General features: G+C 46.9%; 1 protein-coding gene across 1 annotated transcript; it reads right to left on the bottom strand.

Annotated features, from left to right (window-relative positions):
* Positions 1-14,709: 14,709 nt before the first annotated feature.
* LOC142584921 (uncharacterized) lies at positions 14,710-64,133 on the bottom strand. Its single transcript, XM_075695269.1, has 4 exons — positions 63,953-64,133; positions 20,570-20,601; positions 18,059-18,190; positions 14,710-17,206 (listed from the first exon to the last, which is right to left on the bottom strand). Exons 1-4 carry the CDS (start codon positions 63,981-63,983, stop codon positions 15,887-15,889), a joined length of 1,515 nt encoding a protein of 504 aa, XP_075551384.1. The 5' UTR covers positions 63,984-64,133; the 3' UTR covers positions 14,710-15,886.
* Positions 64,134-72,089: the final 7,956 nt, after the last annotated feature.

Below are 72,089 nucleotides of genomic sequence, written 5' to 3'. Positions count from 1 at the left end.
ACTTGTTCCGGCCTCGGTTGCACAGCTGGACGAGGTTGTGAGACGCGAGCATGCAGGTATCCGTGGAGCTGCTGTAGAAGAATTCCGAGTTGCTGCCAGAACAATATGTGTAAGAGGCTTCCCGGCAGCCAGGCGCAGTCTGCCAAAGGAGGAAAAAATGGAGGCTTTCGCGGTTGCAGAAAGTTTTGGTAAATGTAGCCTTTACAGGTCACCATACAAGTTATTATGTCGCAACGAACAATGACATGTATGCGAAAAATGAGAACACTAGTCGGAAGTTACTCCCTAACTTAGAGGTATGTAAAACACCTTCGTTGGCGTTATGCTTGCACGCTATTGTTTAGGCATTTGTTTCTTAGCCATTTTTCAGGTCAATGAACAGTGGTTTAATTCCGTAGCTTGGCGTTTCAAATTTATTTTTATTGTTTTATAATTATTGCGAATGATTAAAAAACTGAAGTTAAGTTAAAGATTTATTTTTTTAGGCAATAGCAATCGTATTGCGCGCGAGCCAATGTCAAAGGAGAGATTAGTAGCCTCACTGGGTATAGGTCTCGTTGGGCATTACCACAGCAGTTACCTGGCCAGAAATAGTGAACAGTGATACAAAGGTGAAGCATTCGAATACTACGTATCGGACACGGGCACATTCCAAGATCCCAAGAACTTAACAGCATGAAAAAAAGGGAAATGTGAAAATTAGGAATATGGCGACCGCTGGCAACTGCTACGCAACTCATTTCCAGGCGCAGCAAATGTCACTACAGTCAGTAGCGATTTCTTGTGTCGAACACTTCCTTTCGCATGCGGTTAAACAGTGATCCAAGAAATTAGACCACGGGCGATTTCTTTCATTGTTCTTGGCAGCTGAGCTTCTGCTGCGCAAGTTAATAGGACGTAAGGAAACACAAACGACATAGACTACATAGACGGGCGCGGAAGTTTGAAGCCCGCGCCCGTTTACGCCGCTCATGCTCATTTCGTCCTACATGTCCACTTCTTCTGCACAAAGTCAGTTTGCGGGAACCGTGAAACGACACTTGCGCCTAGCCAATGCTTCATCTCGACTATGGCACCACGCATAAAACACGGAACGGAAAGACGTGCACTCACAATCCCAATGTGGTACGGCGGAGGTGTGGCGTTCGCCGGCACTAGCATGCCGGCGTGACGATGAAGACGGCTCCCGTGTTTACCGCTGCGTCTTGCGCGAACCGCCGGAGCGCCCTCGAAGTTCGACGTCTCTGCTGCTGCCTCCCAGCCACTCTCGTCTTTGACTGCGCCCTGATCGTGGGCGCTTCGAAACGTTGCCCTGTCATAGTGAGAGTATAAATGTGGAGATAAGGCAAAATATGCGAGAAAGAAGAATCGGAAAAAATAAAATATTTCGGAAAAATAAATATTTTAAGGCTGCTGGTGGGCAGCAGACTTAACGCAATGCAAGATTATTTCCAGTGGCGCATAACGTCAGCGGAATTTTAGAACGCCAAAGACTCCAGCCTGAAGACGTTTTCAAATATTGTCCCGATGCCCACAAAATAAGCAGCAAGTAATTTCTTTAGTCTAACATGACGCCTTTCATTCCTTTATTCTGACTAGCAGGATTCTTGAGGTCAATAATCCAATACCGGTCGGTTTAAAACAACGAGAAATTTATATACTAGCGAGACAAAAGTAACAATAATGGAAGAAATAAGCAAAATAATTGCGGGTAATTAATTACCTGCAGGTATGACGCGTATTGAATTTCACGATGTCTATTATTATTAAAAAATAAGAAAATCAAGGTAGGCAACCGAAGTTAACAGGTCATGATTTATTTAGCAGAGATCGTTCGGTACTGCACGGCTTTTGTCTTTCGTAAGGATGCAGAAAAGCCTTCGTGACGATTATTTCACCGGCGTGGCACTCAGCCAAGCGAATATGTGAAACATAGCCGGCCATTGCAATGGGCAGCACAAGATGTTGCAACGATCACAGGTTCTGACGTCTTCGTCGCTTAATGTTCTAGTATAAGCACACAGGAAGACGCATCCTCTCCTTGAATGATCTCTGTAATTAAAAATTAAAACCAGCACCGCGGCATAGGCACTGTGTCGCCACGGTGAGTGCTCTCTGTCATCAGCCCAATTCAGCCTACGAAGCGAACCCTATTCTCTGATTTGTGCAGCATTGGATGTTCTTTTTTTATATCTAGCACCGTCCCATAAGGTTTTCGTTGCGTGATTGGGCACGTGCCGCCACTAATGACTATTAGGTGGGGGTGTGGTTTTGCAAATGCAAATTTTGATTAATCAATTGATTACTATGGTGTCTTGCATAACCAGTGTGCCACCTCATTACTTAATTCAAGATCGACATGTCTTGAGCGCAGGCGAAATATAATGGTGCGTCTTTATTTCTTTACAGACGAAATGAGATGATCCTTGATACCGACGGCGAAACTTAGAGAAGAGAGAGAGAGGAAAATCAAGGGGAGCAAAAAGTGGGAGGTCAGCCCTGACCCTGTTCGGCTTGCCATCGCACACTCGAGGTAAAGTGTTCTGGGCTACGGCACCATTTATAAATCTAATAATGTTCCGAGTTCGAGGAGAAGTGGCTTAACTTCCGGAGCACTAACCTCGGATGTGCCACTTTGAGCGTCGGCTGCAGCAGCAACCTCCGAGACGCCATCATGCTCCCGACCTCGCCGTACCCGTCATCGAGCGTCGTCTGCGGGATTGCCTGGGTCGCCTCCGCCGGGAGCGGTAGCATGTCGTTCATTCGGAGCACGGTGGTGACGGCCGTGCCCAGCAGCAGGGACGTGAGCACCATCAGTCCGACCATGGGAAGGCACGACCGCCAGGTAGAGCGCGCCGAAGCCGCGGCCGAGTCGTCGGTGCTGGCGCCGACGCCGTAGCTGCCGGTGGTGTCGTGCCGTGCGGCCGCGAAACTGCCGGGGTCTTCCATGGAGTAGGACGACGCAGATTCCGCCCACAGAGCCGGCACCGTGCACGGTGAGGAGTGGTCGACGACGTCGTTGCTGTAGTTTTTGTTGGAGCAGCCTTACATTTTTTTACTTCTCGTAAACTTGCGTTTACCTAGATAGTTACATTTGTACTAATTTCAAGTTGCGATTCATATGTCTCTTATGAATCATGGATTTCTTAAGAATTTATCTTGCGATACTCAACTTGCACTCTTTATAAATGACATCAGTTCCCAATTAGACATTTATGTACCCGTAGACTCATTGTTTTTAGACTAGAGAAAGCTTTTGATAAGGTACCCCGCAACCGTCTTTTCTTGAAACTTTCAGTCCTGAATCTCAATCCCCTAATTTATAATTGGCTGCGCAGCTTTCTGACCGACCGGCAACAGTTCGTTCTTGCAAATAACTTTTCATCCCCTCTGTCTCCTGTGCTTTCTGGGGTTCCTCAAGGTTCTGTTCTTGGCCCCCTCCTCTTCTTAATCTACATAAATGACCTTTCTAATGACATATCTTCTAACATTTGCCTATTTGCGGACGACTGTGTTATTCACCGACCCATTAACAATAGCTCAGATATCCCTGTCCTGCAGCGTGACTTACACACAGTTGAAAAATGGTGTAAGACATGGTTAATGTCATTAAATGTAAATAAAACCTCATTAATCTCTTTCAATCGTCGGCATTCTTATGTAGCACCCTCATATCTCTTAGGTAATTCAATAATATCATCTGTGTCCTGTTATAAATACTTAGGGCTTATCTTAACGCAAAATCTTTCATGGTCCTCTCACATCGCTAAAATAACTAACGAGGCTAACCGCACCTTAGGCTTTCTCTGGCGACATCTGATATTTGCCCCTCCACCGGTAAAAACTCTTGCGTACAAATCTGTGGTAAGGCCCAAACTTGAATACGCATGCTCAATTTGGGACCCTCGTCCTACTAATCTTTGTAACATGCTTGAATCTGTCCAAAACCGCACAGCCCTATTTATCTTCCATGACTATTCTTCATATACTAGTGTCACAGCGCTAAAACCTAATGCGAATCTTCCTAGACTAGAAGCGAGACATCAAGTGTCCAGGCTGATTCTGTATCCCAAGTTTTATCATGCCCCGATTGGTAACAGCGTCAGATCGCCAGCTCACCGCCATTCATCCCGGACCAATCATTCAAAGTCGGTGTACCCCCCGCATGCGCGCACATCATACTATTTTCATTCGTTTTTTCCACGTACAGCGAGAGACTGGAATGATCTGCCTGAAGAAGCATCGGACCACTCCAGTGCGACTGCGTTCAGGACTGCCATCGAACACATTTTTCTTTGAAGCAGCCCACCCCTGATGTAAAACCCCTCTCCAGGGGCATTTGAGGAATGAATAAATAAATAAATAAATAAATAAATATGTACTTTCTCAAGTGACCGAATTTGTTTTTTTTCTCTTCATTTATTCTTAAGGATGTTGCGCATCCTATACCCATAGGTTTACTATGTGTCATTTACGCGAGATATGCCTGCTCACGCACAATAACTGTATGCTTAAGTGTGGCAGAAAATGTGCCTAAATGTTTTTATGCGCCATAACATTCATTAAGGAACATTCTTCTTCTTCTTCTTCTTCTTCTCCTTCTTATTATTATTATTATAGTGGTACAAACAACGTCAAATGCATTACAGTTTGGGAGAAAGGCCAGTAAAGCATCTTTTTATATATCGGGGCAGCAAACGTTACATGGACGAAACAAGGCAGTGCAGGAAATTTCCGGTAAAAACAAAAAATAAAGAAAATTCTTCTATGCGGAACAAGTGGAAAGTTACTCTATACCACAACGAATTAATCACACAGCAAGCGGGACTGCAGATGTAAATGAATATCACAGACGTCACTTAACCGAGGAAAAGAATTGATCATTAGGAGTAATCACTACCACAGAAGGAAGCAACCAGCCTTTTGAACCTGTACTTGGGCACACACACTTGTCGTGCGCAGAATTTACTGCATCGCACGACTTACTTGACGTATACCTGCCGTAGGTGGGATTTCTTACGGCGACATATTCTGCGCATATGAAGCGTACCAGAAATGAGATGTACAGAAAAGAGATTTCAATTCAAATTAAACTTCAAGTTTGCCATTGAAGACTACCATTTTGTAAGCTAGTATACCTCGATAGGGCGTCTGTTTTAAGATGACAAACGCAGCAGAGGCTTTGGGAGGGACACCGGTGTTGAACTCTACTCTGTCTTCACACGCACTTTCGTATGGCAGTGTGGCGTTCAAGCGAGTTTCACGTACGTGTAGAATAATAATAATATTTGGGGTTTTATATGCCAAAACCACTTTCTGATTATGAGGCACGCCGTAGTGGAGGACTCCGGAAATTTTGACCACCTGGGGTTCTTTAACGTGCACCTAAATCTAAGCACACGGGTGTTTTCCCATTTCGCCCCCATCGAAATGCGGCCGCCGTGGCCGGGATTCGATCCCGCGACCTCGTGCTCAGCAGCCCAACACCATAGCCACTGAGCAACCACGGCGGGTCGTACGTGTGGAAGGGAAGCAAAACTGTAGCACTGGACTATGTAGCGTTTGTTTACGGATAGGGTACTAACAAAGTTCGGCAAGGAAATGTAGCGACCTAAATTTACCGCCAGTCGCCAACGAGCCGAATCATGCCAGAATGGTCACCGCGTGGTGCATCCTGCCAGAGTACCACCTGGTAACTTTGTGAACGCGATTCGCACATGCCAGTGCGGGATTTTTGCAAACATGTGTCGGCCAGTCGCGACCTCAAATTGTATTTGATCAAAACTGGCCGGGAGATCTCCAATGGCTCTTAAGAACGAAATAGGAAAGCGCTACTAATTCGAATAATATTTACTATGAGCTTTTCATTTTCTGTCATATGACTACTGGCGTTATAAAAGTTCGTCTGAGCGAACGAGAACCTGTAATTAAAAGCTATTATTGCTTTGAGACCATCGAGCTCTTTCTATGGGTATTTCTGCAATAAATTACAGACTTTTAAAACAGAATATAACGTCTAGCAAGCTCTGGATAACAGCAGAAGCGAATAGCACGCTAATCATGGTATCTTAGCGCTACTGTGAGTGGTGTGGCCCCCGCTGTATCCCTGTGGGGATGGCAGTGCACGGCTGAGCTCGAGCTCGTGCGTTCGACCCGGGCCAAGACGGCCACCCTTCAATGCGGGCGAAGTGCAAAAACGCTCCTATACTTAAATTTAGGTGCACTTTATAGAAGCCCAAGCTGTGAAGGTTAGTCCGGATTCTTCTACTACGGCTTGACTGATAACCTTATCGTGCTTTTGGCACGTAAAACCCCAGAATTTAACTTTTCATTTTACCTGTCATGTTCGAACTTTTCTCCTTTTTGTCCGGCGTACAGTATGGCGCCCCTTGGATCTTCAAATAACACACACTTAAAGGGACCCTGAAACGCTTTTGACGATATTCTACAAACGTACTGAGTCGTTAGAGTAGGTCCTTCTGATCATTAATTGACACATCTAAGTCCTCTGCGTAAAGCGTGTAATTTATTATAAGGTTTTAAAAATGCACATCGCTGCCGATCGCAGCGCACTGCTCGGCGGAATTTTAAGCCGCCGCTACCCATATGACCAAAATCACTCATATGACGTCAGTGGGGCGAGCTATCCGATTAGCTGACCAGGGCGCGTGATCGATAATTTTTCCAACTTTATGGTAAACAAATGATCTTCGTAATAGTTGGAATGTTAGTTAATTTGTTTTTATGAAAACAAAGTAGCATAAAGAGAATGCACAAGAACAATTTTTCAGTACATTAAGCACTTCCGGCACACAGCAAGTGTCGTCTGCTTGTGTTACAACGTACTCCATTTTGACGAGAGCTCCGCGCTCACAGTTGGTCCCAGTCTTTTCGCGAGCACTATGATTCGACTTTGTTGCCTTGTGGACTGCAAACGTAGCGACTGGCAATATGTCAAGCTGCGACATCGTGTCCCTCTGCAAGGCAGCGTACGAGCGAACTGGCTGCTGCGCATCGGACTACCGCTATCCGATCGGCGCCAGGCTTTGCGCGTTTGTGGCCGTCACTTTACACCGGAAGATTACTAACGCAACAGCGTTTCGCGAGTCCCGTATTAGGGCAAACGTAAGCGCAAGGGGACAGGGTCTGGCCGCTTGACTGTGCCGTAACGGGATGAGCCGAGATGAGCGGAAGGGCAAATGTGAATGGTCTGCACGGTGCAGCCACCTGGTGGCATAGAGCGCAACCATACACAGTAGCAGCAACGAAGCGTATTCTTCTTTGCTGCTGGTGCGTATTTTTCGCAGGAGTGTAATCATCGACACGTTGTTTTTATAAATGTTTAAAATGTTTTACAGTTGGTTAGAGCAATATTAGCGCTTTGTTTGGCTGGTTAAGCGCTGCGCCAACAAGTGTCTGGACCGTGTAGACCGATCAGGCCGCTCACGTACGTCTACGCCAAAGTTCCTTCATCAGCTTGAGTTTATGCCTCCAGTGATTTGCCGAAATGACCAGCTTGCCTGTGGTTAACGGAATACCAGACACGTTCGGCGCTACGACAGAATGCTCGCAACGCATGCTGCTTCGATAGCTCTCGCTTGGGGTCGACAGCCAAGCGGCTAGCGGAGAGGTCTCGCGCGGGCGGGGGCGGGCTCCAAAACAACCGGAAGTGGACGATGTGACGTCGCATCGTGACGCAGGACCAGTGAAGGCGGAGCATAGCCCCGCTCGCTCGGCGAACGAGTTGAGGAGGAAAAGCGTGGATGGGGAGGAGAGTAACTTTTAATCGCTTGTAGCTCCATTAATACGTAACGCTTCACTTAAATTATGGTGCGAATGTTCTACTTAAGCTGTATCCTACGCGTCTTCAAAATTTGTCCGAACCGTTTCAGGGGCCCTTTAAGATGGTCCGAAATAAAGCGGGCTCGAGATCGTCTCTTCCTTTTTAAAAATTTTTTTTGACTGATTAGGGAAGCCCCATTTCAAACGCGCGCGATGCGAAAATTCATGCAGTACTTCCCGCACATGTGTGTTAGGGTCCGCATGGTTGTGCCGCTCGTCCTTATCACCGTGGCCTCCTCGCTCCAGGACTGGCCCTCCCAGTAGGAGGACGAGCTGTCAGTGTAGCCGTAGAAATCATCCGAGTTCGACATCCTGCTCTGCCATGGCGGTCTCGCCTGTCTGGCCGGACTGGACGGGGCAATGACGCCGGCCACAGCATGACGTCGAGCAGGTCGTAACACTTCGTGAGTCTCGGTGGACCTCCGGTCGACGATAGGCCGCTGCCGCCGCTGCATCGCTTCCGGCCGAGCGTCCAGGAAAGACCGCTGACCGTCGAGTTGGCGCCTCGGTTCTAGCTCGAGCCATTTTTCGTTGGTCTCGTTCCATTCTCGACGACGTGGCTGTCGCTGGTAGCGATGGCTGGGCATGACGTACGTCAGGGCGCCGAATGACGGTTTCTTGTTGCCTACACGCTGGGACATCATTTCTGTTCGATTAGACTGCAGTATGCTGAGGTCAAGTGGCGAGCTGGTTGATTACTTCTTTCACTTCGCTCGTGACACTGATGTTAAAGATGATGTTAAAGGCCACATACCCTCGAGTAAAGGTCGCCACACACCGAGAAAAATATTAAGTATGAAAAGAACTGGAACAGTTTGCTAACGAACTACGACGAAACTGAAGAGAATATTTAAAGAACATGTGTGAAAATAGTAACGTTCTAGTGGAAACGACACCTCTAATAACATCACCTACTAGACAAATTTGTGGAGGGCATTGTAAATTGACCTCTGCCCGAGGTGAAGCTTAGCAGCTGCTAAAAATAAAAGAAGTAAATTGGGAACAATCGACCACAGCTATAGATGACAAGGAAAGAATTCTAGGAAAATTTTGTGCAAGGAAGTGAGGCAGCTGTAGGATTCTCAATTGCAATGATGCTACAGCATAATCTTCCATAGAGGGTTACAGGGTAAATGAATAAAAAGTTCGTTGTCATCTTCTGAGTTGTTCTTGTCTGTCGAAGATTTAATTACACTTCTAAATTACAGTACTATCGTCCCACGCTCCACTATACAAATCTAGTTTCTCTCTACTTCTAACCATACGGAAAACCGCCTGCTTCTTGGCCAATCCCCCATAGTGGGTACGCGTCACTGTCTGGGACACAAGACAAGACAAGATGAGGTCGTTTCTACTTCTGAATGGCCGGACGTTTATGCTTCCTCATACTTCGTAGAGAATAAGCCGGATTTCGCAACTGTGCATATGTTAATAGGAATTGTGCAGAATTTTTCCTTCTTGGTATGCCTGTTACATACATAATAGAGAAAAAATATTGTTATACAGAGTAGTCAATGGGGTTAACCCCTGAAGTACTTCACTATTTTGACCAAACGTGACGGAAGTTACTTTTTTATGACTTATTTTCAAAGTTAACTCTATCGAGAACCTTTCTAAAGCTTTCTCGACCAACTAGCTTCATGTCTTAAGCGTGAAAACACTGTTCTGCTGTCCGGCTACGTCAATGGGCCTTATAACGTAAAACTATTCCAATGCGATTTTACTTCAATTTCCTTACCTAAAATATACATAATCACTGACACAAGCATCGGGCACTGACTCACAGTGGTGTTTCAACCGGCAAATGAAAGGTTTGTTTGCTTTCAAAGTGAATAGCATTGCCTGCCTTCACATTTGTTCTTTGTTTTTATTCTATTGGCTGACCAGAGGCAAGGAGCACGCAGAAGTGGAAAGCGTCTTCGTGGGGCTGGGCTAGCACAGTAAAAGTGGATAACCAGATGAAGGCGGCCGTTCCAGTGTCGGTGATTGCCCGGCCTCTGCTTGCTTAGCTATCGGTGTCTGGAAGAAAATCGTGGCGGCGTTAATCGGAACGGCAAAACTGGCGCTAAAATGGGTCCTCAGCTAAGAAATGTTGGCGAAGGGAAATGGTGTACGTGGAAAAAGTGCTCGACAACGTTGTACAGGCCACGCAAAAATTTTTATTATATAAATCGATTGTCCCTGGCAGACGCGAGCAGCCAGTGCCAGAGCGATTGGCGGACAGCCATCTTCTGTTTTGTTCGGAATGGGGCAGTTCTGTTTTGTTCGGAATGGGGCAGCTCCGTTTAACGGTGAGATTTCGCCGTTTTGTGACGACGCGTGCCAGACAGGTGATGTGGGTGCAGCCCGACAACTTTTGACTGTTAGTGGAGGGCTGATGGTAAATAAAAGATGTAGAACTGGAAATAATTAGTTTTCTTTTGTTTGGCTTTGTCATGAGTAATTAGCGTGTACAGGTCATTTCGGATGACACGTATTCGCGTATTTCCTGACGGCGCATGACCGACACGGGAACATTTTTTTATTGAATCGTGGTGCGCTGACTGCACAAATGGAATAGAACAGTTTGGAATAGCTATGTTAGAGCATTTTAATGTCATGATCACTTTGCGAATCATCATTTTCGGTAGACGAAGCGATGTGAAGGATATTATTCAGATCTTTGCTCGATGAAGAACACTCTAAGCGATGAGAACACTATCATTATTCTCTTCCCTCGAAGAACTAAACTCTATTACATCGTTTTCACTCACACTTTCATTGTCAGAGTCAAGCAGCGGCTTCCCTTCGCACGCGGGACTCACGTGCGAGCTGCCAGTGGCTGACGCCATCGTTCCAAATCTGCCAAAAGGCGCCCAAAACAAGCAATTACAGAAACACAGTCCCTGAGCACTCACAAAGAGCTAACATATATGTAGTAGGAAACAAATGCAACAATAAACACGCCCCTGCAGAGGTGACGATATGGCTGCCATTCAAGTTGTAGAACATGAAGACTGAATAAGCATGGCCTTCGAGCCACTGAAAAAATGCTAATATCTATTTGTTAAAACAAAACAAAACAGCGAAATAAAGCGCATCTCAAACGCTAGTAACAAAGCCATCGATGTAGTACAAAAAGAACTAAGTAGGGGGGCTGAGTTATTCGAGAGTGCTTTCGAAACGGGACTATCCTTATTTATGAGATGATAGAGACAAGTGAGGAAGGGAAGAGCAGGGAGGTTCGCAAGACTTAGTCCAGTTTGTTGCTCTACACGTGGGGAAGGAGATGGGGGAGTGAGAGAGAGAAGACGAGGTCCTTGAATGCACTTTCACTTGCACTAAGTCAGGGGCAGCATGTCTAGAGTCCGGCACTCAAGTCTGTTGCTTCCAGGTACGTAAGAAGCGCTCGAATGGCTTTCTATGCTGATAAACTCTGAGGCCAGGCTCCCAAGTCCTTTGCTTCTGTAAATGGCCTGGCATCCATTATCGAAACCAGAGAGAAAGCGAGAGAGAGAAAAAACACTTTATTTGGTCCATTAAGGGTTTAGCGTTCGGTCTTCGTCTTCATCGCTGCAGACGCTCGACCTTCTTAGCAGGGTTGGGCCCCTTGTACAGGGCTCCACTGAGCCGCGCTGCTTCGCTAGCGTGCTGCACCATTGCCCTTTGGGCGGCGAGCTCGCCGCTGGTGAGCGGGCGCTCCCACTGCTCCGCTCTCGGTGTTTTGTGTTGGTGGAATGTGTAGTTACGTTTACACTCCCGGGTTATATGGTAAAGCGTGGGGGTTGCCCCGCACCACGGGCATGTGTTCCTAAATTGTGTAGGATACATCTTGCTTAGTATATGTAAGTTAGAGAAGATTCCCGTTTGCAGCCTCCGCCAACTAGCTGTTTCTTGCTGCGTTAAGGCTTTGTGTGGCGGGGAGTATCTAATTCTCTTGCCTCTGTGGTAGTTCAGTAACTCTGAATAGCCGATCTCCACGGTGAAGTGCTGAAGCCAGAACAGTGAAGCAGAAGATGAGGGATGGCCTCTTCACACTTGCGCTCAGCGCACATGGGCGAGTCCGCCATTCCAATATGATAGTTGTACAGTTAGCGAATGCTACTCCTACCCACAGCCGACCCAGCAGTGCTGCGTCACGTTACGAAAGTGTTGTTGGTAATTTCAGTTTCAGTGATGGGCCGACGGGCCGATGATTTTAGTTCTACGGAGTATGCCAGTAACTCAACTCCGCAAAAATTTGCGGAGCCGCATGCACACCTATACCCCAGCCCGGCGATCCTACGCCACTGTTATCCGACCCTACACCCGACGGACGTGCGTAAAGCGTGCGGAAACGTACCTAAGCGGCTACACATGCTTTGGGAATGTGCCGGGAAAGACACTATCGCTGCTGCTGTTCACGTTGCGGCCGACTTTAGACAGGGAGAAACTTCGAGCTCAATTGTGTCCGCCGCCGCTGCCACGGGTGCTGCCGCTGAGAGGCGCCACTCTCCAGCGACGAGCTGGCCGACCAGCTTTTGGCTGACCGGCAAGCCGAAGATGCCGCACGGGTTCAAGGACTTCTAGTTGTCACTTGAGGCATTACCATCGTCATCATTACGGACGGAGAGTGGGACGGGACAGGGGTTAATGCCCTTCTTCCCCGTCTCTCCCCGAAGGAAAACTGCCGGACCACTTTTCATCCAAGTTTATTGTCTCTTGCGGAGCTCTTGCAGTTTGCCATTACGTCAATATCCTTCAGACGGCTTTTTTGCTTTTATTGTTCACTGGAAACCAATTTAAGCGCTTAAGGGTCCTTATGGGTGCAAATCGGTCCATAACTCATGTCCTTACGCCCGTAAAGAGTGTAACAGTATAAATGAGTTATAGACAGAAAGTACCCTAAATGGTGCATATCGGTTTACAGTGTTGGTATTTGTACATTCTGGAAATTGACGCTTGAACGAAACCGAAATTTGGGGATAGGTAATGCTGAGTGACAGCCCAAACCAGTCGAAGTGCCTGTGGAAGCAGACATGCTCCGAGTAGTTGAAGGACTTCACCGATTAGGCCGATGAGGCCGATGAGGACGCAGCTTTGGTGGAAAAAAACAAGTCATCACAAAGACAACAAGAAGTAATTGTATTTGAGCAATAGACTTAGGACCATCTGTTCTCCTGAATTCGTCTCTGTGAGACGGAGTTCTGAAGTATGGCAGAATATAGATCTTGGTAGTCCTTGTATGCAACTTCACGCAAAGAATTCGCTGATTGAATAGTGCGCCGTAAAGGCTTCCGTGATTCGATGTCTATGTACATACTGTATGACTGCGGCACTCATTGGCCTTGGCCGAATTATTACGTCAGTGTATTTTTGTGAAATTAATTCTCAGACCTCTCCTGAAGAGTACAAGCAAATCGTAGCCCTCGTGGTCCGTGACGCTTGGATTGCCTAGCAAGAGGATATGAGATATAAACTGCAACAACGCAAAATAATGAAAGGAGATCAATGATGAACGTAAGGTCTGAGCATCTGATTAAGTCAATACGATTGATCTAACACCACTCAACACATGCTTAAAATTCTGCAAGACATCAACGAAAGAAAACAAAGGCGGCTGAGAGTAGCCGAGCTGTGTATGTAACGGCGAATACGCCCCTGTGACAGCTTAGAATGTTATAAATAAAGGCTTTGAATGCTGCAGAGATTTAACTAACGAACATCAACAGGTCGGAGAGAATACTGGAAGATGCAACCTTGACGTGGCATTAGTTTTTTCCGATAATTCTCATTGCTGGGAAAACAGTATTTCCGTGTCTTGAATAGAGATGCCTAATCTGGGACAACAAAACATGAAGTGGTGGCCTAAATCCCGTCACTATTGTTATAGATTTCTGCAGTGTGAAACCATCGCAAAGGAACAACGTTAATTCTTCTCGAATCGCCCCCTGTCGTATAGTTGGGGCTCTCAGTATTAGAGCGTCAAGAACGAATATATGTTTTTTTGTATAGTTGCTCCCTTAGAATTCTCATGGCTATCAGAGTATGCCAGTTCTGCGCCAGCTTTTTTCGAATTCTGCTCGCCTGAGTATTTGTGCTGATGGGTCCGGTGAACAAAGAAGAATGCAGCTCCCTAAACAATGGAGAGACCGCACTGAAGAGATGCTTGCCTCTCTTTTGCCTTTTTCACGCCCTTTGTTTCAAGCTATTCTAGGCATGCAGGAAGGCACAATTGCTCTTCGGCTAAGCCATCGTGCACTGTCTTTGGTTCGTTCGCCATTACAAGCACTTGTTTGCAATGGCAGAGCTTCCGCTTGCAGAAATAAATGATTAGGACTTGGAATAAAGACGTGCTGATTGTCTAAAATAGAACTTTTCGAGTATAGCCACGGTTATCTCGTCATTGTTTGTCCAGAGAATGAACCAAAATGCGTTGAAATGGTTACTGGAATGTCTAGTCTGAGTGGGGAAGTTTGCGTTGAAGGTCTCATGCTTCACTATATTAACCATCTTTTACCAACAAAATAAAATGGTGTTTATGGGCTTGTGCCACTTACATCTTTCTGCGCTAACGTTGTTCTCGCTACGGTATCGGTGAAAAAAGAACGTACCATCCGAATCTAAGAACCTAATGGATGTGGTTTGTGGTGGCAAGCACATTTACAATTTTCTTCATCATCATCTGTCGGCGTTTCCATTGGTCTGACTTTCCTTAAACAAATACTGAGTGGTTGGCCTGACCACCCAACGTCATGTGGACGTCTAAAAAATTATTTTATGTGATTGTAACGAACATACTATGTTTCAACCAACGTTCCTTCGCTTTTTATCGGTATCAATACCGTTTAGATGGTAGAGACTAGCTATTAAAGCGAAAGAATCAAGCACGTTTAAAAGCAATGGGAACCTGTTTATTTCTTATATACAAGTACACTGAGGTGCGCCGACGCGATGAAGACGCCAAGGTACCACAGGCGCCCACCGCTAGTACGGCTTTACCGTTCGCGAGAACGCATCCACTGCGTCGCACTCACTGCTACAAGATAGTTGCGAACTTTCAGTACTATTTGAACGTTCCAGACTTGGCCATAATGAATTGGGAGAGTCCTACATTTAATAAGTGGCTTACTTGTTCCTTTGAGCTGCTCAAGCAGCAGAATTTCGGTGGTCTTCAAATATTATTAAAGGATCTAAGCATTGAATGCTAAAGCGTGTTCGAGTTTAAATTTGTACTATGATGCTGACGTTTGTCCACACGTGGTAACTGAGTTTGCAGCTATCGGATCACAATCAGCTGTGTGTACTTGGATCGACAACAGCTTCTTGTAAATGGCGTGCGCGGCAGGGGATGCGTTCTTCGCACGTGGGATAATGTCGCATTTATGGTTCGCGATTTGCCAAATGCAGTTAATTTTAGAGGCAAACTAGCAATGCAGTTACCGTTTTCCGCAACTCACTTCACTAAAATATTTGTTGAAATTACCATGTTCGCTGTAACAGAGATTTCGGCAGTATTTTTTGCACGCTGCTTTCTGTTCTACTTGCGATTCCTGCCATGAAGTACTGCGACCAAATATAGTAGGTCTTCAAAACCACTTATACAATTATGGTGACAGTACTGCAGGCATGGTACATCGACTCCTGGAGTAATTTTCACCACCAGGTTTAAGGTCAGGCGCAGTTCAGGCAAAGACTCCAGCGTAGTTAGGCTTTCGATTACGTATCCTCACAACTAGACCTGTCGAACAAACTGTTGACATTACATTCTCGGGAGAAAAATAATATAAAAGACCAGTACGACGAAGCACAGGAACAGACCTATGCATCTGCGTGAGTTTGTTCATAAAATCACGGTTCTAGCAGGCGCTGAAAGCAGCACAGTTATACTTTGCACTCTGCAGTAGCGTTCCGAGTGACTTTCATTCCCTGGTTATCAATCTTATCCGGAGTCTTCCAGAAGCACTCATGCCTCGGTTCTAACTGCATTCAAACACATTGTGACCATGTGGACTTTCTGCGTGGATCCAGTATGCTACTAGTAGGGGCTAGGTGGCGTTTCGTTGTCAGCACAGTGAAAAAGGCACTAGTGGCACGGGCAGAAGCATAGGCCCGGTGGCGCCCCTTTTGCCGGTCGGGAGTCGACCTCAGAAGATTGGTCCAATTTTACCGATAGCAGTAGTGGCTTGTAAGCATGCTCTGCATCTTTCTTTTCCACCTTGTTTAGTTTGACAGTCACGAGGCGGGGCAACCTTGAGAGGTCATTCATCGGACCTCGCGTTCTGCCGAAAAATGACAGAGCACCGTAGCCGCCGAATGGCTCGCTGGGTTGGAACCTGTAGAAAAGCCGCCTCTTGTCATGCAGCCCGGGAAAAGCTTCCTTCTTTCCGCGCCAACTGTCACGTGCCTTGTTTGTGCGTTGCTCTGGCACGGCCTTCGCCAAGCGTACGACATCGTCCGCAGCTGGCTCTGACTTGTTGCGCCTCAGCTCGGGCCGCGGGGTAGGCAAACCACCCTCGGGCTCCATCACTTCTAGCGATCTGGCGTCTTCAACCTCTCCTCGGAACTCATCCCTTCCGGCATCTGGTTGCCGATTGAAGTCATCGTCAAGCCAGCTAGCCGGATCAATAACGGATTCCGGCTGTGGTAGCGGCGGGTCGAATCGGGGTGGATTCGCAGAAAACGTGTGAAACTGCACCCTAGTGACCGATGGCTTTCCTGAAACAGGGCCAATGCTGGTCCACTCCTGGAAGCTCCCGCCATTTTTATGGCGGTCAGTGTCTTCGCTAAAGGTAGGCATCACGCGTTCTGGAATCTCCACCTTCTCAGTTTTGGACCGAGCCTTGCTTTTTGACGGTCGAGGTGCCGGCTCCTCACCATCCCTTATTTTGGCGAAGACTCGGGCTCTGCTTCGTGACGAACGTTCTCGCGTCGGCGCTGTCGTGGTTTCCTGTTTTGTCTTCCTGCTGTCGGATGACGCACCGATGCTAAGCAATGGAAGCAGTATCAAAGACTCGTGGGTTTTGGGAGACGCTCTGGCTGATGTCTTCGAAGACGCCTTCGGTGTTGGTGGCTTCGGGGAAGACTTGCTGTAACGTGAGGTCAAAGAGAAAGAAGACCTAGATCGTTCTTCTTTTTCTCGGTAGCGCGTGCTGCTGGGTGGCTGCCGAGGCGGTGGTGGTGGTGGCGGCAAGGCTTTCGGGGCTACAGGAAGAGTTCCTACGGTAGACGCAGATTTGGTGCCGTTCTTCTTGTTCCGGACTAAGTTGAGGTGGTAGAAGCTGGGTGCCTTGCGGCAGTCAAACTTGTACCACCAATCACACACGAAGTTTCGCTGGTTGAATATTGTGCCGTTGACGCAGAGGAAGCTCGAGTTACGGCCATCCGCTAGGCAGTTGTGGTACACCTGAAAGTGACAATGACATAAAACTTATATCACCAAAGTAACCAGTATATACACTTAAGAATTTCGTCACAAAGCAAGAAAGGCCTACTGATGTTAAATACCATTGACGTGGCTCGTATGTTGAGCCTGAAAAGCTAAGGCTGTTGAAACCTGTAAAGTCAGTGCACGCTTGCGAAGAGCAACAGCAGAGTCGCGTTGTAGGTTTGCCACATTGTGAAGCTATAAGTATTAAGAACGTCCGCAGCACAATAACATTTCATCTCTGGAGTTCGATGTTTGAAGATTTCACAGGAGCGATTTGGCTCGACCCGACAATAGCTTCAGCGAGACATAAACTCTTTTGACACACTTCACAAAGACCTATCTGACTCTGCCAGAGCTCCACTCGCTACTGAATCCATATTCTTTTTCCAAGACTGCAAGCTTGCGGATGTGACGTCTTAAAAGCGGTACTCAGCGTTCTTTTCTTTTGTTGTCGAAATTTAATAGAAACAGGACATTGTTTAAAAATATGGTTACCGGCATCGTTCAAGAAGTTATCAGGAGTAGGTGTTCGCATCTTGTAAAACGTTTAAGCTGGCTAACAAACGCCGTTCGGGTACTTCGTGCGCAAGAGTGCTTTTTTTAGTTTGCTTAGGAGGTTTCCTTGAAAACTTGAGAAGCTTGTGTAAGCTGTCCTAGGTGTCCATAAAGCTTTGCACATCGTCTGGACCTTTTCTATTAAAGTACATTCGAATTTAGAATTGATTAGTTACTTATTAGAACGTGGTGGTGCACGAATAACAGTACGTAATCTGCTTCCTTGAATGCCCAGGTACATGAAATTATATTCAGAATTTCAGATAGTCTTACCTGGCAGTCCGTCTCTACGTCGGCAAAGTATCCGGGGAACTCTTGATTGCTGCAGCGGAACTCTGTGATAGGTATTTCAGATATGGCGGGTGCTGTGCCGATCGGCCGGATGCTAGGAAGGGCCGTTTTGCCCTGCGAGAAAACATCCTTCAACGTGAGCCACTCTAATAACGGACCTGCCGGGTGGAAGTCACAAATGCTTCCGCAACCTGCGAAACCACACAAACAGGGTATATAGAGGGAAGATTTGGCGAAAACAATTACCACGCATTTGTGTACATATAGAATCAGAAAGAAAATGTTACACTGAGTTAACGTATACGCCTCTGTAAAGTGAAAAAAAATGGCAGTGGCTTAGCTCGGCTATGCCAGATTATACGTAGCGATAGCTAAGGCACAGCATGGTTAGCTTTGGTTAATCTTGATTGCAAGTGCAGGTTATTCTGGTTGTCCAGCTATGTTACGGCGTTTAGCCAGTCTTTCGGCGCGCTGTTCGTCTGTTTCCTGGGCGATTCGTTTCGTCTTCATCTCGTTCCGATGTCGATTCCAGGCCTCCTCCTGCTTATCAGAATTGTCGCCGTCCCTACTGCCGCCTAAACTGTGGTTTCGGTGCACGCGAGTCTCCTTTTCAATCCTCCGACATGTTAACAGGCATGCGACGCAGCTGGCGAAGCGAGCGGATGCGAGCGCAACGACGAGGAACGCGGTGTGACGTCATGTGCCTCCTCGGAGCACGGCCATGGCGAAATCACAAATTCGCGGCCACTAAAGCTTTCGCTTTAAAAGAATGTGGGATTTGACTTCCTGTAAGTGCATAGTTGGTTACGAGAGACTTTGTAGTCGTGGGCTACAGCTGAACCTTCAGAAGCTGCGGTTTTATTGCCATTATCGCAATGTGGACGATGAGATCGTACCCACGACTTCGCGCTCTGTAGCGCAACGCCATGTGCACTGAGATTACGTGACGGTTGCTTAAAAAAAATGGTATGCGATTTTAATCTTTGATTTAGTTGTCTCTTAGTGGAACTCGAACCTCTGCTTTGGTGTTGTTTAGGTTACCTCAGGCGAACGCAACCCATGAACCGACCGCGGAGGCAACTGCATTCCGTTGCTTAGCCGGTTAAATATGAAGCCACCTTCTTGTGTGTGACGTCATTAGCGACGTCATTACTACCACTTCCTAATTCCGGTTTTCCATGAATTTCGCCAAAGTCGTGCTCTTGGGGGTCGGGTTTTTGAATGTTTACGATTCAGTGCTTTGGTGTGCGGTAGTCAATGATTTCTAATTATTTATAATTATTCCAGACACTTCGGGGAAAGATAGATAATTTCTTTGAATGAAGGCAGAGGAGTCGGCCTGAGCTAACACGCTCTAGACATTTCAATTGTAACTGAACGTATGTTCTGATATATTACGTGTAATGAAACCCATGAATTTTACAGTGCAGTATATTTTTCTAGTTTTTCTTCTAATTTATCTTGAATTTTCTCCCCGCTCGTCTCAGAAACTGAACGGGAAGGGCTGCGCAAGAAACAAGAGTGTCCCTCGATGTTCATGCCACTGAAAAATTCACCGACGATAACGATACTCCCTAATGCGAAATTTCAGCACACTTCTAGATATGTTTATATTTCACGTGGCAATATTTTGTATTATGGTTATGTAGGTACACAGTCTATATTAGGAAGAGAACGCTGTGAGCAGCGCGCTTTGTTCCCGTACAGACGTCGCGCGCTACTCTGGCGCCATTTCGTAGCCATCGTTGCCCGTCCTGCGCGACACTACGTTCTCCTCACGCTTTCGTCCCCTCATTGACGACAGCGGCCTTTCGGCGCACGGGAACCGTGCCGCCAGTGTCAGCGGCGACAACATCCAAAAGAGCGTCACATCAAGCCGTAGCACTCGTAGCCGCCCGCAACGCCCCTTGCATGTGAAGTGAAGCGCGTCTCACACGCTGGTACCGCGGACTGACGACGCCGCGGACGAGCGTAGCACTGCCCACTTCACTCTACCCTGCGTCCACCCCCCCCCCCCCCCCCGAAGGCGAAGATGAGACCGCCCATGAAACTGCGGGGCCCGTCTCAGCGCACGCGCAGACCGTTCCCACTCCGCTCCTTCTCCACCTCATGCTTTCACTCTAGCGTTCTCCTCCACTTTCTTCATCTCTTGCTATGCTCGTTTGTTCGATTACGCCGCCGAGGTATGACGTCGACGCTGATCCCATGAACGGACGCGTGAGGCCTGCGTTCTCAAATGCGATTGAAAAAATAAAATAAAATATTGACGCGTAGTTCATGAGAAATAATTTTTCGCGCAGATGCTGTTATGAGAACAGTGGCACAGGAAGAACTGTCGACGCTACGCATATTGATGTGCCAGCCGTTTGTTGCATAGTGATGCCAATGTTATTTTAAGGCGCGCAGAATGGATCTCATCGAGGGCGTTGAATTACATCTGGTGGGATTTATGACGTAGAAGAAAATGATAGTGCCCCGAGCAACAACACTTACCTTCCTTTGGCCTGCGCAGATGGTGGACACGCCTGGAAATAATGTAGAAGTGTGTGAGCTAGCGGAAGGAAATTTTCGCAGTATTTTTGGCCCTGACAAAAGCGCGCATTCTGGCCACACGTCTTCCATCTACGATTCAAAAGCGTAGCATTATGAATAATGACTGATATGTAACTTTCCTGAGTTTCTTGAGTTCCAAAAGTACTTGTCGAGTTTCTATGCCATGTGTTGGAAGAACTGTTCTTGCTTTAAAGTTTCTGAACCAGTCAAAGAACTATCGGGGATATAGACCAAATGCAGAATATATGTTTTTTCGTATGGAACTGCACGTGGGCAAAGCGAACTTGCAAGTGCTAGTCCCTGGTAGAAGACACCTTTGTTCTTGTAAGCAGCTCACACTCATTAGTTAAGGAAATATAATTAATGACGCAATCTGAATAAATAGGCAGTCTGTGCTTTCACCTCCATAAACTTAGCTTCAAAGACAAAGACAGTTAGCTTTGCGACTGTCGAGGATTGAGTCCTTGAAATTTTCTTGGTTAATATTGAGAAATATTTTTCTCAGAAGGCAGGGGGACACCTGGCCTGGCGCGACCGTCGTGACTGCGTCAAGGAAGACAAGAACTTATCAGCGAATGGCAAATGGTTTTCTTAGATTATGAACCGATAAATTTCCTACCTAGCTTTAGTCACAACTTATAAGAAGTGCTTCTAATTTATCAATTACCGAGATAAATGCAAGTAGCCCTGTTCCATCGAGGGCTCAGATTAATGTTTCGCAAGCTTTTTCGTTCATATGCGCTGTAGAAAGTGCACCGAAAACACACATACACACGCACACACACACGCGCGCGCACGCAAACACAGGCATATTTATGGCATTCCAACATAGTAAATAGCGGACACCTTGACACGTTATCAAATAATTCGAGCTGCAATGAAATACATCCTCCAGATGCAGTAGTCGGCATCTATTCAAGTATTTATTAAGAAAATGAAGGCTACAAAAGCTTCCTTGAATAACAAGCTCCACAAGCCGACGAATAGACCCCTGTCATCAACAGAACACAGTACTTGAGTCGTCAGCTCTATAGGAAAAATTAAAAAAGCGATGTTATGTTAAGATGCCGATAAAGCAAAGAGGTGAATGAACGTCATACCATTTTTAGAGATTTAAATAATAAACGAAATAGAATAAAGCGTGTGACTCTCGATTGCTTCACTATCTCCATAGCGCAATAAGTGCACTAGGTACACATGCGCACACAGCGTGTGCACATGAGTGCACATGCTGATCGTAAGATACCCATTAAATTATTTTCAGAACGATAGCGACCCGTCGGAAGCAGATAGTGAACACCAAGAAATAAAACATCATGGACAATCGGACAGCCAAAATAAAATAGATGTCCCTAAAGCTAAGCAGCGTCGCTGTGGTCGTCCCTCGGAGTTATCCAATGCCTTGATTGAGTCAAGCTGAAGTAATAGCTTGGTGCCCTGTTGTACTAAAGCCGAATGACTAAATCAGGAATTAGTAAGTAATATGTCTTATGAATAATAGGAAGTAACGACTTATGCGCAAGTCCTTTGTAGCAGTTGTAAGCAACGGATTAGACAAAAAAAGAGAAAATAAACTGTGCCACAATGCAGCACCGTCTATTAGCATGCGACCGAGTGGCATGATTGCGGCTTCTCGACAGTTGCGCGCGCCTGGATCACGGGTTACTCTGAACGCGCGCTTTTACGGAAGTGACGTTTTTGTGCCTCGTACCTCCCACAAAGGTGATTTCGCCCACACTGTGGTTGCACCCGAGTACGCTTAGCATGCGTCGATTTTTCTGCTAGATACCTCGAAAGTGGGCGAAGTCCATCTGTAATGCTGTATAGAAATACGTGGCCGATGGTTCGATCGAGCCTCTGTTTTCCCGCACGGCAGCCCAATTGTCATTCTAATCATTAGGCCCCGATCGCAAGCATGCTTCTGTTGTACCAAAGCTGTGAAATGTCGGGCGTGCGCGTCTCGGTATTCTTTCCTCATGACGATTAGAGCTTTGAGATGCTGTGCTTGATCGTATTACCTTCGGGATCGGCCCATGTATTTCGACAGACAAGTGCCTACAAACTGGCTGCAGGCCGCCTTATAATGCAACTACATTAAGAGCCTCGTATCGAGCGGGCAACCCGTATCAAATTTAAATTTCTCTTTAAACTTCGCAATATTCGCCAGCTTGTTTTACAACAAAGCTTGAAGAAGTGGCAACAAAAAAACGAAAGAAAAGAATAAAATCTCGCACGAAGCTGTCACAGCGAATATCTCCACTCTTTCGGGTAGCTACGCTATGCCATACACAGAGAAAAATAATAATAATAATAATAACGACACGTCGCGTCGCTCATCACGTTGCAGACCGCGCCACACAGCACGGTTTCGATCGTTGCCAAGCGGTAATCCAGGAGTTGGGGTAACACCGTCGTCGCTCACCGAAGACGAGGAGGAGGATCCATGCGTCGGCGACTGCTCGCGAGAGCCGCATCATTTTCTCGCCGTGGGGATGAACTGCGCGCGCGGTGCTGGCGGCGCCGCGGAATCGCCGGTGCGTCTCCTGTCTCGGCTCGGGACGGACGAAATGGCGAGAAAGCACTGCTGCCAGGAAGAACTGGTCCGCGCCGAGGTCTTTATAGGACGACCGCCTCTCCCGCGTTGCCGCCCGCTCTTGCCGGCTTCACCCCTCCGCGTCTCCTTCGCCGAGGCGGAGGGTAGCGCGGCCTAGCGTTGCCGGACACTTCCGAGAGCCCCTTCTCGCCCCGGGACCGACGCGTCAGCTGTCGTGTCCCGCGTGACCCGGCGAAAATCGGTTGGTTGGTCGCCTTCTCGGCGCGCCACGCTTTCACCCGTCCACCTTCTGATTCCCCGCTTTTTTTTTTCTGCCTCTAATTAGCGCTTGACCGCTGTTTCTCTTCTGCGTCATTTGCACACCGATGAAACTGGCGACAAAGACCGAGAGACATCCCATAAAAGAGAAAAGCAAAAAAGAAAGGGAAAAAATGTGGCTCAGTGCGTTAACGCATAGAAAGTGAGATCCTCCGTGCTCGTTAACTGAGGGTGTACCCGACACGTTGAATAACTTTCAAATGCTGTGGTGATGCATTGTTGCTTAGGTGGTTGAGAGCACGTGTTACGCCTATTTTCTTTCGCTGTAAAGCTCATGTGTGTTCTTGCAATTGACAAGTTGCTTTGCGCTGGCGTCACCGGCGGGCGTCACCAGAGGCTCGTTTGAGAAACCAGAGCACGGGAACGCTGAGCACTATCGCGCGTTCCAACAGATGAACAGAACGAGAGTGTGCCAATGACTCTAGTTCCACGGTGTGATAGCATTGTTGACAGCGACAGTCACGTGGCTATTACACTGCGCCTCATGAACTTGTGAGTACGGAGAAAGGCTCTTGGCAGGCCTGAATGTGTCGTTATTATAAACTGTAACCTTCACCGAAGAAAGCGAGTTTCCGAATACAGGGCAAATCAGCATGTATACGGAGTGTTACGCAGGCGCGGAGTGTCGGTATTGAGCATAATTTCGTCGTGCGGCAAACGCCCTTGGAGAAACCATTCGTTTAGGAGGCAGTGGCGTTTTACTTTTAAGCAAAAGTTTCTCAATAAGTGCAATGTGCACCGCTGTTCACGTGGCCAAGTACTGAGGGAAGAACAATTGTCGAATGAAAGGCGTGCGTTACGAAGAAGAGGAACCGATGTAGCATGGGGTGTTCTGTCCGTTAAACTTTACTGCCACTGTTACTCGAAGGAGTTCTGGATGAGCTCTGGTACGTCTATTTCTACCTAAATCTGACCCGTTTCTAGTCTCTTTCGTGGCCTGATACAGAGTACAGTAAAGTGTGAAACGAAGTGCACTACTGACGACACTGACTTTGTGCTATAGGGTACGTGATCCTTGGGTTACTACTATGTGCCACTGGTTGTATATCTGCAACTGGGACTACTGTCTATGTGGTGGCTATTAAAGTTAAGATTATACTCTGGGGTTTTACGTGCCAAAACCACGACATGACTATGAGGCACGCCCTAGTGGTGGACTTCGGATTCATTTTGACCACCAGGGTTTCGTTAACGTGCAACCAAAGCCCGGTCACCACGGTGGGGATTTGCTCGCGGGTCGTCTTGCTTAGCAGCGCAACGCGATAGCCACAAGCAAGTAGGGCGGGCTGCGGTGACTATGACAATGATGACCGTAATGATGGTGTTGATGTTTCCGATGATGATGATTCGGACGGTGATGACGATGATTATGCTGATAACTGATAACAGAAATTTCGAAAGCGATTCAACCTCCAACTGACTTCGACCAAACGCTCTCACTCTAGCACGACTCTCAAAGTAAGTCACGCTGTTCATGCGCTCATTCTCGCCCGCCACTCACATCACACTTTATTCCAACATTCGGGATGCTAAAGTGGCCAAGAAGCCTCGCCCAGAAAGGTGCTGTCCTTCGTGGAATTGAATTTGACGTTGAATTGTCGCCTAACTTTTCGATGAGAGTGGCCCCTTGAAGTTATCTTAGAATGGATCGATTCCCATTTCGTGTATTCCCAGTATATATATATATATATATATATATATATATATATATATATATATATATATATATATTTATTTAAGGGAAGAAGCACTGCGCAAATTTAGGCAGCCAACACACATTCGTATTATGTATTTATGGCGGACGCAGTATTTGCGCATATCTGAAGTGTTCAGTTTTGCTGGTACTTTGCAACTGAAATTGAACAAATTGTGAAGCGGATCTATGTGGCACGACACGCTGCACAGACATCAAGACAAAACTATTATTGAGCGGGGCCTCCCACGTTTCTATGAGGTCTTCGCTTTCTTCTATGGCGTTGCAACAGTCTTTCGGTGAAGGTAGTGTGTCTGTGTCTAGATGCCATGGACATTCGGGGATCAGGTGCGCCAAGGTGTCCGGTACGCCGCACATTGGGCAGTGGCAGGATTCCGTGGGTGTAAGCAATACTCTGTAGCCTTCTGAGTGTAGTGCTTTCTACTTTGTTGAGCTTTGGGTGAGGTGGATACTCGGATTTTATTTTGCATTTCGCCGAACTGTATAATTAATGTAATTAGTCCCAATTAATTAATTAACTTCTGAAATATTATAGTTTGGTGGAAATTGTCAATGGGAAAATTGTAGAGCAACATCAAAAACTCCCGATGCATCTTTCTGTTTCTCAGTACGTACTACATAAAAGTGTTTTTCCGAGCACGAAAGAAGCCCGCGAATCCACACAATATTGCCGCGCGTCTGGCCACTCGAGGCACTTTGCGCGGATTCGCGGGCTTATTTCACCTCGGCTTCACCTTGGTTTTGTCCAGCCACGTGTGGCATTTGTATGTTTTTAAATTTTGGTGCAGGGTAGTCGAGACACCCTGTGTAACAAAAATGGTATAGCACACGACCCAACACGCGATTTCCGACTGTATGAACAACCTTGTTTAATCGAAATGTGTTATATTACCGAAACATAGTACACATTTGGCGCAAACGTTACGGCTACAGATAGCTATAAGGGGTTAATATTTTATTATTCCCGAGCGTTGTACTCCAAGTTTGTCGACAAAGGATTCTTCCTTTTCCTAGTTATCAGCTTACTATGACGCAAATCTGGGTTTTCAAAAGGCCAGCGCTTGCGCTTTGATTTTTACATGTTGTCCTCATTTACAGGAATGAAATACCTTTTATTCATAGCAAGAAAATAAATTTTCCGGTTACAAAGTGATCCTTGTGAGATATGATTTTTCTGAATACAAACTTTTCTCTCAGTTCCTTGGCACGCGGAGTGCCGGGTACAACCACTTGGCGCCTTGCAATATTCCCTCCTATTTCGCCACCACCTCCACCTTTAATACTGCCGGTCAAACAATCCTTCAAATTGAAAAAAAAGGAAAGGTTATTTCTCGATGTATAATTAAATAAAATCATGAAAAACGCAAAAAAACAAGGAGTAGGATGCGACTTCATGAATAAGTGAAACGGCAACAGAATGAGATGACTACAGCAAACACTACGCCTGGACGGAAGACGCAACACCATCGACCCCGTGTACTGCCTCGCCTCATCCTCCTCGTCCCGTAGAACCAGTTTTCTTTCCCGTACTCCGCTACGTGGTGCGTCAACAGCTGTCCAGCGGCCGCCGTCAACGGGGCCGCGCTGATGGATTGATTAATTAAGGGCGACACGCCGAAGACTCGCGCGCACGTGACTGTTTCACCGCGCTGGTGTTCTGCTCGGATGGCTCGAAAGGATGACGACAATGAGGTTCATTTGTTGCTCGATGGATCACTCTAGCGCGCTTTTGTCCCCGGCGACTTTTGCGCGCGGGAGATTGGTGCCGCGTTGTAAGCTCGCGGTTTATTTGACCAGCATAGGCCTGCCCTACAGAATCTTTTCAGCGACCACTGCAGCGACACGCCCGAGTCGAACAATTGCATATTTTCTTCCTTTTTACTTTTGTACACTTAAAACAATTGTGCAACCTTTAGTGCGTATCTTGTGTTCAAACAAGAATTGTGGCCTGTCGCACTCAGGGTGACCAACTCTCGGATGGTCGAAGAAGAGGGCGGGAGGGGGGGCACGGAGTGGAGAGGTGGGGGTCGGAGAAAGGGGGCAGCTAGCAACGACCGATGCTGTCAGTGCCAGCAGCCGCCCGTCTCTCAGTGAAACAAAGTTCCACAGCTTTCTTTAGTCCTACCACGTCGCGATTTCCATCAAGAAACGTGCACTAGTTGCTTAGTTAGCACACATACCAGCACAGATAGGGTTACGTCATACCGGCACCTGACACGAATAGCACCATTGTGAGCGGTTAAGGCCTACACCCGAACTAAAAGCACTATGAACACGAAACTGCCTTTTTCTTTATGAAAATCCATCATCATCATCAGCAGCAGCAGCAGCATCATCACCACCATCATCATCAGCCTGCTTACGCCCACTGCCGGGCAAAGGCCTCTCCCATACTTCTCCAACTACCCCGGTCATGTACTAATTGTGGCGATGTTGTCCCTCCAAACTTCTTAATCTCACCCGCCCACCTAATTTTCTGCCGCCCCATGTTACGCTCCCCGTCCTTTGGAATCCAGTCCGTAATTTTTAATGACCATCTGTTATCTTCCCTCCTCATTACATGTCCTGCCCATGCCCATTTCGTTTCCTTGATTTCCACTAAGATGTCATTAACTCGCGTTTGTTCCCTCACCCAATCTGCTCTTTTCTTATCCCTTAACGTTCCACCCATAATTCTTCTTTGCATAGCTCGCTGCGTCGTCCTCAATTTAAGTAGAACCCTTTTCGTAAGCCTCCAGGTTTCAGCCCCGTACGTGAGTACTGGTAAGACACAGCTGTTATATGCTTTTCTCTTGAGGGATAATCGCAACCTGCTGTACATGATCTGAGAATGCCTGCCAAACGCACCCCAGCCCATTCTTAGTCTTCTGATTATTTCAGTCTCATGTTCCGGAACCGCGGTCACTACCTGTCCTAAGCAGATGTATTCCCTTACCACTTCCAGTGCATCGCTACCTATCGTAAACTGCTGTTCTCTTCCGAGACTGTTAAACATTAGTTTTCTGCAGATTAATTTTATGACAATGATTAATTGATTATGATTAGATTTATGACAATGCAACAGATGACAAAAAAGTGTGCAACTGAACTAACCGTCAGGTATTGTAAAATAAGAAATCTGATTGATTACAAATGCAAAATTCTGCCAAGTGGACGTCCCGGCACGGTCAAGGTGAGACTCGCGAATTGCACTTCAAAGTCGGGAATATGCCAACTGATTTCGATTGGTTGAATACGTTAGTCTTATATATGCGTTTATTGAACAACTGTGACATTCCAGCGTTCCTTTTTCCGTGTGCGTGCGTTTTTTTCTCCTTATCTTTCCAGGTGTCCGCATTTGTTTCTTTATGTTTCTGTCTCCCCTTGCCCATTCCCCATTGCAGTGTAGCAAACTGGATATCTATCTTCCGGTTAACCTCCCTGCCTTTCGCAGCTCAATTCTCTCTCGCTCTCTCTGTCTGTTTACTTTCCTCTTTAGGAGTCTGCGCTGGCTGTATTTTTGTCAATTACTCTGTGCCACGAGTATCCGTACATGCTGTTCTTAATTTTAAAGCACCAGGCGTGAAGCGTTACAGAAAAGGAAGATCAAAAAATTATGGGGTTTTACGTGCCAAAATCACTTTCTGATTATAAGGCACGCCGTAGCGGAGGACTCCGGAAATTTCGACCACCTGTGGTTCTTTAACGTGCACCTAAATCTAAGTACACGGGTGTTTTCGCATTTCGCCCCCATCAGAATGCGGCCGCCGTGGCCAGGATTCGATCCCGCGACCTCGTGCTCAGCCGCCTCACACTATAGCCACTGAGCAACCACGGCGGGTAAAAGGAAGATAAGCAAGAGAGATGACAGTTATTGCTATAATTCCGGAATTTTATAGGGAGTTCATCTTTCGGCACACAAGAGAGAGCTAACTCTGAAGACACAAAAGACACTTTTGCGCCCAGCCCTGCGACGTACAAGAGGCTGGGGACTTCATGACTGCCGTATTTCAAATGGCGTGATGCTCAGGCGGTTGTCACTTAAAGCGGACATTAACGAACACACTCCAAGGCATGGGTGAGAATGATTTACCGCCCACTTTGGGGCACCACAGTAATAAAGCATCTCACGTCATTTAGGGCTCCTGCCAAGAAATACAAAATGAAACAAAAAACAAAGCCCCCTACATAGCAGGTAGTGACCTCGACCATCCAAGTATTAAAAAGAAGGTTTAGCTCGAGGTCTCCAGTCTAAATACACGAAGAACGAGAAATTCTTTTTCTCGGCAACCACTATACTAAACTTTGTAAGGCTTGCTGCGTTAAAACGAAAAAGTTAAAATGTAGCCAGTGTTAGAAGCGGAATTTTTCATTTACGCCGTCAATCCGAAAATAAACAAAAATCGTATTGTCGAAAATCGCAAACTTTAGCAAAACGATACTATCAAGTTGACAAGTCTGTCACGTAGTATTGAAAAACGCTATCATAATTCTGTAAATTGCATCAACAGTACATCTAAAGTGGACACAATTGCTGTACAATGCCCTGATCTGCAGTATAGCGTTCTTATGTGAGTATGACTTCTTCAATACCCTTGTAAACATCGTAATCAATTCACGTAAGCTGTCAACTTACATATAAAATTTGACCTATTTAGATAATCAAACGCATTCAGTTTACAACATGGCAGTATCTCCTTTTGATGCAGAGGGAGAAATTTGTAAACTTCAGACTTTCATTTTCCTGAAACTTAAAATAAAAAAAAATCTCGTCCAGAGACTGAAGGCTTAAGTCAAAATTTCACTTCCAACAGTCACTAGCATATAAATTTTGTTCTAAAAATGTAACAAATTTCCTCAACGTGGTCCCGTGGGTAATCATAGAAAAGCATTTCCACGGTTTACATGTATTTGAATAGGCGGCATCCGAGTATAGGGCTCGAGCTAATGTTTCCCGTTAAGATACTACCTTTCTAGTCAACACGTTCTTAATTATTTCTGTTCTACATTAAGTAAAATCTCAGTTCCAATCATTTCAGATGAAACGTGCTTACCACAACAGTTCGCCTTCGAGAATCCCGCACGTTGGGGAGACATTATCTTCAACACGGAAATGAAAACGGGCCTGCTAGAATCTAATTAAGTTCTTAGGGCAAAAATTCAGTGAGTTCATTCCGCAGAGGTCCTCATTTTCTGCTAGGCGCTTTTGCTCCCGTTCGGACCACTTCCGATTCACAATAAATTCTGCCCGAAGTAACGAGTAATTAAACTATCCTGACGTGCAATAAACACCGTTATCCCGTCAAAGTGGCAACAAACTTGATGCTCCACAGAACACCGTCAACACGACGGTATTCGCGGCTATCAACGTGGATGAATGCACCAATGCGAGCGTAGTCCTCTCAAAGGCACACTGCTACGCGCCCGCGCTCACGCATCCGCACACACATACGGGAACGCTCGCGCGTATTCCCGTACGGACGTGCGTATACCCCGGCATCAACGAATGACTTGACGTGGCCTACTCGGTCACGTGAAGTTTCGACACATCGCAGTACTCGCAAATCGCGAGCGCCTCCGAGCACAATGCGGACCGTCTCAGTGGAGCACGTCGCCTGTGCTCAGCGCCTATCCCGATTACGTAACGGAGGCCAGGTGGCGTCTTCTTCGCGCGAAGCCCTGCATTGTCCGCCGACCACGGCTCTTTGTCGCTGCTCGAGCGGCCATCCGGGGCGGTAGCCTTATTCGGGCAACAATTACCCGACCCCACGGACCTCTCATGCGCTTTTTGTCATGCGCGTGTTCGTACGCCCGAGTAGGCACGGTAAGGCGGCCAGCCGCGTTGCGTAAGAGGACACAACGCGCGCTCGTGCCACCATCCTCGCACCTGCTCCTCCTCCTCCTATGATTCTGTGGTGGTCCGCTTTCTCCGAGTCCTCCGGCCGGATGATGCGAATCGCCACGGTGGTTTGCTTTTGGAATTCAAATCTAAGCGACGAAATGTTGGACCACTTTTGACATGGCCGAATGTTTGCACTTTTCCGGAACAGTGCAGGCTACCTGCTGTAGCATATCTGAAAAAGGGAAAGCATCGATCTTTAAAAAGGCTCATTGACTAAACGAAACAGAGATGCCTAACGCATCAAACAACGACAACGGCGGCAGCAGATGGGCTATGTTTCACTAAGCTTTGTAGCTCAGGAAATTTCAAACGGATAATAAAACCATGTATTTGTTTGTACACTCTGTATTCTATTTGTTTTTGTTTCTTCAGAAATAACACTTCCTCGACACCTTTACCTTTAGTTTCCCGTTACAGTGCATTAATGAATTAATCGACGTCCTTTTTCTTTATAGTAACCCAATTATTTTCTAGTTTCCCATTTTGGGCGTATCTCATAAATAGTTTGGACAAAAAGCTTAAAACTGCGGCAAAAGGAACAAAAAAGGATGAATGATCTAAAGAAAAAGTAAGTTTACAGGCTGACAGATGGCGGTGGGTGTAAGTGATGTTGTTATGCTTATATAGTGGTGGAGTACCCAATTTTTGACCGATGAACACACGTAAAAAAAAAAACTGACCTTTGAAGCGTCTCACGCATAGTAAATCGGTCGATGTCATCTGCGTACGAGACAAGCGAAATGAAATTTTGACACCGAAATGCTGCTGTTAGTGACTGCATACTAAATTCTCCTTGACGCACGTATTTTGCCTAAAAACAAGTATTCATGCAAGAATTTCGACACTCGAAAGGGAAACTATGCGCTGTAACTTCGTGGAGCAATGTTTTCAGCTGGGGTTTTCTTTGAGAAGGAATTTATATACGGCACGCAAGGAAAAGTAGCGGCCGCCGCTTGAGTGAAGTCAAATCTGAAAGCAACTTAATATTCGCACGGTATACTTTTGAACAACTTACAGATGAGCCAGTTGGTCTTCCTATAAAGATAGGTTATATTAATGCCAAATAGTGCACGGCCCCAAACACAATACAGACAAGGACAAGCTCTTCTCTCTGTTGTTCAATAACAGCACCAATCACCGCGTTAGTTTAGTGGGTGTGTGATTTGCGTGGTTGAGCTCGTGGTTGTGGGTTCAATCCATGCCATGGCGGCCGTATTTCCATGGTGGCGATATACAAAAATGCTGGCGTACTTAATTCAGATGCGCGTTAGAAACGCCTGGTAGCCTGTATTATTCCGAAGTGTACGTCTACGGCGCGCATCCTAATCGTATTGTGATTTCGGCAATGGAAAACGTCACAATTTGCCTTGAATTAAATTTAATAGAAGGAACACTCCCTAATGTAAGTACAATTTTGAGCGAATACACGCCGTGTCATCCATCGCGCCACACCGCAATAACTACGACATAAACGTAGCGGATGTCAAAGTGCTGCAAGTTCCTTCTGGGAAGTAAGCAAGAAAGCTCATGGATGCCCCTTTCATGCAAACTGAAGCCTTGTTTTTTTTCCTAAACTACGCCTCAAAAGCCGAAAGAGTCGAGTTGCTGTTCTTGCTCTTGCCTAGAATATTCGTCTCATGGGTCAATATATTGTGAGGATTCACATTTCAATGCTATTCCTTCTTTCTTTTCGTCAGTGGTCCTCGCTGGTCCTCGCATCGCACCGCCCAAGTTATCACCGGGTTCGGCCGGACATGAGTGGTGTGTGATAAAGAAGGAATAGAATTTAACAAAACAGAATCCTTACATCATTTCCCTCCCTGGAGCCATAGTATTGGATAACGTGTCCATGTGCTAGTTGGCTGATATTCAGGTAAACGACCGTAGCGCAAACGAAACATGACACATAGAACAGAAGACCAGCGACCATAGAACAGAAGAAGTGTCAGTGATTCGCTCACCCTAACTAATGTTGTTTTAACTATTGTTGTAAACTCACCCCTTATATAATACCCCGTGTGGGGTCCTTAAGGAAATAAATAAATAAAGAAAGAAATACCAGACGCCACGGATGCCAATATGTGATGTAAGGTCGTATTATCTAAGTTGTTTCCGTTAGACTATATTCCAATTCTTATAACCCATCGCAGTGACTTGTCGATACCGCCCATAGAGAAGGCGAGGTCGTCGATTCGAAAGTTAAAGCCTGCAGGTATTCTCCGGTAGCTTTCATTCAGCTCGCTCGGGGGCTGTTTGACTATGTGTCGTTGTGCAGCGAGCGTCAGTAGGAACTAACAACGTGACGTCACTACAGGCACGGCTTGCGCAGAGTGAAAAAAATATGGGTGTGCGTGAAGGTGGCTGCTAGCAAACGTAACTGCACCTGTTTTCTTTGAACCTAGGAAGTAAACAGTGCGAGCGTTCGTATGGGCAAAACGTGGTTTTCTGGTTTTCATTTTTATTTCGACCTAGTTAGCACAATTCAACTTCAGTCTATTGCCCCTTCTTGTATGCAACCTGCTAATCTTCTCCATGTTTTGCGCCAGCCATATGAAGATGAGTATCGCCTTGGCTTCTTGCATGTCTGAAAGTTAGAGCGCTAATGGTGCTTGCGCGAAGTTTGACACTTCATTGTTTTTTTACGTAAGTCTTGCGCCGCTAGCCTTAGACGTTGTTGAACGAAATATGTCAGTTGTGGGGTTCCTTACATACAGCTACACGGAACGAATCGAGAATTAGGACAGCTACCCTGCCACTGAACGAGGCGGGGTAAGCATATGAGAATAAAAAGCAATTTTCTTAAACAAGTTGGTGAACGAGGCTACAGAGGACATAATAATCTCAACAGAGCTAAGGCGAGGGCCAAAGGTACGCGTACGAGAGTGAACTTTTCTGCCGGAAACTTTGGAAACCGGAAAAAGGGTGACTTCTGCTCGTTTCCTTTTCCATCTCTCTAAATGGAGCCATCGTGAGTCGTGATTGTAACGCTTTCCAACGGAGAACTCACGTGGGAAGTTAGCCGCCCACGTGCCCACGTTTTGGGTGCACGACGTTTATCTTCAGACGGACGGTAGCGAAGAAAGCGCCAGGAAGTCACACGGAAATAAGGCAGCAAGCACGACCTGCAGGATGCGCTCTTTTGCCGCAGAGATATTATAAACATCGCCACGGCAGCTTTCTTAGGAGGAAACCTTCATGGCAGAATTCTGGAGAACTATGTAGCCCTGCATTTGGCGGACAAGGTTGCATAACGGCGGGTTGCCGCAAGTTCTTTGGTGATAGGGGTTTTAGTAACTGCTGTGTACTGTTGTGTTGTTGACCTCTGCGCTGGTAGTACTGAATAGCATTACTTCTACCAACATTTCTCCTGAAAGATCTGACGTTAAAAACGGCGGAAATGTCGCGTAAAAGGAATCGGCATTAGTTATTACAAGTAGCATTGCTTCGCGCGTAGTCTCTGGCAAGAACTATGAAGTTCGGGGTTATCGAAGCCAATTGTAAGCAAATAGCTCTAGAAGATTTTCAACCGTGTCGAGGGTGAACCAAGATGAGATGTCTATCATGACAGTATCGCTCACGTGGCAAGAAAGACAGATTGAACAGTTGTCGCATATACGACGAGATTAGCATCATTCACTTGCCATAAATGTGGGAAAATTTTAAGACTCGTTGCAACGGCTCATATACGAAAACAAAGCTGTGTCTAGCCGAGTGAGGTAAAAAAAAAACATTATCAGCGTTAAATCCAAACCACCAAAGCCCCTTTATCAGATTTTCTAAAAAATGCTAAGTACCCAAAACGTTTTCGGTGCCCCCGACGCACTTTATTTGACAGCGTCCACTTCCGGCTGGGAGCTGCTTCCGTCCACCACGCTCTTCCTGGGCCAGTCCAGCTGCTGAGTTCGACGGCGCTAGCACGCTTGTCTTCTTGCTTGTGCAGTTGTGTTGGCTACATATTTGCAGAGAAGCTGACCTCCGCATATCTGTCGCCGTTTGCTGGAAGTCAGCGTAACTTTCCGGACGCTTCTTGCTGCCTGCTGCTGCAGCAGGCACCGCGGCCGAAATGCGCATTAGTAAGAAAAAGTGTAGGGGAAAATGCAGTAGGAAGAAAAAGCGCGTTAGGAAGAACATGACGGCTGACGCGACCCGCAAGGGAAAGCGTGGTAGGAGAGGAGGAGATTGTCGCTAGTTGGCAAAAACCAACCTAGGGACTTGAATAACCCTGTTAACAAACAAATGTGCAATGGCTGACTATTAATGACCAAGCGAAAGAAATAATGAAGGAAAGAAAGAACGAAAGAAGGAACGAAAGAAATAAGAAAACAAACAAAGAGCGATTGAATGAACACAGAAAGAAAGAAAGCACACAAGAAAGGAAGAAAGAAAGAAAGAAGGAACAAAATAAAGAACCTCTAGTAGGGCATTAGGTGCTCGCATGTGACGCTGAGGAGGTAGACCTACAGCGCCATATGTTTACTTCACACTGTGGCTCGTTGTCTTTTGTAAGAATGACCCCTCCGATCCTATAACTTAATGCATTACCACGCGCGCAGCAGGCCTTCGCCTTCACGTGTTACAGGAGTGTAACAAGCTGCTCAAATTTCTTTTATTGAATTCTGTGCTTTTACGCGCCAAAACCACCACCGGATTAGGAAGCGCACCGGAGCGGCAGGTTACAGTTTAAATTTTACCACCTGAGGTTCCTTAACATGGACCCCATGCACGGCACACGGGCGTTTTTGCATTTCACCCCCATCGAAATACGGCCGGCGCGGCTGGGATTTGATCCCATCCCCTCGTGCTCAGCAATGCAACTCCATAGCTACTAAGCTAACACTGCAGGTAAACTTCGGGAAAACAAAACAGTGATTGGGTAGGGACATGGCGTTTTCTTTCGTAATAGCGCACAAGCGTTGTCCTTAAATGACTATGCATTGTTTTAAGCTCTTTTTACCCGTTTCCAACTCGAATACATCAGATGAGTTAATTATTTTCCGAGCTCATAGACATGGAGAACATGTGGTGTATAACAACCAATAAAATTACACGGTGAGTAACTTATGTTGTGTACTTCTTTAAACATCGGCTAATCTGTTACAGGCATGTGATTTCCTAATTTCGTTCACGCTCTTCCGATCGTTTCAACACAGAACACAGTTTTCAAGAGAGAGAGAGAGAGAGAGAGAGAGAGAGAGAGCGAACAGGAAACGATGAAAGCCAGAGAGGCTTACCAAAACACATTTGGGTTGGCTACGCTGCGCGAAGAGATGGCCCCGAATATTGGTGTAAAGAGTGGAAAGAGCGAGACAGCCACGTCGCAAAGTTGGCGGTACATGCAGCATTATCAGAGTTCCACGCACGAAGGCTTCAATAATGAAATAGTGCATTCGGGGCCTTTTAAATATGTGCAATTTAGATAACGGCAGAGCTATATAGTTACGGGAGTGCTTGATCGCTAAAAAGTAAATGTTGGGGTTTTAAGGGCATGAGCGACAATATCATTACCAGGCACAACATTATGAGACACTCCAGATTACCTTTCACTGCTTGGGTTTCTTTAACGTGTACCCAAGTCTTAATTCTTCAGCAGTTTTACATTTCACCTTTCAACCTCATTGAAATGCGGCTGCCACCGCCGGCATTACACCCGAGACCTCGAGCTCAGCATCGGAAAGCCATAATCACTAAGATATCGGTGTATGTTCAGAAGTATCGATGGATTACCGACAGCGCCTGAAGCCCGTCATTGCGTGCGGACATACCTCATTATGTTCTAAGTGCCATTTAAGGTGTGTCAACTCCATGCTCTCCTTCAGCTTCCCTACGCAACTGGGAAGAATGATGGGGCGGTACGATGCCAAGTTCAATGGCGATTTAGAACGGCCAAGTAACGGTACTAGGCGGCTGATCTTCCACTCACAAGGAATCAATCCTTTGCGCCAGGATTTGCTGTATTTCTCCAAGAAGACACTGCCGGTTTTTCCGCCGATTTTTCGAAGTGCCTTATATGGGACTCCGTCGGCCCAGACGATGATGAATTCCTACAAGTCGCAAGGGAAACTTCTAGATCATCCATAGAAAACATGAGATCCATGCGAGAGTCCTGGAATGCCGCAAGATCACGTGATGGTAACACAAGGAGTAACGGCAAGACAGGAATTCTTGCGCTGAAGTCCTCTGCAATGTCCATATGATGTCGTCCTTGATGAAGGGCAAGAGACTTAAGGAGTGGCGCCGTTGCGGGGACAGTTGTAGACCACGCAGAATTCTCCATATATATATAACAGAGACTTACAAGGATCCAAGGATTCACAAAAGGATTTCTATTTTGGAGATTGTAATGAATCAATGCTGCACTGGATTTTCTTTTGGATCCGCCTGGCCTACCGCTGGCCGTGAATACATTTGGTGGGCCTGTATCTTCTTCCTACTAGGCCGTGAATACATTTGGTGGGCCTGTAACTTCTTTCTACTCATCGGTGAATCACTCGTATGAGTTCCAATTTGCTTTGCCTTGTATTTTGTATACTTTGGGGAGGGACTAGAAATTTACATAGTCTCTTGTAGTGCATTTCCAATCTGGTTCTCAAGGAATGACCGGCGGCCTTCTTGACATAAGGCTTCCATAAGCGTACTGGACTTCATACAGTCTGTTCTACGGAGGGCAGTAGATCATCCCATCAACTAACCTGCAGAAGTATACTGCAAGGCGGAGTCTTAAGCTCCACGCTCATCAAAGTAACGCCGTTATGCCCAGTTGGGTCATTGCCCAGGACGGTCCACATATCCATCTATGCAAACAATATCTGAATCTGCGCCTCCGGCATGACACGTCCCCAGATGTGAGCAAGACTGCAGAACGTGGTGACACAAACGTCATCTTACCTGCCTATGAAAGGCCTAGAACTATAATAGGAAAAATTCCGATTAGTCGCATTTACACATAAAACTATGACTCTATATGTTATACACATAAATGGACAAGTAATTGGTTACGAAACAAAACACCGTTTCTGTGGAGTGACCATGGACCGTGATTTGTCTTTGACGCCACATAATTCATATATATAGAAGAGGTTGACTGCAATAGCCAATGTATTGAAATTTGTCGGTGGAAAGTCTTAAGGCTCATCTGTGCAATTGATACTGCAGCTATATCATACATTATTTAGGGGCTTCCTGAGATACAGCCTGTCCGTGCTGGGTAGCACCAGTAAAACGAACTTTCGCAGCCTCCAAAGTATACAAGAGTTCTACGGACATGCCTCGGCCTCCCGAAGTGTGCATCTACAGCAGCCACAATCATGATAGCTCGTGACCACTCTATAGCAACGTACATTGCAGCTGACCCTCTAAGAGTGCACATTGGACATGTCGCAAGGACGCCCTTTCTCTATCTTTCTTACCTGCCAAGAAGTAGGCCACATACGACTTTCAGCAGTCTCCTGACTACTCACGGAGCGTCACTACGATTGAATTACGTCCCAGCAGCATCGCCTTCATTGGCACTGTGGTCGCTGCATTCGTATGCCTTTCCATTCCAGACATCAAGCAGAAGGCACAGATGCTGTCAGCACCATTGAAGCAAGCAGCATTGTTGCTATTACATGAAGTCCACAGTGACCACTTACATGTTTACACCGACGGGTCGGTCATGCACTCTAGTTCCGCAACTGTAGTATTTGTCCTAGCTAAACCTACAGTGGTAAAATTCAGGACATCGCAATTGACATCAACAACGACTGTCGAACTTGCAGCTCAGCGTGCGGTACTTCAATTGATCAATCAGGAAACGCCCCAGAAATGGACATCATCATCGTCAGCCTGGTTACGCCCACTGCACGGCAAAGGCCTCTCCCATACTTCTTTAACTACCACGGTCATGTACTAATTGTGGCCATGTTGTCCCTGCAAACTTCCTCATCTCATCCGCCCACCTAACTTTCTGCCGCCCTCTGCTACGCTTCCCCTCCCTTGGAATCCATACCGTAACTCTTAATGACCATCGGTTATCTTCCCTCCTCATTACGCGTCCTGCCCATGCCCATTTCTTTTTCTTGATTTCAACTAAGATATCATTACCTCGCGTTTGTTCCCTCACCCAATCTGCTCTTTTCTTATCTCTTAACGTTACACTTATCATTCTTCTTTCCATAGCTCGTTGCGTCGTCCTCAATTTAAGTAGAACCCTTTTCGTAAGCCTCCAGGTTTCTGCCCCGTACGTGAGTACTGGTAAGACACAGCTGTTACAAACTTTTCGCTTGAGGGATAATGGCAACCTGCTGTTCATGATCTGAGAATGCTTGCCAAACGCGACTCAGCCCATTCTTATTCTTCTGATTATTTCAGTCTCATGATCCGGATCCGCAGTCACTACCTGTCCTAAGTAGATGTATTCCCTTACCACTTCCAGTGCCTCACTACCTATCGTATACTGCTGTTGTCTTCCGAGACTGTTAAGCATTACTTTAGTTTTCTGCAGATTAATTTTTAGACCCACCCTCCGGCTTTGCCTCTCCAGGTCAGTGAGCATGCATTGTAGTTGGTACCCTGAGTTACTAAGCAAGGCAATATCATCAGCGAATCGCGAGCTACTAAGTTATTCTGAATTAACTCTTATCCCCAATTCTTCCCAATCCATGTCTCTGAATAACTCCTGTATACACGCTGTGAATAGCATTGGAGAGATCGTATCTCCCTGCCTGACACCTTTCTTTATTGGGATTTTGTTGCTTTGTCTATGGTGGACTACGGTGGCTGTGGAGCCGCTATAGATATCTTTTAGTACATTTACATACGACTCGTCTACACCCTGATTCCGCAATGCCTCCATGACTGCTGAGGTTTCGACTGAATCAAACGCTTTCTCGTAATCAATGAAAGCTATATATAAAGGTTGGTTATATTCCGCACATTTCTCTATCACCTGATTGATAGTGTGAATATAGTCTATTGTTTAGTAGCCTTTACGGAATCCTGCTTGGTCCTTTGCTTGACAGAATCTAAGGTGTTCCTGATTCTATTTGCGTCTTTGGCATCCCCTTTCTTATGGATTAGGATTATGTTAGCATTATTCCAAGATTCCGGTACGCTCGAAGTCATGAGGCATTACCTGTAAGGGTGGCCAGTTTCTCTAGGACAATCCGCCCGCCATCCTTCAGCAAATCTGCTGTTACCTGATCCTCCCCAGCTGCTTTCCCCCTTTGCATAGCTCCCAAGGCTTTCCTTACTTCTTCGGGCGTTATCTGTGGGATCTCGAATTCCTCTGGACCATTCTCTCTTCCATTATTGTCGTAGGTGCCACTAGTACTGTATAAATCTCTATAGAACTCGTCAGCCACTTGAACTATCTCATCCATATTAGTAATGATATTGCCGGCTTTGTCTCTTAACGCATGCATCTGATTCTTGCCAGTTTCTAGTTTCTTCTTCACTGCTTTGAGGCTTCCTCCGTTCCTGAGAGCATGTTCAATTCTATCTATATTATACTTCCTTATGTCAGCTGTCTTACGCTTGTTGATTAACTTCGAAAGTTCTGCCAGTTCTATTCTAGCTGTAGGGTTAGAGGCTTTCATACATTGGCGTTTCTTGATCAGATCTTTCGTCTCCTGCGATAGCTTACTGGTATCCTGTCTAACGGAGTTACCACCGACTTCTATTGCAAAATCCCTAATGACGTCCACAAGAATGTCGTTCACTGCTTCAACACTATGGTCCTCTTCCTGAGTTAAAGCCGAATACCTGTTCCGTAGCTTGATCTGTAATTCCTCTATTTTCCCTCTTACCGCTAACTCATTGATCGGCTTCTAATGTACCAGTTTCTTCCGTTGCCTCCGCAGATCTACACTAATTCGAGTTCTTGCCATCCTGTGGTCACGGCAGCACACCTTGCTGAGCACGGCCACATCTTGTACGATGCCAGGGTTAGCGCAGAGTATGAAGTCTATTTCATTTCTAGTCTCGTCGTTGGGGCTCTTCCACGTCCACTTTCGGCTATCCCGCTTGCGGTAAAAGGTATTCATTATCCGCATATTATTCTGTTCCGCAAACTCTACTAATAAGTCTCCCCTGCTATTCCTAGTGCCTATGCCATATTCCCCCACTGCCTTGTCCCCAGCCTGCTTATTGCCTACCTTGGCGTTGAAGTCGCCCATCAGTATAGTGTATTTTGTTTTGACTTTACCCATCGCCGATTCCACGTCTTCATAGAAACTTTCGACTTCCTGGTCATCATGACTAGATATAGGGGCGTTGACCTGTACAACCTTAATTTTGTACATCCTATTAAGTTTAACAAGAAGACCTGCCACCCTCTCGTTAATGCTATAGAATTCCTGCAAGTTACCTGCTATATTCTTATTAATCAGGAGTCCGACTCCTAGTTCTCGTCTCTCCACTAAGCCCCGGTAGCATAGGACGCGCCCGCTTTATAGCACTGTATATGCTTCTTTTGACCTCCTAACTTCACTGAGCCCTATTATATCCCATTTACAGCCCTCTAATTCCTCCAATAGTGCTGCTAGACTCGCCTCACTAGATAACGTTCTAGCGTTAAACGTTGCCAGGTTCATATTCCAATGGCGGCCTGTCCGGAGCCAGGGATTTTTAGCACCCTCTGCTGCGTCGCAGGTCTGACCGTCACCGTGGTCAGCTGCTTCGCAGCTGCTGGGGAATGAGTGCCAGGGTTTGACTGTTGTGTTCATATAGGAGGTTGCGGCCAAGTACTACACAAGGGTGGCGAATCCTTCTCTGGTGAGAGAGTGCGTTACCGGTTCTGGTCACCGGGAACAGGCCACACTCAAGGCCTATTTATGCAATTTTATGAACACGTGTATTTTTTTTAATCCGGTGGGAAATTGCGCGGCACCGGGATTCGAACCACGGACCTCTTGCACGCGAGGCGGGTGTTATACCTCTGCGCCACCGCTGTACCCAGACAGAAATCGACCATCTTCTGCAATTCCAAGGTCGCCCTGGAGAGTTTGCTCTCTGCATTACGCCGTGGACCCCGTGGACCCGAAGGACTTGTCGAGGACATACGAGAAACTCACCATCGGGCAGTTGAAAAAAGACATCGTATTTCATTGGTTATCAAGTCATTGTGGGATCGTCAGAAACGAACAAACAGACGCAGCTGTTTGATCTCCACACAACAGTGGTGATTGCGTCGCTATCTCGATGTCAAGAACATACGCAGCGGCAGAGCTCCGTGCGCTTGCTCGCGAGCTGATGTTGGGCAAATGGAATTCGGTATATCTTAAAAACCAGCGCCCTTGCTCCCTGGATCCTCACCTGAAGCTCCGTCTTCCACATTGCTTACAACGACGGCAGGTAATTCTCATTTGTCGTCTGTGGCTTGAAGAAGCCTTTACGAATGCCTGCACATACCTCATCGGAATGGCCACGCAGCCACAATGTGACGTTTGCGGTGCAAAGAGATGATAATGCACCTTCTGTGTGGCTGTCGCCGTTTCAATGCAGTATGAAAAGCCCTCAGTAACACGCAAGACAAGATTAACAGCCCCTTATGGAAGTCAGAATTTTACAACCTTGGTGCCAGCTGACGTAGGCCCTAACTGCTTTAAACGCGCTAGTATGCTTTTAAAAGGAACGAGATTCATTGAAGAGGTATAAAATGTACGAACTGCTGCGTTCGTTTGTTTAATATTCTCTTGTGTACTTATCTTTTCCGCCCCTTACCCCATACCTCTGTGCGGAGTAGACAACTGGAAGCATTACTGGTTAATCTCTCTGCTTTCACCGCTTTCTTCCCTTCCTTCCTTCCTTCCTTCCTTCCTGGGAAGTATGACGTGTAGCCTTTGTCACTTTGCGCTACAAGGCCGACGGTCTCGGAACAGGCGCGCGAATTCCAACACGCAACTGAAGGTAACATAGGCAGTAATAATTGTCATCTGAATAAGAAATATACACGACCTATGAAATGCGATGACTGCTTGCCTTGCAGGTCGCCCCAAATCTGGAACGATGTTCGCACTGGCATAGCCCTAATAACAGAACAGTTGCCTCCTTTGAAAGAACTACTGTCGACAGCTATACTTCCTATAATAAATTTTAGTTACATCTCCTGAAATCCTTCATGCAAATTTTCAGTTTTTAAGTTTAACAAACAAACAAACGAACAAACAAACAAACAAACAAACAAACAAACAAACAAACAAACAAAGAATGGTTTGTTCTCGTCGATGGAGCTCAGGGAGATAATCAGGTTAGGCACGTCAGAGCAAACCGCAATATCTTTAGCATGGCGATACCCTACTGCAACCCAACCACGCCGCAAAAAAGTTGCGATTTAGTTATTGGCTTACGTATTTAGAGGGCTCTTCTTGAAACATAACATGATGGAGTGGGTGGTTGATGGCAAACAAAGACAAAAAAAATCACAATGGAGTGTTTTCGATGAGCCGCTTGATTGCTAGTGGGTCGAGGATAGTGGCAACTTCGGTGGGTGGTCGATTGTTCAGTTGACTCTGTCTGCATGCAGGCATGCTCCCTTCATTGAAACATTCCTTTTACTGCTAGAAGCACTATCGTTTCCGCGCAGCTTTTGGCTCAATGTGGTATATATATATGAACAAATGGTGGAACAAACTGCCGATTCTGTCCGCGAACATGCGAGATGGGGCTAAGCTGACAGGCGATTGAATGGCACTGAGTTACGCTATGCTAGTCATCGAAGACAATTAGTGATTCCGTTCGTTGTTTTATGCCGCTATGTTCACACACGCACCACACACACATGTCAACTCATTACTGTTTCTTACACGAAAGCTCACACAGTGGATTTATGCGGTCTTTCTGAGGGAAAGGAAAAGGGAAGGGGGGTGGGTGGGCAGGAGCGCAATGATGGCCACCTATTAAAGAACCCTGTATGTCACAAAACTGCGGTATCCATTAATCCGATATAAAACATATAGGAGCACGTATAAGAACCCACATTTTTCCCCCATATTCTATATGGTGTTAATAATATTTGGGGTTTTACGTGCCAAAACCACTTTCTGATTATGAGGCACGCCGTAGTGGAGGACTCCGGAAATTTTGACCACCTGGGGTTCTTTAACGTGCACCTAAATCTAAGCACACGGGTGTTTTCGCATTTCGCCCCCATCGAAATGCGGCCGCCGTGGCCGGGATTCGATCCCGCGACCTCGTGCTCAGCAGCCCAACACCATAGCCACTGAGCAACCGCGGCGGGTATATTCTATATGGTGTTATTGGATATGGGTGTTATGTGGCATACAAGCTTTCTTCACTGGGACAAGTATACTTGACAAAAAAAAAAAAAAAAAAGCACGAGACTGGGCGTATAATTGTTCGGGGCCATTTATCCGGATACGACTATGCTTGTTGGACCAAATGTTTCTTTACATAATGGTGTACCATCGGTCACTAAAGTATACAAAACCTGGAAATCGAACATGAAAAGTAATGCAGCCTATTCTCAGACTCTCGACAGGTCACTGACAGGTCTCTGTGTTTTGCGTCATAATAAGTCCGTAAAATGCTTTTCTAAGCTATGATACATCGCAGTCAGGTATAGCTGACGTGAATTTAATATATGTGTATTAACCAATGAAGTATTTGTTATCATTGGTCTGTCTACGTATTTACGGTAAATGACCCGGGCTCTTCAAGATATCTGCATATAATTGGCAAGTAACCTGTGTTTACTTTTCTTGTGCTTCCATTTGCACAGCTCTTTCTATGCTCCTCAAATGTCCTCTGCTTCACCCAATGGACAACATCTCCCAACTGGCCACAAAGAAAGGATTTTTCCCCCTGTATATCTCGCGTATTCTTCGTACCGACCCAGAACACGGCCCAATGACTACCATGGCCGGCAAGTTTGACCAGTGCGCTACGCTCAGCGAAAAAAAAAATCATGCCGCGGCCGAGAAGAGTATACAGCACACTCTGTAGAACACATCGGTTAGGTGAGCAGGAAAAAGTTTCTTGTTGTTTTTGTTGCTGTTGCATAATTGCGGAAGTTTCAATTACGATCGTGTTTTGCTGGTGTCAGAGGGACGTCACGGCACGCTCTCTCGCGCAAGCGGATACACGGAGTGACCGCAGCGTGCCGCGAAGGACACTCCGAACGACCGGCAGACACATCTTTCTTCTCACGAGCTGGCCGCGCTGGCAGAGGCAGATACCGTGCAACGTCATAAAAGAAGCACGCGACCATCGGAGTTTTCACACGCTTCGCTCGTACTTCCTACTTTCCGGAGAGCGCAGGGAACCTCGAACGGACATTACAGTCCATTACGGAACGAGCTCCGTTGGCCTCACGAATCTCTGACAGCGACTCTTCTTTCTTTCATTCGTAGTCCACACCTGGCGTTGCTGCTGCTGCTTGGTCGGAGCGGATTCTACGCGAACAGGAGGAGGAAAAGGTGGTAAGCTGTGATCTGTTTACAAGGAACAACAGCCAGGCGAGAGCGTGGAAGAAAAAAGGCAAAAGTGTAACGGGATGAAGCTCCGGAGGAATACCTATAAGATATAGAAGCGAGCATCATTCAGCACAGTAAGCGGTCGGTTATGAAGGACCCCGCGTGAAGGGAACCGCTGAAACGAAGAGTGAATTCACGAAGGTTGCACAAAGAAGAGAACGTTCGTGAATAAAATAGGAAATGGCAAAACAAAAATTGAAAGAAACGGGGAAACAGAAAGCCGACTTGAAGAGCCATTGTTTGACGCGGGTAATGGTATTACGCAAGCAAAGTGGGAATCCGGACTGTGGCATGTGAGCACGTGCGAATTGGAGTAAAGAGAGAGGGAGAAAAAGAAAAGGAAGTACCACTTTTAAACGCACTGCGGTTACTGCGTGTTGCTTCAATTCTGACCTTAATTGAAGACACTCTATTTTCACCCCTAAAATGACCGCTTCGAGCCGATGTAGTGGATGCATTTCTGAAGTAATGGACGCAATGGACCTCTCGGGGACTTGACGCCCGCCCAGCTCGCACTGATGACTAAAACTATAAGCAAACATATTTTCACTGTATTTTAACACTCGTACGTGCGAACTTATGAACAACGATGCTGATTACATTAAACCCATTAGGGAGCGTGACTATATGGCTTTCACTTGAAGAGGGGAATGAGAAAAAAACTCGGATGCAGCCAAGGGCGGTCTCACATTGTTTTGTTCGTAGTATTCTGCTACAAAGAAATTCCGGGTGGTGGCGGGGGAGGGCACGAGCCCGGCGTTTTCCCCTCTCTTCCGAGTTATATAGTTTACTTCAAATTTTTACGATGCTTATGATTTACAATTTTACAAATTTTTACAAAGCCTTACTTACGAATAGGGGCAGAATATTAAAGCAGGACAAAATACGGTTTTGGCCGCTTAAGCTGTGTCAATGGGTGCGGTTTAGCGCATTGAGGCATGTTCTTTTTTTTTCTATATACGGAGGGGTAAGTTTTATGCTTCTGGGGTCCTATAACGTAAAATTATTCCAATCTCCTCACGTCAAATTTGCGTAACCGCCGACACAAGCGTCCAGCGGTGACCAGCAGGGTTGTCTGAACACACAAATCAAACGCTCTCATCGCTTATAGAAGGCCACTTTTGCTTGCTTTAAAAGCAAATAACATTGCCTGCAGTGAGTGGTTTGTCTTATTTAATTGGCTGACAAGAGGCGAGGAGCACGTTCAAGGGGAGAGGGATTCGATAGGGCCGAGGTAGTGCACCGAAAATCGACAACCGGATGAAGAGGGTGGTGCCGGCGTGTGGAATTGGTCCGCTTTCTCTTACTTGGCTTGAGGTGTCTGGTCGAAAATCGCGGCAGCATGCAACGGAAGGTTAAGAATGCCACTAAAAAGGATCCTTAGCAAAGAAAACTTGGCTGAGCGAGGTCGTAAACGTGCCGAAAGTGCTTGAAAACGTTACACACCCACGCAAAAGGTCTACTGTACGCAAATAAACTCATACTCCCCGGCAGGTGCGAGTAGCCGTTGCCTGAGCGATCGGCGGCCGCCATCTTTTATTCCTTTCGGAACGGGGCAGCGTGCAGCTATTCAGAAAAAACGGTTGTGTTCGGCATATTAATGCGTCTTTAACGCGTTTACGTCACTTTGACGTAGTGAGTTTTCGCTGTTTTGTGACGTCGCGTGACAGGCAGATGAAGTGCGTGCAGCCCGAAAACTTTTGACCAACAGTCGCGGGTTAATGGCTAAACGGCGTCGAATCAGAAATAACCACTTTTTTTGTTTGGTGCAAAGATGCATAATCAGTGCGTACGCGTTATATCAGATGGGCAGCTATCGTGGTTTTCGTGACATCGCGTGACTGACAGACGAAGTAAGGGTGGTTAAAAAAAGTTTTTGACAAATAGCGGAGGGCTGTTTGCAGAATTGGAATAGAAAAATTTGGAATAGCTTTACTGAATAGCGCCCCTGTTTTCGTGAATCCTGCGAAGTTTAACAAGTTATGTGAAAGCATGGATGACCTCAATTAAATAGGTTTTACCACATTAGATAGGTTTCAGTCTGTTCTTTCATATGCGAGAAACTTTGTCAAACTTAGTCCAGTAGAAGCTCTAAAAACAAAAGCATCTCGCCGTTCCCTGTACATATTGTCACGAACAGTGGCGAAGAGAAAGACATTGTAGTGGGGCTTTGTAGGTCAGAATTTCTCCTGGCGGACTGAGAAAGCGCTAAAACATGGGTGACATGCGCAGTCTTGACTAGCCAAGTGCTAGCTATTCACTGTTCAGCGAATACTCCTCGTAACATATTTTTGGTGGAGGTCACGGGCTCTATTCCTCCCGGCCATATCTTCGGAGCGGATGCTATGTTTCTCCCGCCTACAAGGTCGAAGACAGTACGCCGTCGCCGCAGCGCGTGCCCGCGGCTGCGTAAACCGTAGTCCTTTGGCATCCCCTCTACCCCGCCACATTTTACGGTACGGACAACAATGACGTCGACAATTGGCTCCTATTGTACGAGCGCGTCAGCAAGCATCACAGATGGGATAAGACGCTAATGCTTGCCAGCCTCATTTTCCACCTACGGGGACCAGCTCGCGCGTGAGTTAACACGCACGAAAAGGAACTGAAGAGTTGGGACGTATGCAAGAAGATGTGCGAATTGTTTGGCCGATCGGTCGTACCAGAAATGACAGCCCGGCACGAATTCGCGGCCAGAGCTCAGACGTCGACGGAATCGTACGTCGCATATATCCAAGACGTGCTAGCCTTGCGCCACACCATTGACAAAGACATGCCAGAGGCGAACAAGGGTGGCCACGTGCTGAAAGGCATAGCTGACGATGCCTTCAACGTACTCACGTGTAAGCACTGCAGCATGGTTGACTCCATCATAGCAGAATACCGACGGTTCGAACAAGCGAAAAGCCAGGCGCATTACTCACCGCTTCACCAGATTCCCGAACAAGGCTGCGATGTACTCATGCGACGATGCCGTGATGCCCCTTCCGTTCTCGACGCCTACCAACCTGGCCATGGTTGTTCGCCAGGAGCTCGAAGCCATGGCCCCAGCCACATATCAGGCACATGCTCGCGGTCATTTGGCGGCAATATCCCTCAGTCAAGTCGTCGTCCGTCAAGAGTTTGCGAATATGGTCATTCCACAAGCCACCTGTCAGGCACCTCAGCCCATGCACGCGTCCGGTCCTCAGAGTGAATACTACACCCCCCACTTGTTGTTGCTGCCGCTTCCGCTCCCCAATTCACACCCGGATACCGAAACCCATCTGAGCGGAGGACGCCAGACCATCGACCAATCAATTTTTCTTGCTCTCACTTCGGCCACATTTCACACCACTGCCGCACTTGTCGGTATTACCGACCAAGCTTCCCCGGTGAACGCCGCCAGGATCGTGGCCCGTCTTCTAGCGCAACTCTTCTCGACGACCACCATTCGGCCTGTGAACCTAACCGTCTATCTTCGCGCTCTGCACTGACGTACGCCGATATTGCCGCTCCAGGACACTGGTCTAGCCGATTGCAGTCACCTCAGAGCCGCCAGTCGCGCTCCCCTCAGCGCCGTCACTCTCCCTCCCCCGCTTACTCTGGCAACCACCCGGGAAACTAGCCAGTGCAGCTCCGGGAGTTGAGGCTGCATTGACGACAAGGACCGAAAAGCCTCTATCGAATCCCCACTACAACAAGCACCAACAAGACGAAATTTTCTCGGTGTTCTCGTCGACGGCGTGACCATTACCGCTCTCATTGATACTGGCGCCCACATATCTGTTATGAGTTCATTGCTCCGACGCCGCCTACGAAAAGTGCTGACACCTGCCGTCTCTCTTACTGTGATATTAGCTGACGGCACCAGAACACCGGTGCTTGGTATATGCACTGCCCGCCGTTACTACTGCCGGCCACCACACTTCAGTTCTCTTCGCCGTTCTCTACGCTTGCCCACATGATGTTATTCTTGGTATTGCCTTCGTGACTGCCCGCTCTGCCCTCATCGATTGTTCTACTGGCATTTTGCGGCTCGTACTGCCATTGTGTCCTCATGATCGACGCCGCATCAAGTAACACTTGCGTATGTTCTATGGAGTTTCTACCACAACCTGCTCAGGTAGTCACGTCCCTCTGTCACCGTTTCCCCCAGTTTCTGAAGGTGGCTATGTGGTCGCTCCCCTCACAGATCTGATCCTATCGTGCAACATCGCACTTACTTACACTACAGTATTTGCCAATAATAGAACGATGCTCGCAGTCCTCAAATCTTCTACTCCAACTCATATTCTTCCACAAGGAATTTCACAAGCCGAATTGTCACCGCTGAAAGAATCTACAGTTTCCGCGTTTACTGCTGACGATGAGACCGTGCCCCAGACTGTCATACCGGCGCCAATCAAGGCTCTTCTGAACAAAATGATATCCGCCGACCTCTTACCATTGCAAGGTGAAGCCCTCCATGCTGTCCTATTTTCTTTCCTTGACGTTTATGATGTTAAGAACAGTCCACTAGGCCGTACACTTGTAGTGGCCCACCGCATCGACACTGGATACACCAGGCCCCTTCACAAGCACCCTTACCGAGTGCCCCCCTCTGAGCGTCAAGTCATCCAAAAGGAGGTAGAGAAAATGCGTGACAAAGAGGCGACAGAGCCTTCCTCAAGCCCTTGGGCGTGACCTGTCGTTCTTGTGCAAAAGAACAACAGCTAGCGGTTTTGCGTTGATTGTCGCCCTCTCGATCGGCTGACGAAGGATATATATCGTCTTCCTCGAATTGATGATGCATTCGACTGCCTCCATGGTGCCACCTATTTCTCATCGCTAGATCTCTGCTCTGGATACTGGCAAATTGCCTTCGATGACCGCGACCGCGAGAAGAGCGCTTTCATCCTACCCGACGGCCTCTACCAATTTATGGTCATAACTTTTGGGTTGTGTAACGCACCTGCAACTTTGGAACGCATGATGAACACTCTTCTACGCGGTATGAAGTGATCGACACGTGTTTGTTATCTGGACGACGTCACCGTTTTCTCGCCCAGCTTTGAAAGCTATCTGCCTTGTCTGTCGGCCCTTCTGGACATATTTTACCGGGCTGGCATCCTCTAAGTGCACTTCCTCTAGGCGCACCTTTGGGCGCCGCCAGATGAATTTCCTTGGGCACGTGGTGGATGCTACGGATGTCCAACCAGACCCAGGCAAAGTCCGTGCCAACCGTGAGTTCCCCGTTCCGCGGTCCATGCATGAAGTAGGCATCTTCTTTTGGGCTCTGCTCTTACTTTCGCCGCTTTGTTCTCAACTTCGCCGACATTGCTCAACCCCTCATGGACCTTCTTAAAAATGAATGCCACCTTTTCTTGGAGCGCCAATCAAACAACTTCCTTTGCATCGCAGATTCCTGCCCTCACATCATCACCTGTGCTGGCTAATTTTTACTTAACTGCTAGAACAGAGCTTCCCAGCGACGTAAGTGACTACGGCATAGGTGCTATGCCGTAGAACACACAGAACACACAGAACGAAGCTAACCGTGTCATAGCGTATGCTACTAGCCTCCTGTCACACTCGGAAAAGAGCAACACTCTTACTGAGCGGGAGTTTCTAGCTCTCGTCTGGGCTTTCGCGAAATTTCCTCCGTATCTCTATGGACGGCAATTCGTGGTCATAACAGACCATCTTGTGTTCGGCTGGTTCTCAACACTTAAAGGCCCCACAGGAAGGCTCGGCCATTGGGCATTACGATTACAGGAGCACACGTTCTCGGTTGTATAAGTATCTGGCAAGTCACATACTGACGCCGACTACTTATCCCGTCACACCGTTGGCCCATCCGATTCCAGTGAAACAGACCCCGACACCTACGTCTTAACAATCACAGACTTCACTCATGTGACCGACGAACAACATAGTGATCCATCGTTTCTTTCTCTTATTGACCGTCTGCAATCCGGCACATTCGACTTCTCACTCAACATGTTCTTGCTTCAAGATAACGTTCTTTACCGGCACAACATGCATTCCGACGGTGCAGAACACCTGCTAGTTGTCCCGCGTCATCTATGCATAGATGTCGGCGTCCTGTATCATCACGCCTCAACTTCTTGGCACTTAGGCATCTCCAAAACGTATGATCGCATAGGACGACGTTTCTTCTCGAAGGGCCTTTATCGTTCTGTTTGCCGATAAGTAACATCTTGTGACCTGTGTCAGCGCGGCATGAAACCTGCGACTCAACCTGCTGGTCTTCTTCAGCCAATTGACGTTCCAACCAAGCCGTTTTATCGAGTTAGCCTGGACTTGCTCGGCCCTTTTATAATTTCCACGAAAGGCAACAAATGGATTGCAGCCGCTATATATTATACGACGCGATATGCACTTACCCGAACGTTGCTAACCAGCTGCGCCACGGACGCAGCCTACTTCAACATCCTCCAGCATGGTGCTCTACGTCACCTACTCACAGATCGCGGTCGGTAGTTCCTGTCTCGTGTGGTTGACTATCTATTTCGATCATGTGCTACTCATCAAAACTCCACCACCTCATATCATCCTCACACTCGTGGACTCACCGAAAGCCTCAACCGTACACTGACCAACATGCTTTTCATTTACGTTTCTGATTATCACTACGATTGGGACGCTGCCCTTCCGTTCTTCACATTTGCATACAACTCATCGCATCATGATACTGCCGGCTACTCAACCTTCTATCTTCTCTTTGGCCGCCATCCCTTATTACCCTTTGACACCTTGCTCCCTTCTGATCCGGCGTTCACGTCCACGACTTCCTATGCGCAAGATGCCATCACGCATGCGCTCGTCGCGCGCACAGTAGCCCGCGCTAAGCTCTCGTCATCGCAGACCGCACAAAAGTCCATTTGCGATCGTCGACACCGGCATAGTGCTTTTCCGCCGGGCTCTCTCGTCCTTCTCTGGCTCCCATGTTGTCGTGTTGGCCTCTGTGAAAAGCTAATGTCATGGTACGTCGAGCATTACCGCGTGCTGCGCCAGGTGGCTCCTGTCACCTATGAGATGACTCCCATGGCATCCTCTTCATCGACGGCCACACCACGAAGCGACATCGCACATGTTTCCCACCTCAAGCCTTATACTGCTCAACTGCTCAACTGTGACAACCGATTATGAACCCAACCAGCACAGGGATGGTGCTTCACTGGCCGAGCTAAATGTCACGAACACTGGCGAAGACAAAGAGGTTGTAGTGGGGCTGGGTCAGAGTCTCTCCTGACGGACTGAAAGAGCTACTAAATCCTGGGTGACCCGTGAAGTCTTGACTAGGCAAGTGCTAGCCGCTCATTCTTGATTGAATACTCCCCGTAACAATATAAACAGCAAATAGCAAGGCAAAGCTTTTTAACAATCTAAGGGGGCTGGCGAAACTTGCATCCGATCGATGCAGGCACATTGTTATGAGCAATTTGTCCATGCCAATTTTATAATCGGCGCTAGATACTAAAGCATAGGCGAGAGTGATATATTACTGCATGTTTGTTTATACGGTTTTCTGTTTTACTTTACCTTCATATTGCGCACTAAATGTATTGGTGTGCGTCGTATGGACACGAAAACCTACACCGTTTCTAAGGAATGCGTCGCTATATGGATATTTTATCTTTAGGTGGCAGTAAACAGGCCTTACTGACCAGGTATAGGATGTTTTGAAAAATGTTCAAAGTGCTCGTAGCTTCACGTAAAAGTTAGTGTTCGAGGTGGAGCTGCATGAGCCCGTGATAATGGCCCCGTAAATCCCTCATTGCCTTTCACTTTTTGCTATAAGAAGAAAAAACGCCAAATGATGCACAACAGTTGACGTTACGTTGAAGATTTCGTACTGACTGTCACCACTAATACCCCAGAGCTTCGATAAAAACTTCCAGGAAAAAGCACCTGCAGACAATTTAGTCGGCCTCACAGATCGTCCGTACTTGGCAACAGCACTCGCGGTATAGCATTTTGTTGCATTATAGTGAGAGGGTATTGGAAAAACAGGGAGAAGGGTTGGCAACTTTAGAAAGCGTCTACTTATAGTAGAGGCAATGACAAACGTAATAAGTTAGTGGCATGCACAGCAGCCGTGGGAAAGGCGCAAAACCTTAAGCACGAGTGATGAGACATCATAGATGATGGCTGGGCGTGATGCACGGAGAGCAGGCCATAAAGCTGTATCGAAGAGAAAAGAATGAAGTCATGAGAGAAGTCTTACGGTAATTGGAAGTGCTCAGTAATACTGCTCACTGTTCAGCGAATTTTTCACTTGTGGCCGGGTTTGTTAGGAAGAATTCCGGCAGGACTCGTCTCTCGATGAATGTCGACGTTAATGCGATCCACACGGAAGTAACGTAGCGACACACCGCGCTGCCGAATTTCCTTCCGTGTAGCCGACTTCTTCAGCCTCCTGGCCGACATCTTCACTCCTCCGTAGCTGAACACTCCTCGCTCATTACACGCTCGAGTCATGCGCTCATAAATTCACTTCTTTGGCCACACTCGGCTACATTTGATGCCGAATCTTTGACTTCTCTGTAGCCGAATCCTTCCATATGCTACTGCCGATTTCTTCATTTCTTGGCTCTTGCTCTGCTTGTCTATCCGGGCACCTAACCAGTCGGATATTCCCACTCTGCAAGATTAGCCAATAATCTTGACATACCTATAGTTGGATACAACTTTAGAAAAAAGGGGAGGCCCCGCCCAGATGACCGAAGCGCGACAGCCGATTGCCTCCGCGACTAAAATAGTCCCGATCGAAAAATCGTGCTCCGGAAACGCGTAATTCTCGGCATTTTAAAGACTTTTGTATTTTGATGACAGGTTTAGTAGAGCTCTCATGTGCTATAAGCACATGCCGGATAGCGACAAAAACTAGCCCCGTGCCTTCGACAACGCTGCCCGTCATCTGTTCTTTAGCTTCATTGCAAGTGACAAAAGTAGAAAGAGCAGCTCCGCATGGCTTTTGCGCTTGTTTACATGTACACGGCGTATCTACTGCTCGTTTCCCAAGCTTAAAATGAATCAGTTGCTATTGAAAAAGTACTTATATAGAACATTGCATTTATCGCAACCATTACAAACCTGGGGCGAGAATACGGTCGAGGCAGTAAGGTACAAAACGGCTTCATTTATCGTTTTAAATAAGTAGTCTTGGTTTTAATAAGCATAAAATTTATATTGTTTTGGTTTTGTGTTTACACAGTTTCACAGCATGCATCTTATAGCTTGCGCGTGCAGTGAGCACTGGTGGACAGCAATCAATCGACGGTACTACACAACGCTCGAACACCGTCGATAGACGCTCGATCGGCTATCTCACTGCTGGCAATGATCGTTCACGCTAAGTTGACGGCGACAAATCTTTGCGTTGAAGGCTTCTTCTGCAAATATTTTCTGTTGAGACACTCGTAGGTTTGTTTCATGCGCGCACACTTTTCTGATTTCTCCTGAGAATGCTTTAGCTCCATCACGTCACCCCGTCCGACGAAAAACGCAGCGGCACAGTACACGAACACACCCGCCGCTAACAGTAGCCACCAGTCTTTGGAAAACTTTTCTCGTCGTAACGTCGCTCGGGAGCGAAATAAAACAACATGGAACAAACACGCAGGATGTGTGTTCGTAGCGGTCGCCGCGGGATCCTGTTATCAGGCAAAGCGTAGCGCAGCGCCAGCGATGCTCGCTGCAATGTTCCTTCGCCGGGTCACGGCTCAGAATAAACACACGCGGCACAAATGCCGCATCGTAAGCTCGCAGTAATATTTCCGGCATGATAGACGACCACAAACAGTTCTGGAATTCACGCTAACGAGGGGCTGAAGCGCACAGCTGACGCGACCTCGCCCAGCTCGAAGCGCGGGCGGCCATCTTCTCCGTCGGCGGGCTCACCGGCCATCCGGCTGATGACGTTAGTCCAGAATGCGCGCCCATTGGTGGGTGCTCGTGTGCCTCCGCCTCGGAGGAATAAACGCCCCCTTTTTTTCTAAAGTTTTATCCAACTATAGTGTAACGTGCCCAGTTGCACATACCTAGTGACCCAAGTTGTCTATCATTGCATATATCCAGTGGTTAAGGTTGACCTAAATGAGATCAGATACGGACCGACATCACAAAGTGCATGAAATTCCGAAAGAATGCCAATCGCATCATTACGTGTTAACAACAACAACAAAAAAGATCTGGCCTCTTAACATAAACTTTATTGCCGACATTTGCGAGCCTGCATTGACTCATGCTTTCTGCAAGAATATTGCGGCAGGTGCATCTTGTGTTTAAGATACATGCTTTTTCGTACGAGGTATGATAATACAGAAGCTCATACGTATTTCTGACGATGTTGTGTGATACTGATTGAAGATACCCCAATGTTCTTTTAAGGTAGTATCAGTGATGATGTGGACTTTGTGGCCGGGAAACGAAGACGAAGGATCGCATGCCGCGGAAGATACTTTTGTCTATCATTTTCAATGTTCAATTAGAAATTTGTGATTTCCCGTGTTTTTGTCCGTTTCTCTTAACTACATGATTCATGGCCAATCGAATATTGCGAGTACGCGCCTCAATCAGGAAGCAAAAGCAACAAAAACAACAACAGCCACCACAGCGAGCGTGGGAGGTCGGGTACGGCATCTAATTCACAGGTGGTCCCAAAGATTATGGCCCCTAACTACTGGTCGTCCGGCTTGTTGTGCGGACCTGGTGATCGACATATGAACGGCCTGGTACAGCGCTTCGTCGAGTGGGCCTGCTGGCCTGCTGCTCTAGCAGCCTAATACCCGTCTGCTCACCCTGCCGACTACGTGGTCCAATGATCTATTGGCCGACAGCATTCGGAGCTTTTATGGCTGGCGGGCCTCTTGGCAGTTAACAGAGGCGGCCTGGCGTTCTGCGTCTCCTGCTGCATCGCCTTGGTCGAATGATGGTGCGCGGCTGGCGACCACAAGAGTGTATAGCAACGTCCGAGGCACTTCAAGAGGGATCCGCAGACCACTGATCGGCCAGCAGCGCGTCCCCAACGACAGACGTGATGACGACGACCCTCCGGTGACTAGGGCCTTCTTAAGTACTTACGCGCAGACAGAGTTGGTACTCAGAACTGAGCGCATGATGTAGAGTATTCCTTTCTAGGTGCTCCGGCAAAAGTAATATTTTTCAGTGTTGTTGCTGCGGAATCCTGACTGCCGTGTTGTGTCTGAAAGCTTTCCTGAGCGCAACATTTAGAATAACTTATTTATTTATTTATATATTTAATTATTTATTTATTTATTTATTTATTTAAAATACCCTCAATGCCTGATGGTGTTACGGAGAGGAGGGGTGAATCATTACACAGTGTTAGACAGCACTCTGAAAGGATAAATGAACCGGATTGCTGGCGACCGAGGCGGGAAGGTGGTTCCATTCGGATGCTATCTTCGGCAGAAATGAATTGAAAAAAATATTTGTGCTGCAACTTGGTACTTGTATCTTGATGTTGTGGTCGATTCGCGATGAAATATAAGGAGGTGATATAAAATGTCACTTTTTAATTCTGGGTTAGTATAGTACATTTTATGAAAGAGTGATAACCGGGCGAGTTTCCTAGTTTCCTTCTTGATCATAGGTCTGGCAGATGAAGGCTAGTTTTGATGGCGGATACACTGGCAGAAGGGTGCGTCTAAAAATTAATCTGCGGAAATCTAAAATAATGTTTTATGGTCTCGGAAGAGAACCACAGTTTATTTAGGGCAGGTAGTGACCGCGGATCCGGATCATGAGACTGAAATAATCAGAAGAATAAGAATGGGCTGGGGTGCGTCTGGCAGGCATTCTAAGATCATGAACAGCGGGTTGCCACTACCACTCAAGAGAAAAGTGTATACCAGCTGTGTCTTACCAGTGCTCACCTATGGGGCAGATACCTGGAGGCTTACTAAAAGGGTTCTACTTAAATTGAGGACGACGCAACGAGCTATGGAAAGAAGAATGATGGGTGTAACGTTAAGGGATATGAAAAGAGCAGATTGGGTGAGGGAACAAACGCGAGTTAATGACATCTTAGTTGAAATCAAGAAAAAAATGGGCATGGACAGGACATATAATGAGGCGGGAAAATAACCGATGGTCATTAAGGGTTACGGATTAGATTCCAAGAGAAGGGAAGCGAAGCCGGGGGCGGCGGAAACTTAGGTCGGCGGACGAGATTAAGAAGTTTGCAGGGACAACATGGCCACAGTTAGCACATGACCGGGGTAGTTGGAGAAGTATGGGAGAGGCCTTTGCCCTGCAGTGGGCGTAGTCAGAATGATGATGATGATGATGATGATGTTGATGATGATGACACTGGCACTGCGAGAATAATTGCATACAATGAAACGTGCAGAGCGGCTCTGAATGGCTTCAAGTAAGTATGTTAGCTGTGCTGTAGAGGGATCCCCAACTGATGAAGCATACTCTAGTTTAGACCTTTACTAATGTTTTATATAATGTAAGTTTTAGGGAAGAGGGCGCGCCAGAAAAATTTCGACGTAAAAAACCTAGTGTTCGATTCGAGTTTGTCGCGTGTTCAATGTGAGTTTGCCATGGGAGATTGTTAGTAATGTCAACACCTAAATATTTATAGGAAGTTACTAAACACAGAATAGAGTTGTTGATTTTGTATGAGGATGTAGAAACAGCACTACTGCGAGAAAATTTCATAGTTTTACATTTGTTCATATTTAATTTCATCAACCACTGGTTAGACCACAAAGAAATGGTGTTAAGGTCAGACTGAAGTAAGAAGGAATCATCTGGGTTAGTTATTTCACGATAAATTACACAATAATCAACATAAAAACAAACGTTAGACGTCGATTTTTCTGGCAGATCGCTAATGTAAATAAGAAATAGAGGAGGCCTAAGCACTGAGCCTTTTGTCACACCGGAAGTTACGAAACAGGTTGGTGAAACGGAATTGTTAGCAGATACGAACTGAGTTCGTTTGTCGAGAAAGCATTCAATCCAGTTAATCACAGTATCTGTGATAAATACATCTTCCATAGTACCCAGCCTGTGATTCTACAAGATCGCTAGGTTCTTCCGTCCTTCTTACATCGTAGGGATACACGTGCGAAAGAAGGGAAATGCTCGCAGTATCAATCGGGGTCGCCAAAGCCTCTAAACATAAGTCATTCTAACGGTCACAACACTTAATGACAAGAGCTTGGATAGCTGAGTGGATGCGCTGTTACCGCTAATATGGCAAGTTGTGTAATATGAGTGAAGCACTGTTTACGTCTTAAGTGAAGCAAAGTTAGGGCGGTGGCCTCTCCAGCAAATCTGTTCGTGAACAATCATCATCGTTCATTGTACAGCAGGTGGTTGCTTGCTGGGCTTGCTGGTTTATTGCAACTTATGCAACAGCGTAATGATAGAGAAGGAGACGACGATAGAGACAATGAAAAGAGTGCTTAGTTTTGACTGTTTATTCTATGGCGCTGCTGGCCAAATCTGAACATACGAAGTGAAAGCAGGAAAGAAAAAAGGAAGAAAAAGAACAATTAGCATAATTGGCACCGGGTGATATCACCATGGTGCTAATCACCAACCACATAAAATCATTAGCTGTTCCTTGGTCACTGTAAGGGATGGGATGCTTATACACCCCTCTCCTGTTTAACGTGGCATATAAAAACAGCGTCTATAGGCGGCGAAACGGAGGCAGAGGAAGACACCAGCAGGCCAATTTCGTAATTGGCGACTGTTACAAGTCTTAAGACACGATAGGGTCCGAAGAACCGGGAGAGCAATTTTTGAGAGTCCAACGCGCCGTGCGGGATTCCATAGAAGCACAAGGGCACCCAGGATATAGGTAATTACTGTCGCTATGATGGGAGTATGGTGGTACCTCTGGTGGTCTTGCGATATAGTATGGCGACGGCGAGCAATCTGGCGTGCCTGGTCACCTCTGGAAATGTAATCGCGGACGTACCCAGTGGCCAAATGTACTGCAGCGTGAATGATAGTGTCAAAAGGTAATGTGGCGTCGCGGTCGAACAAAAAAGATAGAAGGGTGAAAGGCCAGCGATATCGTGACATCTTAGTTGAAATCAAGAAAAAAATGGGCATGGACAGGACATATAATGAGGTGGGAAAATAACCGATGGTCATTAAGGGTTACGGATTAGATTCCAAGAGAAGGGAAGCGAAGCCGGGGGCGGCGGAAACTTAGGTCGGCGGACGAGATTAAGAAGTTTGCAGGGACAACATGGCCACAGTTAGCACATGACCGGGGTAGTTGGAGAAGTATGGGAGAGGCCTTTGCCCTGCAGTGGGCGTAGTCAGAATGATGATGATGATGATGATGATGATGTTGATGATGATGACACTGGTACTGCGAGAATAATTGCATACAATGAAACGTGCAGAGCGGCTCTGAATGGCTTCAAGTAAGTATGTTAGCTGTGCTGTAGAGGGATCCCCAACTGATGAAGCATACTCTAGTTTAGACCTTTGCTAATGTTTTATATAATGTAAGTTTTAGGGAAGAGGGCGCGCCAGAAAAATTTCGACGTAAAAAACCTAGTGTTCGATTCGAGTTTGTCGCGTGTTCAATGTGAGTTTGCCATGGGAGATTGTTAGTAATGTCAACACCTAAATATTTATAGGAAGTTACTAAACACAGAATAGAGTTGTTGATTTTGTATGAGGATGTAGAAACAGCACTACTGCGAGAAAATTTCATAGTTTTACATTTGTTCATATTTAATTTCATCAACCACTGGTTAGACCACAAAGAAATGGTGTTAAGGTCAGACTGAAGTAAGAAGGAATCATCTGGGTTAGTTATTTCACGATAAATTACACAATAATCAACATAAAAACAAACGTTAGACGTCGATTTTTCTGGCAGATCGCTAATGTAAATAAGAAATAGAGGAGGCCTAAGCAGTGAGCCTTTTGTCACACCGGAAGTTACGAAACAGGTTGGTGAAACGGAATTGTTAGCAGATACGAACTGAGTTCGTTTGTCGAGAAAGCATTCAATCCAGTTAATCACAGTATCTGTGATAAATATATCTTCCATAGTACCCAGCCTGTGATTCTACAAGATCGCTAGGTTCTTCCGTCCTTCTTACATCGTAGGGATACACGTGCGAAAGAAGGGAAATGCTCGCAGTATCAATCGGGGTCGCCAAAGCCTCTAAACATAAGTCATTCTAACGGTCACAACACTTAATGACAAGAGCTTGGATAGCTGAGTGGATGCGCTGTTACCGCTAATATGGCAAGTTGTGTATTATGAGTGAAGCACTGTTTACGTCTTAAGTGAAGCAAAGTTAGGGCGGTGGCCTCTCCAGCCCATCTGTTCGTGAACAATCATCATCGTTCATTGTACAGCAGGTGGTTGCTTGCTGGGCTTGCTGGTTTATTGCAACTTATGCAACAGCGTAATGATAGAGAAGGAGACGACGATAGAGACAATGAAAAGAGTGCTTAGTTTTGACTGTTTATTCTATGGCGCTGCTGGCCAAATCTGAACATACGAAGTGAAAGCAGGAAAGAAAAAAGGAAGAAAAAGAACAATTAGCATAATTGGCACCGGGTGATATCACCATGGTGCTAATCACCAACCACATAAAATCATTAGCTGTTCCTTGGTCACTGTAAGGGATGGGATGCTTATATACCCCTCTCCTGTTTAACGTGGCATATAAAAACAGCGTCTATAGGCGGCGAAACGGAGGCAGAGGAAGACACCAGCAGGCCAATTTCGTAATTGGCGACTGTTACAAGTCTTAAGACACGATAGGGTCCGAAGAACCGGGAGAGCAATTTTTCAGAATCCAACGCGCCGTGCGGGATTCCATAGAAGCACAAGGGCACCCAGGATATAGGTAATTACTGTCGCTATGATGGGAGTATGGTGGTACCTCTGGTGGTCTTGCGATATAGTATGGCGACGGCGAGCAATCTGGCGTGCCTGGTCACCTCTGGAAATGTAATCGCGGACGTACCCAGTGACCAAATGTACTGCAGCGTGAATGATAGTGTCAAAAGGTAATGTGGCGTCGCGGTCGAACAAAAAAGATAGAAGGGTGAAAGGCCAGCGATATCGTGATGGAAGAAATCGTAGGCAAATGTAATAAAGGGCGACACAGAGTCTCTGTTTTGATGGTCCGAACAGACATACGTAGGAATCGTATCAGTAAATGTCCGGTTAAATCGTTCAATCAAGCCATTCTTTTACGGGTAGTAAACAGTCGCAAAGTTGTGTTTTGGCGCAAAGGAGGGAAGCAGGTCATCTATAACTCTGGAAAGAAAGTAGCGGCCGCGGTCCGTGGGGAGTTGATGAGGGGCTCCATGATGTAAGATGACATCATGTAAGAGGAAATCAGCGACGTTGGTAGCACAGCTGGCAGGTATAGCATGCGTAATTGGGTATCGGGTGGTCTAGTCCGTAGCAACGGCAATCCCTTTGTTTCCTGAAGTAGAAGTAGGGAAAGAACTGAGGAGGTGAAGACTAACTCGGAAGGGTACGATGGAATGTCAAGTACGACGCGGTAGACCTCTTCAAACGCTAGGCAAGTTCCTTCTTGGCGCAAAGCTGGCAGTCTGCAAGTTGACCAAACAACTCGCGTAGTTTGGTCTTACATACCCTGCAGCTTGTGAACTCCTCTTCGTTGTTATGGAACCAGGCCTTCGCGGTTCCCTTTAGGTAAAATATGACGTCCTCAAGCATCAAGGTCGGGTCCGACCTGTAATGTGCGCTTTCGTATTCATAGAGTTGAATCCAGTCGTAGACGTCGTTGCCATCAACGCCGGCGAACGTCCCAGGATTACGGGGTGGAGCCAGGATGACGGCTGGCATGGGGACCGACATTGGCGCAGTTTTACCGCCTGTAGACATGCCTACAGTGGCGACTTGGCAGCCGCTGCGGAGCTGCGTCTTGCGTCAGACCCCCAGCACCTCCCCCAAAATATTACGGGGAGGCAGACAAAGAAAGGAAAAGTATTTGAAATATATTTAAGAAGCGATCAAGTGCTGACCCATATGGTCCAGCGCACGCTACAGATCAGGAAGCTTCTTCCTCCTCGACAATCTCATAAAGGAATAGTATCGCGCCAATATATGTTCGCATCGACTGATGTGTGGTCTCAGTGTGTACTATATTTCAGCACAGCGTTTCTAATGTATGACTGCAACTGTTTCTTGTAACTGAATCTTGTTGTCCTGACTTTATTATGGCCATAATATGATTTCTTTTCATCCGGTGTATATCTTGAGATGGTTCCCGTATGCTGTATATTATGTTTTACCGTTACAAGAATGTATTACGGACTAGACGCTCGTACTTGGTGGTATGTCCTTATTGTTGTGTCAATTTTCTTGTTCGTGCGCGCCACCAGCTGTATGTAGGAGAAGGAAGAGAGCCAGTCGTGCTGTTTATATGGCTTTTACCTTGTTCTCCTCCATCAATGATGGGAATAAAGTTCTGTTATTTTAGACTAATGAGTTTCGGAGTTGGGCGTCTGAGAACTCTTCATAAATAAAATGGCTTCAGCTTTTGCAAATTCTTAAAAAAAATTATGGGTTTTACGTGCCAAAACCACTTTTTGATTATGAGGCACGCCGTAGTGGAGGACTCCGAAAATTGTGACCACCTGGGGTTCTTTAACGTGCACCTAAATCTAAATACACGGGTGCTTTCGCCCCCATCGAAATGCGGCTGCCATGGCCGGGATTCGATCCCGCGACCTCGTGCTCAGCAGCCCAACACCATAGCCACTGAGCAATCACGGCGGGTTGCAAATTCTTTAATGTGCGATTGTGAGCACCGGATCATGGGCCACTTTTATGTGTGGATCTCCCGCAAAAACGCATACGGAGATACGATAAAGATAAGTACCTACAGGGCTGCTGTAGGGCGCGACTGAAGACGAAGGTTAAGCAGCGGGCACCACACGCTATGACAAGCCTTGTTCTTTTCGCGAAGAAAAGTATTTTTCGTGAGTCGCACGGTCGCAGTGGTCACTGCACACTAATTTGGCCAAATCTCGGCCGTTCCGGAAAGGTGCACCTACAGCTCACAGCGAAACACATTCTGACACTTTCATTTCTAATGAGGAACACTGGAGGAACTTTTCCGAAACGGTTAAAATAAATTTAACGTCATTGCTATCATGACTGGCGTTCCTTAACTAGTTCAGTCAAGCGATGTCAATTTTCTGTCTTTTTGAACTATAGAGCGACAGCAATTGTACTCGGACAATGTGCGAGTTCGCGCCATCGGCGCCGCCGCTACCACCTTGTTGTCGCTGCCAATGCAACATGAGCGGCCTGAGTGCTTAGAGTTGGAGATACTTCAAAGACGCAAGACAGCTGAGCGTGTGCTTCGCTATGAAAACAAGAGCAGCCTCTTACCTTCCGCTGCCAGCATCGCCGTCCCACACATAAATACTAGCGTGCCTGCTTGGCACCTGTGTGCACATATCACTCACTCCGTGGTGCATAGAGTGTGGCCTGAGCGCTGACTAAATTTACAGCTACGAATGCGGGCGGCTTTCGGTCGAATGCGTTTTGTGCACCGTCGATGCGCGTCACCTGCAACGCCACTGGCAGCGTTCTCTTTCCCGCCAGCGTTGTGAGACACCTGGCAGCAGCAGTTACCTCGGATGCTGCGTCGCACCAAGATGTTACCTCGCGCATAGTAATAATACCGGTCAATTAACTCGAGCGAACCGCTAAACATTGGTATCACTGTTCATGCATCGACATTCTGCCAAATCTGCGACATTTTTGTTGCGATGACAACTACATAGACACTCGAGGCGCATTTCTGCCGTCGCCGTGAGATTCCGTATGAGTGAAAGCGTGTGAGGGTGGGCCGGCGAACGCTGTTCAATCTAGCGTGCGCGAACGAGCAACGTCGCGAACGAGGAACGTCGCCCAGATGCGTGCTCTCTCCTGGAGCCCGCGAGGCAGGCGGTTAGGCGGAGGAGTGTCCCCCTCGCCCGCCGTTCCGTACACAGTGGATACAACTGCGGCGTCTGCTACGGTGTTGGCCTCGCGAATGGCGGACGCCGCAGTACGTGCGTCTTGAAAACGATCTGCGACGTGATCCAAAGTGCGCGCCCGCACGGGCCAGGAAGCGATCTGCGATGTTTTTAGAGTGCGCGTAGTGCCGGTAGCTTCGTATGCGCTGTGCTTTCGACGTTTCGTTCGCGCTGAAGCGACAGATGCACGGTGGTCAATTGGCTCGCGGCTACTGCCGCGATTCCCAACTCCAGCGTTTTCACAGACAGCTTCTGCTGTCATCGAGCGAGAAGTGTTCTTGTTTACCTGCGCTCGCGTGACACCAATCTGGTTAATTTACCTAAAACACGCTGACGGGTTTGTTTGAGTACATGATACATTCTGTAAGCGCGACTGAACAAGGACGTAAAAAGAAGCAGACACGCAAAGACAGCGTTGTCTCTGTGTGTCTTTCTTTCTACGTCCTCGTTGAGTGACGCTTACATATTTTATCAATATTAATTTAGTTATTAACGCGACAGCGTTACGGAGCTGGTGTCGCAGAAAAGCCGGTGTCGTCGGCGTCGGTGTCGGCGGCGTTGGCCGTGAGCGATAAATCCCAGCAGGCACTTCATGAATAAAAACAACTTGCAAGATGGGCTGGGTAGGAATCGAATGTGAGACGGAGACGTTACCACTGAGCCACGAGTTTTTTTTACTTTATTGCCGGAAGTTTCACCAAGCTAACAAGAAGGGCACCATTTCTTGAAATAAGGTAAGCGATACATAAATATACACTAACACACATTCAACTTTGTGCGCATGCATATTTTGCGGTCAGTCACATTGTGGCTGGCCATGTCAAGTTTAAAATTCCTTTAATGTGGCGAGGGGCTTAATCCTCGCCAGCCAATCCGGAGGACAATCTTGTTCTTTAATTACATCAATGAACTTGGAAATAGCTTCCCGGAAGAGCAGCCGCGCAGGCCGGCTGTCAGGCTCACAAAAGAAACCGGCCATTCGAGCCCTCCATAAACAGTGGAGGCCCATTAGCATAATTAAGTCCAATGGCATGCCGTCCTCATTTTCTACCGTCAAAAATCTAATACCTAATGGGCTTAAAGGCAATTCTTTCTGTAGTGTTCTTTGAAGAACGTCCCAAAAGAAAACCCCTGCCCAACAATGCAAAAAAACATGGTCAATTGTTTCTAATTGTTTACATATAAGGCAGTTTGCTCCCCATGGTAAATAAAAACCCTTCTCTTGTAAAAAGGCCCGTACCGGCAAAGTTCCGGTATGGAACTTAAAGAAAAAGGATTTAGTGCTTGGCTGCACCTGCATTTTCTTAACACGCTTGAACACGTCGTTTTCCTGTCCTACACTGTTTATGGCTCTGTACATCGGAACCGGCATAATCATGTCAACTACATCCCTGTACAATTTCTTCCGCGACACCGAAAAGAGATAATCATTAGAAAAACGTACGGAGAGAAAACGGACACTATCAACGACTTCCCTTAGGTACCCTCGAAGAGCACCAGGCATACTTAAATTGCAGACCACGTACATCGGCAGATGCTTGCTCAGTCGTAACTGGCACATTGTGCGCAGAAAGGGGCCATGCACGTCTCGAAAGAAAGAAAACCGGTTTACTAGCTGCTTCACAAAAAGATGTGACAGGCCTAAGCCCCCGTCCTTGACTCTCCTAAACAAGTTCGTGCGGCTGCACCTCTCCCATTCTGATGCCGAAATGAACACAGCAAAAACTCTATGGAACCTTTGCACATTTAAACGAGAGCAACAGAAAACTTGCATAACGTACCATATTTTGCTTATTAAAAACAAGTTACATACAGTAGCTCTCGCAAACATCGAGAGATGAGCACCTTTATAATTTGTTGTTTTTTCCTTGAGTCGTTTGGCCTCTTCTAGCCAATAGTCCTCATTCCGCCGGTAATGTTCGAGCGGAACGCCCAAGTATTTAGCTGGAGCTTTAATCCATCTAATGTTGGCGAACATTTCCGGTGTTGACTGCCATTCACCATGCCAAAAACCGAGACACTTATTCCAATTTGCAAAGCTCCCTGTTGTGTTTCCGAAATGCTTAACAATGGTTGTTACCTCTGTAATGCTTTCTTTGGTTATACAGCACAACGCTACATCGTCTGCATATGCCAGGAGTTTCACTTCGGCTTCCACGAGTTTGAAGCCCTTTATGCTACTGTGTTGAATAATTGCCAAAGCTTTCTAGATAGATGGCAAACCAAAGCGGGCTGAGAGGACACCCTTGGCGCACGGAACGCTCTATCTTACTGAGGCCCCCAGTGTCTTGTTAATAATCAGCCGTGTTGAGCAGTTCCGGTACGCCAGAGCTACCCCATCAGCGATGATTGATCCTACATTCACGTACTCAAGAACTAATAACAAGATTTCATGTGGGACAAAATCAAAGGCTTTTTCTAAATCTATGCAGGATGGCAACGGCATATTGAAAATCGTCACAGCATTGCAAGACGCCTCTCATCGTGTGTACATCCTCGCAATAGTGCGTCCCTTTATACCACAAGTCTGGTGTGGTCCTACAAGATCCTTAATTATTGACTGTAATCGGCTTGCAAGAGCTTTCATTAAAACTTTGTAATCCGTGTTGGTCAATGAAATGGGTCTGTATGCTGTGACTAGCCTCAGCATTGCTTTTTGGTTCGTCTTAGGAATAAGGATGGTATGGGCTTCAGAGAAAGACGGTGGTAATCTGTTGGTAGCAAAAACTTCGTCAACCAACGCTTTCAACAAAGGCACCAACTCGTTCTTGAACGCTTTATAAAAGGCCGCGCCAAGACCATCCGGGCCTGGCGACTTATTAGGGCTCAGGTTATCTATAGCACTTTCTACTTCAGCATGCGTAATGGGTGCTTCTAGAAGTGACTTCGTTTCCGCTGATAGTTGAGGCATACGGGAAAGATAGTTTGCTCTGTATGCCTCGATATCGACTGGCTGGTATGCAAAGAGCCGCTCGTAATGCCGGTGAAAAGCACCTGCGATGCTCTCCCGGTCATTCAGTTCTTGGCCATTCTCTTCAATCACTTCTATTTCGTTTCGCCGCGCATGCGTCTTCTCGATACCTAGCGCCAGTTTCGTCGGCGTTTCACCCACGGCCCATGATTGTGCTCTGGCTCGAACGAGCGCCCCGCGATAGCGGTTCTCCTCGAATTGTTCCAGCTGTTGTTTTATCCTAAGTAGGTTTTCTTTAAAAAGACCTGGCGCTTTGCTTTCCAGCGCAGTTAGTTTCCGCAATGTTTCCTTCAGCCCGTTCTCTCTCATTTTTTCAGGGTATTTGAAGACGCTGCTTCTTTCGATTGCCTTTATTTTAAAACTTTGTTTTAGTAATTCCGAATCAACACCTATCTGCTCATTACCGTCCCGTTTAACCTCGTTTATTTCTTCTGACACAAAACGGATAAAGTGCTCGTCCCGTAGTAATGTTGCGTTAAATTTTCACAGATCCCAGTTAAAACTATTACATCTTTTTTTTTCACCCACATTGCATTTCACTAGGCAATGGTTCGAGAAAGAGATGGGTAGTACAGTGCAAGTGTTACACGCAGGTATGATTTGAAGGGACACGTAAATCCTGTCTAGCCGAGCATGGCTAGAGCCCTGAAAATGTGTGTACTGCACCTCGCGTTGCCCTTCTAGACATTCGGCCACGTCGGCAATATCATGCTCGTCTATCGGTTCTTTTAACAATACGGTGCTCTTGTCGTTCGGTCTCTTTTTTGTCGCTCTATCCCTCCCACTCAATACGCAATTAAAATCCCCTAGCAAAACCAGTTGTTTCGTGACATTGAGATGCTTCTTAATCTCCGAAAAGAAAATGGTTCAGCCTTTATCCGCGTTTGGTGCATAAATACAAATGACCCGCCAGTCACGCTCGCCCAACGAAAAATCGCACCACACAATCCTACCCGACACACATGAGAAATAATTTTGTATCACAAGGCTTTGCAATTTTTTAACAAAAATCATACAGCCAGCAGATGTTCCCACGGCATGGCTAAGAAACACAAAATACTTAGACGTGAAACGAAGCACCATGCCTCCGGTTTCCTCCTCCCCTTCAACTTTTGTTTCTTGTACTGCCAACACGTCAATGTCCTGGTCCACCAAGAGTCGATAGACCTCACTCTGCTTTTTCTTGGCAGCCAGTCCTCGCACATTAAGTGTGGCGAAACTAAAAGACAGGTTGGAAGCCATCATTCACTAATATTTTTAAAGGGAAACCCGAAGCATGGTGCTCACCTTTAACGTCTAGCACAACGCTAGACGTCACCATGCTTGTCCGGTTGCCCGGTGTCGTTTTGTTGCGGCGCCGGATTGTCCATGACACGCCTCCCTGCCCCGACGTTCGGCACTGGCTTGTAGCCGGAGCGTCTCCCCAGAGGCGACTTTGCAGGCAGTTCATCCATCTTGTTTGCCTCATAGCTACCTTTGAGGTCTTCTTTTTCCAGCGGTCGCTTGACGGCCGAGCCAGCAACCGATGTATTGGTGGTCCCGTCAGCTGCCTCGTCCTTGCAGTCGGTCAGCGCGCCGACCACAACTTGCGGAAAATACTCCCCTTTCTCAACGTCTTTCTCTGCCGTTGCCGGTGTCCTCGGAGATTTATTCGCGAGTTTAGGGGACCGATGTGTCTTCTCTGCAGCAGGTGCCACTGTAGTGGTGGTCTCCTGCAGTTTTGCCACGTCTCCTGTACCTCTGGCAGCTTCCTCAGCTTCAGCCACGTCCATGGCTTCCTCTGCTGTCTTGTCACCTTCAGGCTGACCTACCGCTGCGGCATAAAAACGCTCACATTTGGCGTCAACATGCCCGAAACGTCACCACAGAGAACATCGGGGTACTTTACAGTCGCGGCGTACGTGACCGTTTCCTTCGCAGCGCAAACACTGCATCGGCTGGCCAGGGGCGACGACGAGGGCCAGCTCACCGGCGACCCGGATCTGAAGGGGCAGGTCATCGACGGTGACACCACTCTTGAAGTTCAACAGCACAGTCCTCGTCGTCGAGCCTTTGTCACTGATGCCTTCAACGCGCCAGCGCTCCCGGCTGACCTCCAGCACCTTGCCGAAGGCCGCAAATGCCGTCTTCACATCCTCGTCGTCGACACCGTGGAGTAGCCAGTGCAGCCGCAACTTCACCGTCCGGTCCTGCAGATCGATGATGAGGCAGCGCCGACCCTTCACCTGAAGCTCTCTGACGGCCTGCAGACGCTTTGTTGCATCAGCGCCACACATGGTGACCGCCCAGACATGGTTTATCTGGTACGCTCCCAGCGCAACGACTTCAGGCAGCAATCCGGTAGGGCGCAGGGCGTCACGAAAATCTTCAACCTTAAAAGGCCTCGCCTGGATGTCGCCGTGTAAAAACACGGTGTTCAACGCGACACGACCCGTAGGCAGCTACGGCAAAACAATTTGAAAGTCACTATCGTCGTTCTCGTTGAGCCTGTTACCGCGGGACACGCCCGCCTGAGCCGCTCCATAGGAGCTCATGATTGCACGTCCGTTCGCTGTGGTGGCCGGAAGTGGAATCGCTGAGCCACGAGTTCGATGCTACAAAGCGGTACAAAAGCGCCTCTAGTGAACGGGGTGTTGCCTTAGAAACGAGCTGTTTCTAAGGCTCAGGCGTGCGTCGCTTGCTCAGGCGCACATTTCGTTGTCGCGCCGAACGCTGCGTTGCCCGACGCTCACCGCGTCCGATGTGGGGCGCGTAGTCGCTGCGCCGTAGCCCATTTTGTCTTACACCCCTTGGCGGGTCGACGAGAACGCTGTCGCGTTCCACTCTTGAAGGCGAAGCTTAAGCGTCCTCCAATTTTTAAGCGAATGTTTACAAGTTTATACGGCCGATAAAAGTACTTACTTACTTCGTACAGCTGTCTACTAATTCTATCGCAACCGCAGCTTCGCCTTTCGGGCAGAACTGTGACATTTTTTTAACATGATGTCTACGATATTAGAAAGTAATACAGGAATGTATGTTTCACGGCGCCTCTGCAGTTTTCACTAGGACGTGCAGTGGTTCGGAAACGGGCGGATTGAACTGAATAGGTCAAAGCCGATGCTATACGCGAACGTGCCTACTGCGAAATTGAAGCAAAGTGCTTAATGTCTCGTAAGATCTAGGTGTTATGCGTGGTGTACTCATAAGAAACATGAAATTACTCTTTCAGAATCCGTTCTAAGACAGCCACGCGCTTCATCTTCAAGTGCTATGAGCGCGGGGCTTAACCATCCACAACACTATCATCGCTGAATGTGACGCCGCTTTCTCAACGTCGACATAACCTGTACTTATGAGCATTAGAATGCATAGACAATTTCTCGTGTCGCCTACAAAACGCGCTTTTCACGTTCGCCAAGAGATCTTCAACTGGGAGTCGCCATGAGCTATACATAACACCTTTGCTCGCACGGACTAACATCTTGAAGTTCCCATTATTTTACCGGCTAATTGAGCTTTGAAACTGTTGAGGTAACGCGATCAAGGTAGAAAGCTGGGCTAGTTGGTGCGTCATTATTAATCAAAAGACTAGCGCATATAACAGGGACCCAGACAGAGAAGACGACAGGACCAGTGCTAATTTAGCGCTCGTCCTGTGGCTAATTTAGCGTTCGATTAGCGCTCGTCCTGTAGTCTTCTCTGTCTGGGTCCCTGTTATTTGCGCTATTCTTTTGATTAATGATCAAGGAGGCAACGCAGCCTGTTATCTGCTGCTCCATACGCGTGTGTCCAAACTGAGCGACAAGTAACCGCGCTTTAAGGTGATATATATTTATTGTACTGGTCTCACTCTGGCCTCATTTGTTTGTCAATGCATCGTCTGTTCATGTTGTTCCTGTATAACCACTCTCACTTTTGCAATAGCTCCGAATAGGCTGTAGAATATTAAATGAAATAAATAAATTCTGTGCTTCGTATTTGCGCTTTCTTGCTGACTGTTTGAAAATTTTTCTTTTTCGTTATTCATTGTCCGCGTTGTTATGTTTGTGTCACTCGCCAGAAACGGAACTGGTGGGATAAAAATTGAAGCCAAAGTACACAAAGTACACGTCCATAGACTTAGTTTTTTGTTTCGATATATTGTAAAGATATATAAAGGATCGAATGTATTACGAGGTTGAACACAAAAAGCCTAGTAGCATAGCGACTCAAGCCTCAAAGAAAGCACCTTTGAGCCGACTTCCTTACGGAAATAAACCCGTGGCATGGGATCTCGCGGTGCGATTGGGCGTGGAGCGTCCGACCGCTTTTTGGTTGCACTGAAAGGGGCGTTCCGCAATCTCGAGCTAACGGCGAGCCTGTCGCCCCCTTCTACAACACAGAAAAGCATCCGCCTACGCCAACATTCGAAACAACCGTGGGGGGAGAGGGGGGGGCAGTTCGAAAGAGCGGCCGTCAATCTGTCGCCAATACCCGTCAATCCGTGCACCCTGAACGGACCTCTCACCTTGGCGACCCGCAGAAGGGAAGCATGCAGTTGCCGACTAGTGGG

This window comes from Dermacentor variabilis, chromosome 6, assembly GCF_050947875.1.
Source record: "Dermacentor variabilis isolate Ectoservices chromosome 6, ASM5094787v1, whole genome shotgun sequence".
NCBI lineage: Eukaryota > Metazoa > Arthropoda > Arachnida > Ixodida > Ixodidae > Dermacentor > Dermacentor variabilis.
This window is presented reverse-complemented; position numbering and strand designations above follow the sequence as displayed.

Excerpts from the sequence above, each read along its gene's own strand:
- LOC142584921 (XM_075695269.1), bottom strand. The coding sequence starts at position 63,983 with ATGTGTGGGACGGCGATGCTGGCAGCGGAAG. Across the intron at positions 20,602-63,952 it reads GGCGATGCTGGCAGCGGAAG|GCGTGTCCACCATCTGCGCA; the intron begins GTAAGAGGCTGC and ends CATTATTTCCAG. Across the intron at positions 18,191-20,569 it reads TCTGCGCAGGCCAAAGGAAG|GGCAAAACGGCCCTTCCTAG; the intron begins GTAAGTGTTGTT and ends GTTTTCTCGCAG.